A 62,618-nucleotide genomic window follows, 5' to 3' on the forward strand; every position below is an offset into this window, starting at 1 on the left:
ACAGTCGAGCGCTGCGTGTCACTCAGAAGCTCTTTTTTTTGCATTCTTTTTTGAGGGAGACTTAAAAATCTTTGAACCTGGGTAAGTAAACATGGTTAAATTGGAAAAAAGATGTACTCTTTAAATTGCCCAGATTTCTTTGGGATTTGGGAAAACTGATTTATAACCATATGGCTTCTTATATAGGACTTGAAACAAATTTGTGGAATTGACCATCACATGGAGCCCCCAACAAATACAAACCCACTAATGGTCAGAACTTCCCTTCATACTCCTTGGAAATTTCCTCTCCCAAAATTGAGTCTTTACAGACTAACTTCTTACCTGGTGAGGTGACAATGCTAAAAGGAGAGGACAGAGTACATCCATTTCTGTTTGGTTTTTTTTTTTTTTTCAATACAGAACAACTGAATAAAGTACAAAAACACATTTGTTCAAAGGCAAGAGTGAGCTGCTAAGGCAGCTACAACTTGAAGTACCAAGACCTTGGAAAGACGTGAAGTTCACTGCGGTGAGTTTAACGTCATTTCTCCAGTTAAAATGTGATTTGTAGCCCTTTCCAGATTCAGCCCTGTGGCTCACATTAAGAAAGAGGAATTATCATTAAGATAAAATACAAGTGAATGTTGATGTTTGTCCTTAGGGATTTCATCATCTGGTGACATTTGTCTTCTTTCCTGAGTCCTTCATAAGCCATGATATCCAGGCCCAAAGAACTCCCTTGGAGACCCTAATTTAGACTAGGGCTTCTGAGGTGTCTTGGCCCCAGGGATACTGCTCAGAGTTTTGGGTGTACCCCACAATGTCCACCTAAAATACATCAAGTTTCAAAGAGCAAACAGAATAAAAGATTTTTAAAAATCCATATACTGTGCATTTATAATAATCTAATGAAAACAGGAAACTAAAACAAGGAACACAGGATATCAGAGGAAACAGTAATCTTCCCATCAAATCTGCTGTTCTCCAGGCTTTCCTCCTCAGTGAATGTACCCTCATCCAACCCGTCGCCTATGCCAGAAACTTGGAAGTAAACTTTGATATCTCCTCAGCGCTCAACTCTATCATTATAAATCCCTGTCAACTCCACAACAAAAACATATCCAATTTTAATAAAGTCCAATTAACAATGCTTTCTTTTACAAGGAATGCTTTTTATCATCTGTTTAAGAAATGATTGCTTAATTCTCCTGTATTTTTCCTAGAAAATTTATTGTTTAAATTTTGACATTTTCCATTGTTAGTCAATTTGCCCATTTTGCTTATTGAAAAGAACTGTCTTTTCTCTGTTGATTTAAAAGTGACAAATTTGTAGCAAACTAGATGACTTAATATGTTTCTACGCAGTCTACTCTATTCCACTAATCAATACCACACTGTCTTAATTGCTGGGACTTTATAATAAAATCTTGGCATCTGCTTATGTAAGACCTCCAGCTTTGTTCTTTTCAGTTTGTCTTGGCTAATCTAATATCTTTTCATTTCTTAATAGAACCAGGGGGTCAATTTCCAGGAAAATATGATGGAATTGTAATTGAGATTATATCAAACCTACAGACCAATTTGAGGAGAATTGACCTATAAAGAATACTGAGTTTTCCAATACATCAATAAGGTATATACTTCCATTTATTTAGGTCTCTCTTAGTTTTTCTTATTAAAAGACAGATTTGAGGAAGTAAAATTCAAAGTATTAATTAAAGGCAAAGATATTTGCAGTTCATATATCTGACAAAAGACTGTAGACTAAAAAAACTCCTCAAATCAATAAATGGGAATTTAAACTTAATTTAAATGGGAAAAAAACTTCAACAAGTATGTCATAAAATAATATTCACATGAAAATAAACATATAAAAGACTCTCAACATCATTAGTTATCATTGGAAATGCAAATCAAAACTACAGTGTGATATCACTACCTCCCACCAGGACAGTTAAAAATAAAATCTGTAGCAATACCAAACAGTGGTGAGTATGTAAAGCAACTGGACCTATTTCTTTGATGTAAGTATTTTGAATGTAAATTTGTACAATTACTTTAGAAAACCATTTAACAGTATCTACTAAAGGTAAACATGGATGTCATATGACCTAACAATTCTACTCCAGAGTATATACCCAACAGAAATGAGTGCTTACGTGTACCTAAAGACATGTACAGGACATTCATAGCAGTATTACTCATAATGGCTAAAAGTAGAAGCAACAGAAAGAGTCACAAATAGTAGACTGAATAAATAAAATACAGCGTATCTATGCAATGGAATACTATACAGAGACAAAAAAGGATGAAATCTTGCTATATTCCATAACATGGATGGATCTCACATAAATATACAAATAAATCAGATATGGAAGAAGGCATACTATATGGTTTCATTTATATGAAGATCAAAAGTAGGAAAATCTATGGTGGTAGCCATCAAACAGTCACTAACTCTGCAGGGGTACTGAGTGGGAGGGGACTTGAAGTGATGTTCTGTGGTGCAGAAAATGTTCTATCTCTCTAGCTGATTGGTAGATTATATAATTTAAATGTATGTAAAGGTCACTGGGCTGTACACTTGAGTTTTTTTCTGTATGCCAGTTGTATGTCATTAAAAGATATACATGCAATATATAATCTCCACTGTTCTCAATAAACAGTGCCACAGCAATACGGCAACTGCTCTATGATAATCCATTTCTGCCCCTCCCTCCAATCCAGTAGCCATGTTGATAATTTTAACATGTAAATATATTACCTTACCTTATGCTCAAAATCCTTCAATGGCTTCCATTGAATTTAGGATAAAACTCAACATTTTAACATGGCCCACAAAGCTTTATCTAATTTGTCACCTAGCCCATGGTAGCTCTAGAAATTCTGTATAGAAAGGGCTTTGGTGTAAGGTTCATAATTTGTTTTGATCTGCTTATATATGACTTACATAGATTTGATAAAATGTCAAGAATAAGATAAAATCTTATAATGAAGATTATAAGGTGTGGTAGATTGAATTGTTGACTCTAATTCCTCACCTTGTCCTCCATTCATGTTCATTGCCATGCAACTTTGGAGTTCCTCCCACAAATATTGGAGGGCCCCTTCCTTGTCTTTGGCCTCAGTTATGTGATTTACTTTAGCCAGTGAGATGTTAGCAGACATGGGGCTTAGCATGTGCATGGGCAGTGGGGCTTTCCCTCTTGCATTTCTGCCAGCACCATGAGCTTACTGGTCCCAGAGGGAGGATAAAAGACCTGGGCAGATCTGTCTCAGTCCATTCATACACCCATAAGCCAGAAATAAATGTTTTTTGTTGTATTCCACTGAGATTATATAGTTGTTTGTAAGTAGAATTATTATTGTAACATTGATGTTCTGTGCGTAGTTTGTATCTGCTAATCTTATACTCCCAATTTATCCCTCCCTTCCCCCTTCCCCCGTAACCATAAGTTCGTTTTCTATGTCTGTGAGTCTCTTTCTATTTTATAAATAATAAACTTCATTTTTTTAGCCAGTCCTACTGCACACTTAATAGACTACAGAATAACGTAAACAACTTTCATACACACTGGGAAACCAGAAACTTTGTGTGACTCAATTTATTGCAATAGTCACTTCATTGCTGTTGTCTGGAACCAAACCCACAGTATCTCTGAGGTATGCAGGTATATATACATATTTAAAGCAACAGAGGCATCTTGAAATTGTTGCTTAAATAAATGCAAATATTAATCTGACTTTCCATCTCATGTGGATAAGCTCAAAATTTAAAACTGATTATTCAACTGTCAAGAAACACTTTCAATTTGCAATGAAGTCAAATAGTAAGTATTTCTGTAGTTAGTTCTGACATCTTAAGAGATTAAGCCCTAGGTTATAATGTACACATCATTGTGCTAATCAGAAAGACTGTTCTGAACATTAATAATGCTCCTGTGACACCAGTCAGAATGGCCATCATTCAAAAGTCCACAAATGACAAATGCTGGAGAGGCTGTGGAGAAAAGGGAACCCTCCTACACTGCTGGTGGGAATGCAGTTTGGTGCAGCCACTGTGGAAAACAGTATGGAGATTCCTCAAAAGATTAGGAATAGACTTACCATATGACCCAGTAATCCCACTCCTGGGCATATATTCAAAAGGAACCCTACTTCAAAAAGACACCTGCACCCCAATGTTCATAGCAGCACTATTTACAATAGCCAAGACATGGAAACAGCCTAAATGTCCATCAACAGATGACTGGATAAAGAAGAGGTGGTATATTTATACAATGGAATACTATTTAGCCATAAAAATGACAACACAACACCATTTGCAGCAGCATGGATGTTCCTGGAGAATGTCATTCTAAGTGAAGTAAGCCAGAAAGAGAAAGAAAAATACCATATCAGATCACTCATATGTGGAATCTAAAAAAGTAAAAAACAAAAAACAAACAAAAAAAACAAACAGAAACAGACTCATACACATAGAATACAAACTTGTGGTTGCCAAGGGGGAGGGGGTGGGAAGGGACAGACTGGGAGTTCAAAATTTGTAGATACTGACAGGCGTATGTAGAAAAGATAAACAAGATTATACTGTATAGCACAGGGAAATATATATACAAGATCTGTGGTAGCTCACAGCAAAAAAAAATGTGACAGTGAATATATGTATGTTCATGTATAACTGAAAAATTGTGCTCTACACTGGAATTTGACACAACATTGTAAAATGACTATAACTCAATTAAAAAATGTTTTAAAAAATGCTCCTGTGCTTAAATATTTATTTTATCTCACTATATTGTCATGTGTAGAATATCTGATTTGTAGAATTGCTATTTTTTATTAAGTACTTTCCCTGTAAATTCAAGGAATAGCTATACTGTTCAGTTTAATTATTGCTGATGCTGTCTGCAGACCTGGAATCTTACAGGAGAACAGGGAACAGGGAAAGACAAGACAACAAAGAAAAGACTTGTCATACCCAGCCTCAGTTCTAGCCCTCAGAAACACTGTGAATTAAACAAAGTCTTCCCAGTTCAGACTTAACTGTCTTCCCATCGCATGCTTAACATCCTTTTTTTCTCTCTCAACCTTCTCTCAAAACCTAGTCTCAGTCCTTTGATTCTCATTCAGATTTTATTATCTGATAAAACTTAAAATTCCATCTTAAATAATTTATTTCAGTATTCTCCCCTATGTCCTTAAATCTTCTTAATACTGGCCCATCAAACCTCCCTCCTCCCCAAAGCCAGGAATCCTGTCTTTTATCACTGAATCTCCAAGTCATAGCACCATTTTATACACATAACCTTCATTCACTGAATACCTACTATATAAGCCAGCCTCCTCCCTAAGTCCTTCGTGCATTCTCTCACATTTAATCTTCACAAAGGCTATCACGTAGACACTCTGATTACCCCTACCTTATAAGTGAGGTTTCTGAGGAAACAAAGAGGTCTTCTGCTCAAGCTTCACAGCTTTTAAGTGGCTGCACTAGTAAAAGAGCATGGGTGTCCTTAATGGGCCCAAGGGAGTGCACTTAAATTCTGTGTTGTCTTGTGGTCTTCAGAAGATGTCCAACACACGTTTGCTTAACACCTAGCTTCTGATGTCAATGACCAGTTCATCCTGATGAGAAACCTGGAGAAACTCTTAACTGGTAAACAATCTCTGTTCCAAAAGAACCTGGATTTCTCTTCTTTAGTCCAGTTGTTTTTGCAAAGAAGAGACAAAGTACTTTGTGAGCCCAAGAACTAACTGGGAAATCTCTCTTGATCATGATTTTACAGACAATATCATTGACACCAAGTGGTCATTTGAAAAGTCACTGAACTTTAAATTGTCTGTCTTAATCAAACCTTTTAAATATAACACTCTTCTCTAGTATTTAAAGAACGCATATGGCCGTGGTTATTAAGCTTATCAAAAGGTCACACCAAGATAAATTGTAAGTGGAAGAGGGGAGAAAGGGCAAGGGAGAGGGGTGGGGACCTGTAACAGGGGGAAACAGCAGCCCCAGCGGGGAGATGTTCGGATCAGTGGGGAACAGTTAGGGTTGATGAATGTAAGAAGGAAAGTAACCTAATTCCTCTCAATGTCCATATTTGTAGGACTGAAAAGGGCAGGTCCCAAGCACAGTCCCTCCCTAGGAGAGGCTTTCTTAGGTCTGGAAAAAGATCCTACCTGAAAAGGGTCTGAATCCTCCCTAAGTCGGGTCTGCCACTTACCAGACGAAGTCTCGCCTGGGGGAGTTACGTCTTTCCAGGATGAGGCGCTGTGTATAAAGATCACAGAGGCTGAGAAGCAGCAGTTTGGCATCCAGGTCTTTTCTTTGTTTCACCTGTCTTGGCTACCAAAAGGTATTCTCGGTGTACCAGAAAGCATTTCTTTGTTTCTCTGAAAGTCCTAGCTAATATCTCTCAGACCCTTTGACCTCTGCCATGTCAGCAACTGAGTCCCCCCAAAGCTCCGCTTGGCTAATAAGTGACGTGCCTGGAATTCATGGCAGGAGTCAATACAGTCCAACAATGCCATTTATCAATGTATAGCAATATTCTCAAGATTTCTTTCACTCACCTAAGACTTTGAAAGTCATAAAATCTATCCTGAGAACTCCTTTTTTTTAACAAGAATGACAATTTTAATACAACTACGTGCAATGAAGAATGAATAATACACAGTGTACATTTAATTTTAAATTTTCTTCTTTTTTTTTAAACTGCTGTATGTCTAGTCTGTCTGACTTTTTCTAATTCTTTCTCTTCTCTAACTGAGCAGGATCTTTTTCTGTATATGGTATAATGCTAATTAATTCCTAAAACTCATTTTTCCTTTTTTTTTTAGTAAAAGAAGTTTTAGCTGAAAATCCAGATACTTAGGTGATAGCTCACATTTATTTTTTTAATGTTGGCAAATCTAATGGCAATGTAACAATCACTGTGAGCTTAGCAAAATGTCTCCAGGCCAATTTGGCCCTCAGATTCACACTTGGAAAATTTCTGGACTAACAGTTTTAGAGGTTGTGTGACTTGGAAATTCCTCAGGCTCTCATAGGATGCCCCACACTCATTGCAGACCTGATTTGCTGGCAAATCTCACCTGCCCTTTTGTAACTCATTAGCCAAGGGCAGGCCGTGTGTCGAAGCTGTGCCTATGGGAGAGCCATACCCCATCAGGCCAGTGTGGTGGTAGCAGGAGGAACCCCTGCTGGATCTTCCAGCAACAGCACCGGCAGTCACCCACGAGTGGATCAGCTCCCTGGCACTGAACGCAGCAGAGGCCCCATCATGACTCAGGTGCATATGGCAGCCCAAGGGAAGCTCCCCCAAAAGAAACTTAGACATTGAACCAGAAGACGATTTCAGGTTTAACTACTAAGTGACCTCATTTGACCCCAGAAGCAGAATAACCTAGAGGCATTGTGATTTTATTTGATTTTAGGCAACTTTTCAGTTTCATATACTTTGCACATCTCACATTGAGATATACACAGTTGTTGATTCTTAAGTAAATACTTATACCAGGTAGTTGCTTTTCCTCCTGCAGTGACTGGTGCTGCCATTTTATACTGAATAGCTTCACTGAATTTTCTGAGTGATGTTAAGCGTAGACTAAGACACAAACTGCCACGTGGAGGAAGTCAGCCTCTTGAGTGATTTGAGATACCAGTCACACAGCCAAGTACGCTTGTTTCATGCCCTTGTCTTCAGTGCTCATTTTATTTCTTGCCCTTTGATCTAGGACTGCTGCCATCTGATCCGTGAGAGGCTTGACAACGTGTCTTGACAGATGGACTCCTTGTCAGCAGAATGGCCGTGCAGCGTCTCTGTGATGTCTTTCTTGCTGTCCAGAATGTGTGTTCACATTCCCATTTCTGGCCGTGTTAGTGGTGGGATCAGATGGCCACATTCCTGCATGTTTTGGAGAAAATGCTGGGAAACCAAAGCCCACAATAAGCCAAGTGTCACAACATTTTTCAAGAGTCTTATTACCCACAGTAAAAAGAGAGATCGTGAGAATATTAAAAATAGCTGTTTTGTGATCACTAGTTGAAGAAGCTCTGAAAAGCTGAGAGCCTGGTAGGCTGTCTTAAGACCAGATGGAGGTTGTTATAAGTTGAATTGTGTCCCCCTCCACCCCACTCAAATTCATATGTAGAAGTCCTAACCTCTAGTACCTCAGAATGGGAACTTAATCAGAAATAGCACCATTGTGAATATAACTAGTCAAGCTGAGGTCATACTGAACTAGAGTGGGTTCCCAGTCCAATGTGACTGGTATCTTTATAAAAAGGATGCCATATAAAGAGACAGATACACACACAAGGAAAAGAATGCCATGTGAAGATTGAAGTTATGCTGCTGTAAGCCAAGGAACTGCCCCAAACCTGGAGAGAGACCTGGAACAGATCACTCCCTAGTGCTTTCAGAAAGAACCAGGTCCTGCTGATTTCAGGAACACCTTGATTTCAGGCTTCTGACCTCCAGAACTGTGAGGCAAGAAACTTCTGCTGTTCCGAGCCACCCAGTTTCCGTTACTTTATTACAACAGCCCGAAGAAGAGAATACAGAGGTGTTCTGAGCTTCCCTCCTCTTCATTCTGTATTTATTAGTTGGGGGGCATAGTTTGGGGTAATGTGGAGATAATATGGAAAGAAATAAGACATGATTCCTACCTTCAGCGAGTTTGGTGGGGAGCACAGATTTAAGCGACACGAGACAATGATCAGTAAGGACTATGTGGAAATAGAAGTAACTTGCTGTCAGTGAGCAGAAGAGAGCATGAGGTACCATGAGTACCCTTTCTTCTTGGTGCGACCTTTCTCCTCACCCCACGGGGGGTTCCACGCAGCCACGTGGCTGCTCCTGCCCACCCCCACCCAAGGGTCTCCTTACTGAACCTACCCTTCCTGGAGAGCAGCTCTTCGCAATTACCACCCTTCTTGAGACTTATCTCACATGGGTCTACCCCATCTAAGAATGCGTACTGTAGTGTTGGCTGAATTAGCCCTAGCCTTGCGTTCTAGCCCCAGATTGGACAAATCAAAGACCCTCTCTGGGTCTTTTTTTTTTTGATTTGAAAAAGATGGGAATAATGACTGTTCTCCATTCTACCTTACAGTGAGGATAATAGGAGAGGTTTTCTGGAGACACTTTGCAAGCCTGTAATATACCACAAAATACTCATGGTTACTAGTGGTCTAATATGCTTGCATCTAGTTACATCCTCCCCTTTTACTGGGCTCCTCTGGGACAGCTATGACCTTCATCCAAATGGAGGAACTTGAAGTCCCTGTATTTGTTTGGCACTTTATACAGATTTACAAAGCTTGCAAATCAAATTATCTTACTTAATTTTTTTTAACCAGAATTCAGTGCATTGTTATACCCATTTTGCAGATGTGGATACTGAGCTCAGAGAAATGAAGTGGTTTGCTTATACATGATCATGGATGTGATGTGTGATGTGTGTATTGGTCTCATTGCACTTGGCAACCTCTAGTGAGAGGGCTATTTCAGATCACCCAGCATCTTTCTATTTTTTTTTTAAATCCTAATACAGGTAATCATAATGTCCATCATTAGTTATGAAGAACAATTTTGAGCTTGAAAGCCTTCTGGTGATACAGCAAGTTTTCATTTATATTTCTAGACACATCATAATGAACTATGTTCTGTCAAGAAAAAAAGAAGAAATATAATGAAAAGAAGTACAAAATATGATGAGGATATGGTCAGAGCTTCAGGTGAATCAACTGTAAAGATGAGCCTGTTGTTCCTAGGTTGAATACATCAATTTCCTTGAGGAAAGAGACTAACTGGGGGACACCTCTGGGATAAATACACCCCCTCATATATGATAACACCAAGTCACCTTTCCTTTTTGTGCATAACCTTGAGTTTCAGACAGAATCTTGAAAAAGAAGAAAGAGAAAAGTTTTGTAAATGTTGTGCATGGTTCTTTCTGCCTAGAATTGCAGACATCAGGGACAAGTGGATCACTCTGCCTTGGAATCATTATTCAAGGTGCAGACAGCATGAGTTGTGTATCTGCTCATGTATTTTGATTATCCATATCTTGTTCTGGGGTTTGAGTTGTGAGTGGGTAGATATGGAAAAAGTGAACAGTCCAAGCTTTTGTCTTGACATCTGTAAGTACTCTGTGGTCCCCAGCACACACCATGTCCCCCAGCCACCCCCCTTTTCTTGGCACTCTTGTACAGAACCTGCTTCCAGTCTCTCCCCACTCCTGTGCCACATTCTATCAGACAGATCCAACCACTCAGGCCCCACTTAAAATTCCTTCAACTATAAGATAACATCTGAACACTTTAGTCTGGCATCCAAGACACTGCACAGCCAGCTTAATCATCCTATCTAGCCTCATATCTGCTACTAAGCACACTTCATAGTCCAACCACACTCACTCCTCCAGACACACCATGGTAGATACCTCTCCATGATCTGCTAACAATGTGGCCTCTGCCTCTATGTCTGTTCTCCGGTTATAAGGTGGACAAACATCTATTCCACTTTCAAAGTCTTATTCTATGTCTTCTTTCTCTGGTTTCCCTTCAGAAAAGAAGTATTAACTTAGTGAGGAGAATAACACCATTCTGCCTACCTATGTAATTTTCTGTGCCTGTCAAATATGACCATGTATTTTTCTATTCATTAAGTATTAGTTGAGTTCTTAACTCTTGTTAGGCCTTGGATGTAATATAGAGAACAAAAGATATCCTTCATGGTGTTTATGGTTTAGAGGGAGAAACATATGCTAAAGTTATAAACAAATAAATGTCTAAGTGTGATAAATTGTGATAAATCATATGTAAAAGTGTTCTGGAAACTTTTAAGTGTTATGTACAGAATGGTTGTGAACTTTTGTTAATATGCAGCATTTGTTGCCTAAATGAGAGATTCTACATACGTGAAATTCTCTTTCATTTGCTCTGATGGCATTCTATACCTGTTTCTTTTTATATTCTTCCTCTCCTCTAAACTGTGAGTTCCCCAAGAACAGAGACCATGTTTAATTCGGTTTTGTGTCCTCACAGTGACACACAGTCCTGCATGTAACTTACTAGATTTGAATGAGGTAATGAATAGGCAAACACTGTAACTCTTGAAAAAATGTTTTAGTATGCACAATGTCAGCTTATTTGATTAGTATATTAAGTTTGATTAGCATATTAAATAAATCCCACTTGTCCTGTATGTATACACACTAACATTTGGGGACCGCTAACACTGAAATATGAAGACACTTGCCAACCTCTTCCCACCTTTGCACTTACTATTTCCTCTTCCTGAAACTGTCTTCCTGCCGTGCTCTGCCAGTCTAACTCATTCTCACTTCTGGGGTCTCACGCTGTGTGTCACATCTCTGAAGAAAATTTCCTCAACCCACAGACTAGATCAAGACCCCCGTCTGAAATCCTCAGAGCACCGATACTTTGTCAGCATCTGCCACAATAACAATAGATTTTTCTCTTCTTGTTTTCTTTTTTACCGTCTTCACCCCACTGTATAAGCGTTCTATGAAGGCAGGATCCATTTCGTCATCGTCCCCACTGTATTCCTAGGACTGGCCACATAGTACATTATCAATAAATATTTATTGCTTGAAAAACTAACTTACTGAAGGAAAGAGTGGTTCTTTATCTCAAAGGCACTGTTGTGAATGCCAAATACAGGTTCAATGTGCCCCTCTGCCACTAACCGGTTGGGCAGACGCAGACCCGTCACTGCGCTTTGCTAGCTGCCGCGTCCCCACCTATGAAAGGAAGGGGTCTGAGCATGTAGTTCAGCCCTTCCCAGTGCCGGGACTCTACACTATCTTCCACTAAACTGGTAAAAGGTGAGTGTGACCTGCTGCCGGAACTTAGGCTCATGTTTATCACCCAAGTATTTCAACTCGCTGCAGGGTGTTTAGTTAATAAATGGTTTCGTGAAATTCTCAAATCTCAACACCGGGAGGACAGGAGCCTCCGGCGTTGTCCATCCTGTTAGCTATTGAGATGGGTGTCTAACTGAAAAAAAACAGTCAACAGGAACGTGAGCAGAAAATAAACGTTTGGTCGTATAAGAGCAAAATTCTGAGAACAATCGTGATGTTTCTTCAAGTTGACGTGAGGAACTCAGCTATTTGTCAGCGAGAATAAAGTCAGAAAATTTCAGAGCCTCAGAGCTGGGAGGATCTTCAAGAACCATCGAGGCTAGACAATCCCTTTATTTTCCAGATAAGGAAGCCCAAGTCCAGGGAGTGGACTGGACTTGCCCTGGATCATACAAAGAGGCAGCGACAGGTCTGGGGCTTGGACCCAAACAATTCCGTTCTTTTCTGCAATCCCATTGCAACTGGAATTGAGAGAATTAATGTGCCTTTAGTCTAATGGCAAGATACAAATTTCCACCCTGAATCACAGAGCTAGACGTGCCCTTCTACTCCCCCACACTCTTTTTTTTTCCTTTAAATCTTTGAGAAGCTGTCCAATAGACTCTGATGAGATCTGTCAGAATAATGGCTTTCATCTGTGACATTTATTCTCATGCACACTTTTGTTGGCTTTGTGCAGAAGAACTTCATTTGGATTCATAAACCTGTTCATAAATGTGTCTATTTCTACCTTTACCATGACTTTCTAAAATAAAAACCGTTCCCCAAAGCTGTTGTATTAAATTCTGCGGCTCCAGAAAACTGTCAAATACCCTTGAAGATCATGACAATATCTTCACTGGCAACCCAGAGATTTAAAAAAGAAAGAAAGAAAGATAGAAAAAAGACTGGAGAGAAATAAGACTTGTGCTCTTTGGGAAATACATCTTAATCAGGTTTGCTTGTTTTTGTACTTAAAAATACATAAAAGTACTGTGAAAAATATAACAAAAAGCCATATGTAAATTGTGAGAGTAAACAAATAATAGTATTTTCTCATAAATGCTTTAGATGTTCTTTCAAATTGAAAGATGATAAATTTGACATTTCTTTTATGCTTTTCCCAGGTCCATTCTCTTCCTTCCTCTCCAGGTGCAACCACTATGAATACTTTTGTGTGTAGCCTTCCAATCCATGTCTTACCCTTTTACTATGCAGTATATAGTTTCTTAATATTTTTTATAAATATGTATGTTTTATTTAGCTAAATAGCATCCTATAGTGTCTATTGTTCTGCACTTGTTTGTGTCACATAACATTGATAACATATAAATACAAAAGAATCATTCAAAGAACCAACCTGAGTAATTTAGTGATGGTAAAAATAAAAGTATCTCTAGAGATAGTTTCCAGAATGGCCCATTTTGATGAACCTGTGTACTTTGATTTAATCACAAGTCCAGCTAACAATGAGGTGTCAGAGCACTGTTTTATGAACGGAAAGAGCTGAGCCTCAGGGAAATTGAGTGACTTCCCAACGTCACACAACTACTTAGAGGCAGTGGAGGTGGTGATGGAGAGTTCAGGGTCTGGAGCCAGACAGCTTGTGGTCACTTTCTAACTTTACCCCATTAGTTGCATGACCTTGGGCAAGTTATTTACCTTCTTTGTGCCTAAGTTCCCTCATTTATAAAATGGAGTTCACAGTAGGATCTACCACAAAGAGTTATTGTGAACATTACCTGACTTCATGCATATAAAGCCCTGAGAATTGTGTCTGGCATTTCATAAACTATAAATAATTCCTATTATTATGGTTATTATACTTGATCCCTCATTCACCTCCTCCTTCAAAGTAAAATTGAAGGTAAACAACACCTAAACAAACCAACAGACGGTGAAAAAAAGAAACTAAATGAAAAGGAGGAAGGGAGACAGAAACAGCAATTGAGCCAAAAATTATGTTTCTAAGCCTCTTGGGAAGCAGACAAAGGAGACAGGGGGCTCAGGTCCCCTCCTATCTGACTGTTGGCAGTGCTCTAATGCATCAGGAAAACCAGTCCTCAAACTTAGAAATGCAAAGATCTTTATCTAATGCATATCGAGTGAAGTAATAAAACTTGCCCTGGAATGTAATTTAACAAAACTGGACAGGTTTCTTCATTTTCTTTGCTCTTGGTGAAGGCTGAGGGTTTCATTCAGTAAAAGCTGCTGAATTTGGACAGGGGAGCCGGTGATAGTCCAGATTATGCGGCTCTGAGGTTCTTGCTGAATTCAGGGGAAAGATTGGAGAAACTTGAGGATTTTAAGGGATTGCATAGCATAGACGAACCCTCACAAATGAAAGGTTTTGACAGCAGCTGGATGAAAATTCAGGTTTGAGATCTTGCGTGAGGATGGAGAGAAAAAAAAAACCCTGCTAATTATATCACTGCAGTAGAATTAAATCTCAATAGCCACTATTTGTGGTTAAAACTTAGGGAGGCAGCATGAAGGTAAAGGAAGAAAATGAAAAGAGAAGATGTATAGGTCATTAGAAACCCAGGGGAGGGACACAAACAGAAAGGTATTTGGAGAATTGGAAAATGCCCTTAGTTCAGTCCATCCATCTCCCCTCCTGCAGGCAGTCAGGCCTGGAGATAGTTGGTGCCGACCTACCCCGTCTCCTGCAGCATGGGGAAGCCTGAGCCTGACAACAGCTTCCTCATCTGAAACTAAAAAAAAAAAACCAAACACGGAGAACACATTGTATGCAGCCCACTTTAGATCTTTGGACATTAAGAAAAATCCTTTATCTTGTGCTCTACACTGGAATTTGACACAACATTGTAAAATGATTATAAATCAATAAAAATGTTAAAAAAAAAAATCCTTTCTCAGGGAGGTTGGCAGGGGCCTGGTGTCCAGGAGCCTCTTCTCTCGATCACATCCGTGTGGCCTGACTGGGCAGCTGCGGATGCCACCTACACTTCAGGGAGGGGACTGGACTTTAGGGTCCATGAGAACAGGAGCTGTTTTCTCCCCACCCTGTATCCCCAGTGATTGCACAGTGTATGTGCTTCATGGACATTTACTGAGTGAATATATGAACTAGTAAATAAACCCCGGAAAAGCCAACTGCAATTGCTGGTAGCACTCTCTGTAGAGGAACACAGGAACAATCATCTACAAAAATAACTGAAATGTCCATTATGGTTATAGAAGTTAAATCTGTGTGTGTCTGTAACTTCACATTTCCCCGAAACACTGTGCGAGCAAAGATAAAGGGAAAAGGGCGCAAGGATGAAACGGTCATAAAGAAGGTATTGAGTAAATAAATAGATTAAATGTAGCTCATGTCAAGTAATAGAATATTAGACCATAGAACTCTGCTACTCAAGTAGGAAAATACACATGCTATACTGTTAAGTGGAAAAAGTAAGTTGCAACAGTAAATCAAGTATGATTTCAAATTACAAATTACAAAGTATATGTGAGCTTTCTGCATATTTTTCATAGAAAAGATTCTAAAAAGGTTAACAGTGCTTATCTCTGGGTAGTAAGACTATCCATTACCCTTATTTTCATTATTTTTAATACTGTTCTTTACTTAAGGAAAATTATCTCCCCTCCCTTATTCTACACTTATAATCAGAAGAGTAATAAAGCGATTTAAAAGTAAAAATGAAATTTCTCTCCTGCTATAGCCACATAGTCTGTATTCTTGTTCTAATCTTGCCTGGGGAATATTTAGGAAGTTAACTACATTGCTTAGACCCAGTTCCCTTTCTTGGAGAATAGAACTACTAACACTGGTATGTGTCCTTTGAATTTTACAAGGTGTGGTTGGAATGAGGGAATGTGTGGGAAAGCATTTTGCAAGTTGCAAAATACTGGATGCATACAACAGTATCGATGAGGGTGGGTGTTGGGACAAGGAGGAAACTGAAAGGGGAGATAACTTTGCATGATTGAGATCAGTGCAAATGAGCGTGGTCAGCGGTAATATTTAGAGACATCATTAGAACAATTTTCTTCTAAGAACTGTAACCTTTTGTATTATGGAGTTGGGGAAATTATGGAGTGTTAGATTATGATGTGTTCATTCCTGTCATCAAGTTATGCAAAGATGGCATTGAGTTGCCTTAAAAATTAAGCCAAGCCTCTGGCTGTTGTTTATGTAGAGGATTGCAGGAAGAGAAAATACATTCCCTCGTCTCCCACTCTGAAGTTATGTGAGCAGTGGATATAAGGTAGAGGTTGAACCAATAACCATTCCTTAATCAATTCCTTAAATAAAAACCTGGTTAAAAAAATAAAAATGGAAGCAAAAGCACAGCTAATCAGAACAGGTCCTTTGCAAATGCGTTATATCCTCTGAATCCTCTTGATCAAGTCAGCTTCTCTTATTGACCTTCAGCATCTTCATTTGTTAAATAGGGATGTCAACTAAATCACCCCATAAGTCCCTTAAAGTAATAGATTCCATGAATCTCAATTACCAATACCATATAAGTATGGTCTCCTCTGTCCACACATTTGTAAAATAGGGAATCAGAGCAAATGATCATCTTTTCAGGGACATCGACATTCCATTGGCTTCCTTGGTAAATCTTGCTCACTGTTCGCTGGTTTGGCTGACACATGATACTAATGTCATGGCTCAGTTTTACCTTGGGAACATTATTTAAACTTTCTGAGCTTCGGTTCCTTCCTTTGTGATCTGGGAATAGAGAGACTACCTACTCTGGAGGATCATTGTGGAGTTATGTAAGATGCTCCACTTAAAGTGATTGGGACAGTCCAAGCACAGCGTGTGTGTACAATCAAATTTGGGTAGCATCGTTGAATTGACAAGTTTTGAGTTTTTCCTAAGGTTTCATTTTTTTTTAAGTTTAGCATAAATTGTGAGAAGACTGTCATTGAAAGATAGAGTTTGACTCAGAGACCAATTTCTTGATGTAAAACTCTTTCTGCAGAACCACATCCCACACAATGTAAAGAATGCCACGTTCTTCAGTTAAATCTCAAGTAGCTAGAAAGGCTGATATTCTTGAGCCTAGATTTAACTCCATTGACGTATACACAAGCTAAATTCACATTTACAAACAAAGTTACAAACAAAATAGAATCAGCCCAAATTAATGTATTGGTTTTTTGCAAAAGGATAAATAGAGCATTTTATTAACACTTTTTTTTTTGCAGCAACAAAATGATAGTCTACATCTTTTCATTCAACACAACAAAAGCTATGATCGCATTACATCACTTTGAGACACAAAGCAAAAGATATTTTTATTTTCTTAATGTCAAGAATGGTGTGCATCTTAAAAACAGACTTTATGTTTTATATTTGCATTAGCAGGGCCTCCAGTCACCAGCACTATACAATGAACAGATCAAATATCCAGAATAGACAATTAAACATACCAATGATATTTTGAGTTGAACTGGGAAATGCATCATTGTCATTTTAGAACATTATAAAGAGGTCTGATGTTAACTTTTTTAAAAGAAAAAAAATCATCATTCCAACCACCCAAACAGCTACCATAAGCGAAGTAAAGATAATACGCACACAGGAAATTTTATGCATTGCACTTATTGCTTGATACACAAATGTCGCAATTCCTGTTGAGTTATATTAAGAAATGACAAGCAAAACGCCTCTGCCCCATCTAAAATTCTATGACTCTATGAAAGTAGAAATTGCAGTCCCCTAACCCAACATTAGGTGTATGCTATTTTTGGTTTTTTGGTGAAGATTGTTTATTATGTATCTGTGTATGGATACGTATAAGATATACAGATATATATAGATATTTTCATATAATTTATTGTCCTATATATTTGACAAATATTTTTAATGGGACTTTAAATAATAAAATTGTCTACTTACAATATCTCTATTAAGTTTATCTTTTCATATTATATATAGCTCTGTGGCACGTTTCATATAGTATTTAATTATTAAGGAAGAAAGATACCTATATCGCTTCTATTTTGTTTGTCATGAATATTGCATTTTAAGGGCTATATCTCCATAGTAAACATATTAGATTCTTCATGGTGTATGCATTTTTTTTCCTAATGCAAGTTACAACCAGTACAAAGTTGTAATAAAAAATACATTGAAGTCTATTTATTGTTTATTTTTGCAAAAAAGTTGTGCGATATGCTACATGAAAAGTCAGATTTTACTGAAATGTGAAGTGTTTCATACTGTTAGGTAAATGAATGGAAGAACATGAAGCATACCCCTCACTTTACAAGTTCTTTGTCATAGATGTGTTTGTGCCCAAGCATCTCATAGAAAACACTGCAAGATATTCCTCTTGAAAACCAACAAAATATTCTACATTATGTAATAACAGTAATTGCTAGTTGCTAGCCCACAACATTCTTCTCTGCATGAGAGATATCCCAACTCCATGATTTATACTCAATAAATGTTGCCAACACCTGATGCAGCCAACATGACTTCACTTTTTTTTTTTTTTAAACAGGACTTCTGCACCGTATCTTGCAATGCAGTGTAACAAATATATAAGTGCATTTTGCATGATCAAGTAGCTTTGGCTTCCTAACCTTTGTAGGATGGGATGTACCAACTCTTTCAGTTGTGCTTTATTAAATGGTGATGAGTTTTAGCTCATATGAATCCGATGAGTAACTACTTGCTTCTACAATTTTGACCAGTCAACCTTTAAATCACAAACGAATAGATGACTCGAATGGAAAGAATGGCATCTCACAACTTCTACAGATTGCACTTGATGGTAACTTCATGAGTTTGTTTTGATTTCATTTTTACAGCAAGACTTGCCTGATTGATATGTTTACATGTTTACATCACATTTTTTTTAAAATTTTTGTGCAATCACAATTAATTTAATCACAAACACTAATAAGAAATCCAGCAATTAGCTTTGTTATGAATAATCATCTCGGTCCTTATAAGTGTATGAGTCTTGTACTTCTTCTTGTACAAATTCCTCTTTCTTTTCCCAACCATTGGGCCAACCTCCATTGGCTTGTGTTGTGGCACCGTAAGACTTGGTGGGACCATAATTTATATAATTTTGAGTGATGTCCCCTGTTTCTTCATCAAGCTCATCTTCGTGGATAAATCCACATTTTTCTTCACTTGTTTCCTCAGGATCTGCCCAGGGTTGCTTCTCTCCTGAGGCGAATATTGCATAAAATATAACTCCGCCGTAGTGGACTAGGGCAGCGATCAGGAAGACATACTGCCACTCTTCACGTGACTGCAGTGACAAAAAGTGGCACTGTGAGAACAACTGCCTGCGTTTGAAAAGCCTAACATCTTCTCTGAAAGTTCCACTATCAAGCTTTTCATAAAACACTATCTTTAGGGAAATCCTTGCTCTGATTATGTAAGGTCAATATTGTGATAGAAGCTTCTTATAATACTCTGACGTCTATTATTTTTAAAAAATTTAAAGTTTTAAAATAAAACTCCAAATATATCTATGGTCTGCTAATTTCTAAAATACTAATAATCTCCCTTTTAATTTCCATTGAGTGGCTTATTTTTTTTCTCACACTTCTTTGGTTTATTTCCTTTTTGTAAGCCATAATTTTCAAGCTCTACATATAAAGACAAATAGCTGATAATGATTTTCTCCTATCAGTTACTGCGGAGGTCCACAAGACTTTCATTTGCCTGTTCTAATGAGCTGGGAGGAAAAGGGTTTGTTGTTGTTTTGCCACACTGGGGTTAGCAGAGATATTAAAAGGTGCTGAAAAGCATATTGCTTATTGGTTAGGGAAGAGGGCTCCCTCAGAGTTCTTGGAGGGAGATTATCTTCTGGGCCTCAATTTTCTCCTCTACTCAGAGGTGTGGGGACTAGACCACAAAGAGAATGCCAAAGAGAACATATTAGTGCTTTTCTCAACCGTGAGAGAGAATCTTCTACAGATGAACACCTCGTTTGCTCCATCTTACCTTATTCTTCGTCATTGCACCAACGATAATAGGACAAACCATGCCTGACAATGTGCCAACACCATTTGAGATGCCCATTAAGATACTGGCGTATCTCGGAGCAATATCCAAGTGGTTAACATTGAAACCTGAAATGCACACAGAAGAACTGACTCAGAGCATCCCAAAACTCTAAGAAGTGGGAGACTATAGACCATCCTCTATCACACTCACCACCCTCCTTAAAAGATACCAGGTTCATAACACATGCTTAATAACTATTTTTAGATAATTTAGCTCAGGGAAATGTGAATGGAAGGAGGTATAATGTCTTATTCAATGCTTAATATGTAATATTCATTCCACAGAGAGGAAGAGAAAATCAATTTTAAAAAAAAAAAAAAGGAAGGATAAGCAGGGAGAAAGTCAGTAATGAGTAGTAACAAATGCAAATAATGATTTCTAAATTATCTGGTTTTTTTTATTTTCTAGTGGGAATATGGTGAGTAAACACTCTGAACAGTCAAAAGGTTAAAGAGGAAAGTCTAATCTTACCAGAAATAGCAAATCCACTGAACCCCACCGCAAGTACCAAGAACGAGATAGCGACCCCTCTAGTATGAGAATAGCCGACAACCAGAAGCAGTGTAGCCTCCATGCCAAAACCTTCAAGAACAAACGCATGAAAATACTTGAGAAACTCATATAAATGTTTTCAGCGAGTCAAAACTTAAAAATCCTCACACTTATTTGACCTAGTAAACCACCTCAGGGAGTCTTTTTTAAAAATAATAATAACAGTAATAATTTATGCACAGAGATTCCTGAAGCCTTCCTTGTGTTTTAATAAAAACAGCAAAAACAACCTGAAGTTTCAAGGGTAGGAAGGGTAAAGTTAGTTATGCAGTGATTTAAAACTAGGAGTTATGAACATTTGAAGGTGGGAGAATGAATATGAGTGAACAATGCAGGCACAAATTTAACAGCAAATTTGATATGCATAGAAAAAGTTACTAATGTTGGTTAAAACTTGGTTAAACACACGTTCTTAACATCACTAATGTACTTACCACCGCAATTCATGATCTTTCTGACTGTCGTAGTTGAAAGAATTTGCTTGCTTCTTAGAAAATCTGCAATCTGCCCTCCAATCGGCACAATAATTGTCATTACCAAGTGTGGCACAGCAGATAGCATGCCAACCTGATGAAAAACAAAAAGGGGAGAAATACACAGGACTGTAAGTAATGTGGGCAATTTAATGGTCTCATAACCTCTTTATGGAAAATGGAAGGAAAAAATACTCTTTCCAAATGACCACTTACTCATTCCTTGGAGAAGCAATCACTTCCACAGAATAAAAGAGAAAAGTTAGTAAATTTACACTGATTTCTTTCCATCTTCTAGAAGACAATACTGTTTCTCTGTTATGAGTCAGGAAATGTTGAGTTTATGAGTAAATTATCCTGAATCTTATCACAGGGTGGTTCACATTTATGTGCTCATTTTATAGTCTTAAAGACATTTGCAAAAATTCATCATTAGTGAGGGGGGTAGAGAAAGACAGTGATGGAGACAGTCAGAGAGAAGAGAAATACATATGACAAACTTTGAAGAGGCTGTATTTCAAAATTCATTTTTTAATTCATAATAAGTCTAAAACCTTACCTGCACTTTAAATGTATATCCCTTACGAATTTTATATTTAGTTTCTACAGATTAAGAGGCCAGAAAATTCAGATCAATTCTCAATTTTAGGCATTTTCCATGTTAAATATCAATATTTGGTCACATTGTCATACAGCAGTATATAGTTTTTATAATAATTTCATACTAAATGGCCCAGTCTAAAATCTAACCTTCCAGCATTAATTCGACACACAGTTCTTCATCAATAATTATGTGTAAGGCACTGTTCCTAGGGCATTATGGAGGAAGAAATTGTGAATAAAATACATTTAGTTGTATATTACCTCACATATGGACATAGCACATTTTGTAGAAGCAAACACATAAGGAAGATTTTTACTGAGTGTAATTCGTAGTGCAATTCCTGGCAATTGGTAAATACTAAATGTTTATTATTTGTATAAATATATCTTTCAAACTGGATTATTGAAGATTTGAGAAAAGATTCTGTTTTATTTATTTATTATTTATTTTTACAATAAAACCTGTGTGTCATTACCATGGGCTTTGGATGTTTAATGCTTAACTGACATATTAAATGACTATACAATAGCTTAAAAGTCCAAGCAATTTAATTCTTTCACTTCAAATGGAAACTTTTTATATTATTATTCTCACTGCACTGATGCTGTGACTTAGAAGGGTTATGCCATTCTCAAAGGGTTGAGAAGTTTTATGTATGGGCACAGGCTGAGATTATACCTATGTAATATAATATATATTACACATATAATATACATTACATATGTAATATGATATATATATGATAAAATATAATATAATATATAATGACTAAGTCATTGCACTTGTGGTTTTGTCTGTAGGATACTCAGTTTAAATAAGGTTGGAAAGAATCATCTCCCATCTCCCATGTAAAGATTTTAGTTCACTTAAATTTTGTTGCACTTCTGAAAGATGGTGTTAATATCTTTGTTTACAGGTAAGATAACTGAGGATGACAATTATTCAAAAACAGGCCCAAGGTTATGTTTCAATAGTCTCTTATAGAGCTTGGATTTGGAAACCTGTCAGCCAGGATCTGGCTATTTCCTCCATTACTTCCTTTTCACATTTTTCAGGTAAGTCAGTAATCTTTTTTTTTTTTTAACCAGTATAATCAAAATCTCCAGGCCAATCTGTGTGTGTAGAATTTCTCCAAAATTTTAGTTAAAATATAATAAGTGAATCAAACCAATTCATCTGATTATTATATTTAGTTTTTATAAAATATCATTGCTTTTACTCAAGCATTTTCAATTAACTGGAGCTACAGGGTCAGGACAACCATACAGTTTTATTAACATCAGTTGGCTCCTTCACTCTCCCCCACGAGACCTGACTTTATTAATAGCCTCTCAGTGTCATATTTGTCCTAGATTACGAAAATGGACTCACACCTCCAGCAGCCTTTGCTGAGAACTATAACACCTCTCTGAGCCTCCAAAGGCTACCCTGCAATGTTTGATCTGCTCCAGAGAGAAGAGCCCTGTCTAAAGCAAGCCATTCTTCTCAGGAATGGAGGAAACAGTTTCCTTAGAAACAAGGATTACAAAAGAGCTCTTAGAATAGCTACTCCTAAACTCAGGTTTTCTTCAGTTCCAAGCCTCAGATAGTCTTTCAAGCAGAGACATAATATGAATAGTGAGCCCAGCTGGACTTATGTAATGACATGGAGAGAAATGGCAAGTCCATGGCCAGTTCAGACAAGAGTATTCAGGACTCAGCAGAGGGCTTGGCCCAGAGAGGGAATTCAACAAATACTTGCAAAAGGCTTAAATGAATTATGGTTTACCTGAATTTGCCTGGCAGAGTAAAGGGAATTGAAACGTAAATCAAAGGATATGGGCTTAAACTTGATTGCCATTTATTGCCAGGTTGGCCTTAGGCAATTTAAATACTTACCCTAGTTTCTGTTTCTCCAACATTTCAATAGAAATGATGACAGTTATCCAGCTGGTTAACCAAACAAGGTTGTTCATGCATATGAAATGATTTTGTAAATTTCCAACCCTTATATAAATATAAAGCAATATTTTTATGTTCAACTTATCCTTATAGAAAATCTCAAAATGATTATATTTTCATAGCTACAAATAAAAGTCTGTAGCATTTAGCATGGTCTGCTGCAATTGGTAATTTAATGCTTTTGTCTATATCACCAAGCTGTGAACTCTTGAGGAAAGGAACCACATTTTTATTTCTAAATCTAACACGTAAAGTTTCACATATCATGTTCAAAGAAAGCTTGCTAAATGAATAAGTTGGATAAACAACATACAAGAATGTTTTCAGATATTTTTGCTACCCTCAAATCTTTCAGACAGATTTCTGAGAGCACTGAGGAAGAGTTTGATTGGTAATTATATAAATAGAACTCCATTTTCATAAACATACTTTTCCCATTCACTGTTATATAATCTCTGACCTGAGACTTAACAGGAGTTATGTTTATTTACAGGGAAAAGGCTACATTGCTGCCCACCTCAACCAAGATGGAATCTCCATGAGGGCAGAGACTGGTTTTGTTTTGTCTGTATCCCCAGCAACAAAAAGCAGCTTCTAGCAGGCAGTTGAATGCAGTAGGCACTCAAGCACGTTACTTAGTCTTTGTTTCCCAGAAGTTATTTGCTGAATGAATAAATTAATAACTCATGATGTTGAGAAGACAAAGTCTTGCCAAAGGCACTCAAGAGCCACTTGAATACAAAAATGATGCTCTAGTTAAAAAAGGATAATTTTTACATACCTTGCTGATTTCAAATCCAAAGACTTCCTCAAAATATGCTGGCTGACTAATTAGCAGCAAATAAAAAGTCCAGCTTCTGCAGAAGTTTGCAACAATTATTGCATAGACTGGCATAGATGTAAAAAATTTCCTCCACGGAGTCTTGAATTTCTGAAATCCCAAAAAGTGAGCCATTATGACCATTTTAAATATTCTCGAACTTAGATGGGAATAACAGATGCTTTGTATTTTCAGGATGTGTATGTTGGGGCATGAGTTGGAGGGAGGCAGAATGTAGTAGATCATTAATTGCAACAGTCCGGTTAACCTTAGCTGCATGAATAATTGTTGGAAGTGGGGCAAAAAAAACCCATCAGCCTCTCCTTCTGATTAAATTGTTTCAGTTTTAGAAACACACAAGATTCTGTATTTATGGAAAAGTAATTCCAGAAGCACAGATCCTAGTTTCCAAGATTTTTCTGTTTTGCTTTGGCGGCGATAGATCGGGCCTCAGCTAAAACTCACTGCCAAATCGATGACCTTGTTGGCATCCAAAATATTGTATTTAAAATGTTGAAAATTCAATGTAATTAGGAGGAGAAAAATAGGAAAAATTAAGAATGTGATATTCTGGGCTCTGTCAAAATGCAATGATACCACTACCTATCTACAAGTTCTCTTGACAGCCAGGGCATATCAGTATAAAGTCCGTGACACCGGAGTGCAAAGTCTTGTAAAATTCATGTGGTATACATCTTGGTTAAAGCATTTAGCCACCTGGCACACCATGGGCATATCATAATTAGTTATTTATGATATTCAAGACATTCAAAATTAACCTAAATATGATTGGCTTTGCTTATGACACTCATTAAAAAATTACACCCAGCATACTTAAAGATCCTATGCATGCCCAGATATAAAATCAAGTATCTTCCTCCAAGACTAATATTTTTCAATCTTAAAGTATCTCTCATAGTTCCAAACACTTTCTCAATACTTTATTTTGAACACTAAAATGCTGCTCAGTGAAAAAAAGAATAGCCTAATATCCCTTTGTTTAATACTAGCTTGGGATTCTTAACCTGACCAAATTAGTAAAAGAGGTAGCAAACTTTTTTACACAGATTTAGAAATTATTCTTGGATGTAGAACCTCATAATTGCTAGCACTGTTTGTGAGTCTATTGAATTTTTTTAAAGACCACTTTAAAGCAATATGGTAGGAAGTTATATTGTGGCTTTGGATAAAATTTTCTAGTGACAGGATCAGAGATGGGCTCAAAAAGTCCAAATTTAAAAACATTTTTGATGTATTCTGAAAAAATGGTGCAAGATGAATATACTTATTTCACAGATAATAAAAATGGCCAAATACGCTAGTGTCTATTCTAGTATTATATTTGAATAAAAAATAACTTCAGAACGTTATTAGAAGTAAATAATTTTCTCCTCCTGAGAAAGTATTTTTTAAATTCATACCAGGATTATCTCCATTAAGTCATTTTTCCTTTGGTCTGCAAAACAATTCACCAAATGTAAGAGAAAATTGTCTAATCACATACTGTAAAAATTTATGGGAGGGAGGCCACAGATGGGCACATAGCATTCTGATAATATTCTATTTATTGAACTGGCTATTTGCTTCACAGGTGTGTTTAGTTTATAAAAATTCAGCAAGCTGTTTGCTTATGGTTTGTAAATTTTTCTGCATGTATGTTATATTTAGTTTTCTAAAGAAAAAAGAGATTAAAAAGACATTACAGTCTACTGTAATCAATATGTGATCCTTAATTGGATCCAGACTCAAAACAAATAGCTACAAAGACATGAATATAGAATAGGTATTAGGATCTGAATTGGGGGGTCAGAAATTTGAATATGAACTTGGTATTAGATAATGTCAGGGACTTAGTTTTAGTTGTGTTAGGTATGACAATAGTACTTATATTATGAAGGAGAATATTCTTATTTTTGTAGAGATGCCTGTGAAATATTTGTGGGGCAAGGGTTATGATAGCTCACTTACTTTAAAATCATTCAGCAAAAAGAAAAGTGAAACAAACAAGGCAAGACATTAAAAACTTTTGCTTCCATGCAGTGGGTCTGTGGATGTTCCTGTGCCCATTCTTTCTGCTGTATATTGAACTTGATCACAATAAAAAGTTCAAAATAACTAAAGTACAAGTCACAGTCCCATTTGATCTCATTTTAAAATTTACTTCAAAGGTACAGGAAGGTAAAAAACAAAAATCAGTAAGAAGTAAAATATTGTGTTTAGAAAAACAATAAGGTCTAGGAAATGAGGAGTTTAAGACATCTATGCTGTTTTAGCAACCTGCCAATTGTTTTTCCTTGGTTCATTTCCAGAAATTGATTTTCACTTAGACTAAATTTCTCATTGTTTTAAAAAATTCTTGCCTGACATAGGCACACGATCTCTCAAGAACTTGTAAATAAAAGAAGCATATTTGACTAATGGAGACATGGGCTGATCAGATTATTTTTCACTAGAAACTGAAGCTACATATTGAACACACCACATCACCTATATTTAAATTCTGTTCAGAGCAACTGGAGCTGGTGGGCACCAGAGCACATTGCCAGCCTCCACCCCATTCCCACATCACCACTTGTGTCTTGAGTAGCTACCGTCTGGAAAAAATTATCAGTCCATTTACAGAAGGAAACAGGAAGGAGAAAGGTCTAATGCCAGTCTATTCAGCTAATGGAGCAACTATAATGTAAGATTTTTTTTTTTTTTTTGAAGTGCTGGTTTAACTTCTAAATGATACACAATACAGCATTTTTCTTACATATTGAAGGCCAAGAAGATACCCTCAGCAACACTGGGTGACAGACATTTTCACTTAGGATGAGATGTCAAAGACAAGCATTCTCTAACAAATGAAGCAGAGTATCAGAGCTGGAATAAAATACAATCAAAGATGAGGGAAAAGCCTTTAAAAGAAGGAGGAGAAGCCTAATGTACACGGGGGCATTTGTTCCTTAGCCAGCCCATAGTGCCTTCAACTCTTAGCATAAGGAGATTGGATTACTGATTAGGTGCTGGATTACTGAACCTGTCTAAATACATTACTTTTGCTTAAAAGTCATTTTTTGTAGTATCAGATGGCTATTTATTAATTACTATTTATGATCTATTAGTATCACATATGCTAAAAGATTTGCATTGTTGACATAGAACTGCATTTCTCTCTCCATAGGCAAATCTTGCTGAATAAATCAAATTGGAATCAGAAAAAAACTACATAACATTATGTTTATAATACTTAATCTTCATGATAATAATCTTAAAAAATGGTAACATTTTATTAATAAAATGATTATAGTCTAATAAGAATAATTTTCATGTTAGCTACCTATGGTTGGTATTCTAATGCCTTAGTATTTACTAAATTATATACAAATACACATGCATAAAACTTACATTTAGGAGAGTCAGTAAACAAAAAATACCCCATTTCATGACTTGTTAGGTGATTTGGCATTTTCTATAATCTACAATTACTAAATATTGGTTGAATTTGCTTAAATTATGAACCATATTGAACTATTTTCAAAACTTGTTTAGGTTTACGGTTATAGCTGCTATCCAGGTAAAATTTGAAATGCTTAAGACAAGATAAAGAAAATAAAAAGAAATTATAGATGGAGGAAGTAGCAATCATTTGTCAGGAAGTCAGGGAATGTGGATGGATTAAAGAAAACAATCATGATTGATACCAAATTACTTTCATTGGACAGGGACTCGTAAAATAGTTTGGTTGGTTGAAGGGAGGTGAGATGGAGAATAGAATAGGAATATACACCATAATAAAGTTCTTACTTCCATTGCACCTAAAAGATTTGCACTCTCTCCAATGCTTTCTTCTATGTACCTACGTTCTTCATCTGTTATAGTAGGATGCTTTGCAGGACTCTCGTAAGACACCAAAAGCCAAAACATGTACCAGATCATCCCAAAGCTTCCTGAAAGCAGAAGTTCGAAAGGAGGAAGTCAAGGAAAGCCATCGTAAATACTTCCATTTAAACAGTCATTTGCTAGAATAAGACTACAATAACCTAACAACATTCTGTACAGTGTGAATTTGAGCTTGTGTTTCTCCAAATGACTCTGGCCCTCTCTGCTTGTATTTTGCCACTAGGCTTCAAGCATCCTGAAGTATGGTCCTGTAGTTCTATCTCTTTGTCACTATCAAATAATGGTGATACACAGGAAACTCACTATAATTATCGAATGGTGTGGTTTAGAACATGCACATACATGCAACAAATTTTTACTGAGCAGTGACTGTTTCAGGCACTCTGCTAAGTGAGAGAAATATTATAAACAAGACAAAATTCCTGTCCTCAAAAAATTTGGCTGGGAGTAATGCTTTTATTTTGTCTGTCTTGAATATGTGAGAGTGGTCTGCATTTCCAGGGAAAAGAAATGTTTGCTTCCCTCTCCTGTTAGCACATCCAGATCTAGTAAACAGACAATTAAATAAAATTTAGAAGGTTATTTTAGCCTGAATGGTTATTGTACATGAGAAATGGGCTTCTGTAATTAATGTGGTAACATTTAACATTTTATGTGACTGCATACCACATTGCCTACTAAAATCATTGTTCAGGCAGATGAAAGTTATAAATGCCAATATAATAAACTGTTTGCACGTTCTATTTCACCCCTTTATTTAGCTCTCTCACCATTAAAATATGCCCTTATAGTACAACATAAATCTGAATCATTAATAATAGAAATAATTTCACATAATTTATTCTGGTTTCCCAGCAACTGGCCATTTCATTTTTGTCTCATACTGTTCTATATTCTCCTGGTAACAACCTAAATGTCCCTGATCTCTCGAATATTGGTTTTTGTTTGTTTGTTTGTTTGTTTGTTTGTTTGTTTTGCTTGCTTGTTCAATCTTTAAGAAGTGCTCCTTAATACTACAACTTCTGATGGGCTATGCCAGTTTTAATTACTGGACATGATAGCAAACACAATTTGGGGTCACACAGTGTGTGAAAATTTAGTATAGGGTGGTGGTTATGGAATATGGCTCTCCCAGATTCAAATCCTGGCTGTGTCACTCTGAGCTGCATCCTCGAATTAGTAACTAAATCTCTGAAAATCTCCACTATAAAATGAAATAATTCCTTTTCTATGAGACTGTAACAAAGAAAAGTTAAAGGAGATAATGGGTAAAGTGACAGCACAGTGAATGGCACAAAATAAGCACTCAATGAGTGAGAGTGCTTGTAATCTAGTAATAATTATCATTACCACTAACCGAATCTATCTACAGTGCCAGACACTCAGCTAGTTGCTATACATGCATTAATTTTTTTAACTTAAGCCACATGGGTTTTATCTCATTAATTTGTAAAATATGAATATTGAATGTGTGGCTCAAAGACCAAGTTTTTGTTACACACAGCACATAAGCAAGTACTGTTGTACGGTATTTTCAGATTATCTAATATTTAAACTTCATACCATTCGATGATAAATATTATATGAGACATAACTTGAAATAATGAGATTGGTTTTCACGGGTACTTTGTGGAAATTAGTATTCTCACTTTAACATCACATCATATCTTCAATTCAGTAATGGACTAAGGCTCAAATCAGAGGATTTAATGGATGGCCAGGCCATCCCAATTTGTGCTGTATATGCTACACATAAGTGCTTTAAACCTTTATGTGTTATGGGCCCCTTTAGAAATTAAGTAAAATATATGGATTAAAATCTGATTTAAAAAAAAAAAGACCTTCCTAGGAAACAAAAATACGGACAATTGCACGTATGGCTCACCATTTAGGGCATTCCTGAATCCAAAACCCGTCCATGGCTTTCGGACTAGAATAAGAGCCCCTACTGTCAAGTACATTTAATAATATTCTGCAAGCATAAGAGTTTGCCTTGATAAGAATATTTCAAAATGGGAATGGATCATAGCAAATTTGGAAGCAGCCACATACTGCTCTGCTCTGCCACACGACAGCATTAATCTTCCAGGTTCTCCTGCCCATGTCCAAAGATGGTTTTAATCAGTGACAGCATCAGCTGGAATCCAGATCTCTTACATTTCTTTTTTCCTCGCTATTAAAAAAGTGTCTTTTAGAGAGAGACTGTAATACTTTCCAGTAATCCAGCTTCTGGTTAGAAAGAGAATAGAAGGAGTCTGGACTTTGGGTTTCTTGTCATTTTTTCACTTCCACTTGGGGGCTTCATCTTTTTAATTCTGGGGAAAAGCAGATTAAACTGTGCTGCTGCTGGAGCTGACGGCTAGTATTTCGTCACACAATTGAATCACTGCGTTAGCACTACTGCGACCTTCCAGCTCCCTGCCCCTAACCAGTCTCAGGGAGGCAGGAGCAGGGAAACGACCGAGAAAGCTGTAGCTGAACAGGGGCTACGAAAAGTGACTATTCAAAAAGGGTGCTGCCTGGCTGCTTCCTCTTAATTAGCTTTGAATCAAGAGCTAATTTAATTTTTTCATAATCAAGGATAATATATGTTATATATTACAAAGTTTCCATCAGCAATGTGGTTGCTTTTAAAAATGATAAATATTTATGTAGGGAAAATCACAGAGATAGGATATTTTCCTTCTCAGAATATAAGGAAAGGATTCCTAATGAAAAAAAATTAGCGAGTAAACACAGAAGTATATTCACCAATCTATCACACTGTTTTAAATGCTATTGTATTCCTTTTTTTTTTCTTTTTAGTTGAAGTGTAGTTGATTTACAATATTAGTTTCAGGTGCACAGCAAAGAGATTCAGTTATACATATACATACATACATATTTTTTTCAGATTATTTTTCATTATGTTATTGCATGAAATTGCATATAGTTCTCTGTGCTATACAGCAGGTCCTTGTTGTTTATCTATTTTATATATAGTAATGTGTATCTGCATTTCTTTTAACTCTATGGTATAGAAATGCAACATACCATAGACATAGAAAACGGAAGACCAGCCAGTATACTGTACAAGAATGCCAGCTAAAGGCATTGCAATCACAGCTCCAGCGTAGGAACCTAAAGTAGAAGAGAAAATGGTAAGCGAAATCAATGGAAATTCTTGACTTCATCCTAGGTTTCTCAGTTGGCTCACACAAACACACCCTTCCCTTGGGTTCATGCACACTCACACCCACACACACCTGAACGCATGTATATGCCTACACACTCAGCCACGAATACAAGACTACACAAGCAAATGTAACCATACTTATCCAAGACAAAAATTAAAAAATAAATAAATAAGATACTATAATAAAAAAGAAATGTAAAAGACTACAATAAAAATTATTCATGAATATATTCGAAAATCCAGATGAAATTGATAAACCCCTAGAAAAATACAAAACACAAGAAGAAAGAGAAGATTTGAGGATCCCAGTGGAGATTAAAGAAATTGGAATAGTGGGTCAAAAACCTCTCCTCACGTACACGCAGACACACACCTACAGACACACCCTAAATGGTTTTACAGGTGAGATTTGCCAACTGCAAATTCTTATTGAAGTTGTTTGGAAGCTTCCACTGACCATAACTGTATCGGCACGTAACACTCACCACAAAAGGAGGTGGTTGCCAGTCTACTCCTCTCTAGAGGAGGGGCCCATTTGCTCCATATTCCATGACATGCTGGGTAGGTTACACCCTGTGATGGGGGAAGATATATATAACCATTTGGGATCCAGGGTCATCGGAAAATCAGCATATTCCCATCTGTGATACTGTTTCTTTAGAACTGCACAAGGTGTTAGGGAAAGCTGCTACTCATGGGCCTTTCTTTGCTGATTCCCTGAAATTCCATTTTAAAAACATCCAACCCAGACCAGGTAAGTCATGGCCTCTTTTCGGTAACCTGTTTAAATTCTCCCCACCCTCCAGTCTTCCTTCCACCTCAATTTTCTTCTGATTAAGTGCAAAGGAAAGACCTTATATTACTCAGTTCATCTTAAATTCTGAACACTGTGGGAAATTTGGGAGACCCTTTTGTGAGGTGTTAAACTCAGTGATTCCCAAATATAAAATAATCCATAAAAGGAATGTGAAATGTAGATTCTTGAAGGTCCTATTTCCTGAAAATAGTGTCTAGAAATTAAGACCTTTAACACAATTATCCTTTTTCTATTATTTTGATCCTATCATTTTCTCTTTTTAGAGAGGCAGGAAATTGTTTTCAGTGTCTTATTATATTCTCTGACTTATCTACTCCCACCATAATCCAAGGAAAAAGAAGAGGGAACAGACACAGCACTCTCAAGTTTTTAAATAGTACTCTTTCAAAGGCTAAAGGCCAATGAAGCAAAAGTCAATCATTAGAGTTAAATGCTCAGATAATACATTCAATGAAATATTTTAGTGAAAACTCAAATCATGATTCAAGGCCACAGGGACTGGGTATAAAACTCCCCAAAGGTATTAATTCAGTGTTATCACCAGCAAAGGACGGACTCAAAATTCTTATCACAGCACACTAACAAAAGTGCCATTTTTTTTTTTTAGGTCAAATAGTCACTAAACATTTCTTTAACACTGCTCAAGTCTAGAGAACAGGGGTAAGCAGTCACAGTTGTAGTGTGTCACCACTCAAAAGCAAAATATCTAATTGGTTAACTTTTCCATTTTTTCAACACTCAGTAGACACAATCTAATAAAATATAGTTGTGTATAGATCAGGACAAAGATGATCTTCTGATTCTTATGAGCATGCCGACCTTAAGATGACATCCCCCTGCAGTTCCGTACCTCAACAAGTCCCTGCAGTATCCTAACAAAGATGACACACCCATAATGCACTCTGGCTGCTGATGGGATTAGCATATTCAGGGTAGAGGTAAGAAGTATGGCAGCTCCAAAAACCCTGAAAAAGAAAAAGAATAAATAGATCTACATTTCTCAGATCAAGTTAATCACAAGAAATTTAAGGTAGATTTTTTTTTCTTTTAAGATTCAAATATGTTCTGGATTTGATTGGCTAGCCATTGCAAATAGATACTTGGACTATCTTGAACTGCTAATTATTTGAAGCACAAGAAATAAAAGAATGATCCAATAAATCTGGTTATGCTCACTTTTATTTGTGCTCTTCATAGATTTAGTTACAAATTGCAAGTATTCAGTGAATCATTGTATATGTTTTCAGTCTAAATCTTAGTCTACAAAACAATCTGCTTAAGAGCAACAGCTTGTTTTCCAGATACACTGTTATATCCCTAATGCATAGCACAGTGCCTGATAAACAGTAGATACTCACTGAAGAGTTGGTGAAAAAATAACAAATACCCAAGGTGTTACACTTCACATGATACAACTATTTGTGACTTCTCTAGAAGCTGCATATACATAAAAATTTTATGAATGGAATTATATTTAATTGCCCCAAGAAATGCTATGATAAAATCTCCCAGAACATGTTTTTATAATAGAAACAATGATTACTTAATATATCTAGCTCAAGTTTGTCTTTTGTGTGTGTGTGTGGGTATGTGTGGGGAATTCTGTATGAGGCACACTTATAATTGCATATGTGTATATATATATATATATATACACATATATACACACACACACAAGAGTTCAAGAAAGAATTGCTGGAAATATGGTGCTCACATCTTTATCCATCAGCAAGTAAAAATTTCATTCTATCATTAACAAAAAAATCTTCCATCATTTTAATACTAAGCAAGAAAAATATCCCCTTAAGTGAGTAACTTTAGAAATATCCTCTTGCAGCGGAGTTTGGGGGTATACTATCTCTAATGAGCTAAGCTATGTGTTCTGAGCAAGTTTTCTCAAGTTGAATATTGAGCCTTGAATTCAGTCAAGATTAGTTGTCTCACAGAAGCTCTCATTCTTCAAAGGGGCACATTTAAATGTAACCATTAAAGACCTGAGTCTCTGACAGAGGCCTTGATCATTATTCTGCTACTGAAATTTGAGAAATTAACTTGTAAAGGGTTGAAATGGATCAGCTTTTCTGTGAATCACAGACTGGGTCAAATACTTTTGTTTATTTGATGCAGCCTAGTATCTGCCTGTCCTCAATGCTTCTATTCATTGAAATAGAGTCACTCAGGAGGTGAGTGTTCTGTTCCATTCTTCCTCTGAGCTGTTGGCTGAAAAGGTATCTTTGGGTTTGAGTCAAAGAAAAACTTATTTCCTAAATGTCTGGCACAAAATAGAAACTTCCTATTTCTAGAAGTCATTACTCCCATTAAAATGCCACACACCCACTGATATTAACCTTCTGCCAAATATGGATTTATTTTTTCAGAAAGTAAATGTAAAAATTCCATAACCTGGTACTTATGAAATAAAAATCCAAAATTGTTATTAAAATTGATATAACATGTATATTTATGCTTGATTGCTTTCAAGTTAAAAGAATTTTCACAGGTTCTTGTGTGCAAACCCCGGAATACTTTGGGGGTTTTCCTTAGGGCTGAGAGGAACCAGAAGGTAGCGTAGGGGGCATGGTTCCTGGACCTAGTGGTAAATGGTGCCTGATCCCAAAGACCAGTGAGGTGAACACACCTTTCTGCTATTCTGGGAGTTGGAATGTTGTACCGGTGCAATAGAGAGGATGAAGGCAAGAAGGGCAAAGGACACAGGAGTTCTGGACATATGGTGTCTGGGTACTGGCAAACTGGTGTTGAGAGTATCTTTCTGTAGATCCATTCTACTTTACTTATTATCCTGGATAATAATGAGACTGAGACCTAAGATTTTAAGGATAAAGAGAACCAGAGCTACATAATGCTACTGGATTTGTGAAAGTGTTTATATGAGTTGTGTATTCACATCATTCAGCCCTTTGGAAGAATTCCCTCAAACCGTTGCCCATGAACCAGCTGCATTAGAGTTCCCTGGAGTGCTTATTAAAAACACAGCTTTCTCACTCCAGACTTTCCAAATCAGAATGTGCTAGGAGTGAAGCCTAGAACTCTGTTTTAATAAATAGTCCAGGTGATTATTTTGCATGCTAAGGTTTGGAAAAAAAAAAAAACACTGCAAGTTTTTATTTTTAACCAGGTTTATCAAACATGTGTGTTCTCTTTTTTAATAATTATTTTGAAGGAATAATGCATGAAGTTTATTTTCTATGAATATCGCTTTCAATCATCACTTTTCTTTCTCTCTATCTTGAAGAGTTTAAAATATTGCTATCTCTACATAGCCTGGAGAGAGATCAGTTTTACTCATTCTTATCTCAGGATTTCTCAGCCTCACACTATTGGTACTTCAGGATGTTTGCTGTGAGATGTAGTCTCGTGCATGCGTGGTGCTAACGGCACCCCTGACCTGTATGTGCCAGGTGACAGTAGCATATGCCCTCAAGTTGTGACAACCAAAAATGTCTCCAGCAATTGCAAAATGTCCCGTGGGGACAAAATCACCTGCCAGTATAGCAAAATCAGTTATGAACTATTTGTTGAGTACACACTATAGTCAGAGATAAATTTAATGGGTGATTATTCAACTTGCTAGACACCAGCTAAAATTCATAAAACCATAAAATCCACAATCATCTAGCAACTCAATGACATGGGCATTACTGATATACCCATTTTATAGATGAAGAAACTAAGCCTGAGATAAGTGAAATCACTTGCCCAAGTTGTGCATCAGTTCTAAGTAGAGGAGCCCTGTTTCAACTCTTGTCTGTCTGATTCCAGTGCCAGTGGGTTTTGCCATTGGGATTTACATTTTATTCTGCACATAAATATGTAGTTAGTAATGTATTTTAAGATTCTAACTATAAATTTAAATAATCATCTTCACAAAACTGCTTGAAATCATACTACTACTCCTGAGATAAAATACCAATAGATTGCTTTCAGTGTTTACTTTCCACTCTTACCCTGAATAGTGTTTCCAGTTATATAATCTGTGGCATTTCTAACTGCTTCATACTTTTAAATTTCTTAATTTGTTCAACCATCCTTTTTTATTATTAGTGGCCATTGTGTCAAATAAAATGGATTGACTCTTTTTTTGTAACTATTTAAGAATAAAATTCATATAACTTTTCAGAACCTCATTTTCTTTTTTAATGTTATTAAAATGCTATCCAAATCAATATCCCCAAGTAATTAAAATTCTGATTATCAAAATTCTTGGCCAGTGTGGGAAGTGTTTAAACTTTTTCTTGATGCACTCCCACAGTCAAAATTGAAGCAGCCACCTCATTCAACATTCATTTATGCATTCACACTCTAAACCTCTGTGAGACTATATTTAGGGCACTGTGTTGAGGAGGAGAAGGGAGCTAAAAGTTACAGAGCACTTACTATACCATCTCCACCTACATTAATTCATTTAATCCTCAGAACAGCTCTCTAAGTTACACTTCCTTTTCATTTTACAAATCAGAGACTAGAGACAGATGGTGCAAGAAAAAAGCAAGCAGTAGAGCTTTTGAATCCAGAGCTCTCTGACATAAAAATCTATTGTCTGTCTTCTTTCATCTACATGAAGCTACTGGGCACTTAGAAAAAGATAAGGATGCCCTGGTGTAGCAGAAGAGAAAGAGACAAGTAGCCAAGAGACAATACATGCCAAAGGCCATAACAGGAGCACAAATGGAAAGCCAAGGAGGGAAAAATCCATCCCAGCTGGGATGACCAGGACACAGGTCCTTCATGGGGAAACTTGCAAATCGGGCCTTGGAAAATTTATATAAAAAGGAATGAAGAATTTCCAATGAGGAAATGGATCAGCAAAAATAGTCCAAAAAAATGGAAGCAATTACATTATAAATCAGAAACTAGGGCAGTGTTGGAAATGGCTGGACATGGTGGTACAAGTGAGCAGAAGCAAGAACAGTGGAAGTGAGAAAACGAACAAGAAGGTTGTGAGGAGGGTTTGGGAAATGTAGACAGGACAAGGAGGGGAAGAGAAGAGTCCATAAGACCATGGCATCTTGGGGATGATGGAGTTTAGGATAATCAATGATTATGTCCCTAAAGTCAACTAAATATGACGCTTCCTGAAATTGAGGGGAGAGGGAACTATGAAGCCAGGGAGACGGAAGATGATCAAGAGTCATGTAAGTTCAGGCAAGATAATGGCTCTCAGAAGAAGGCGTAAAGGGACCAAAGTCACTAAAGGTGGTAGAGAACAAAGTAAGGTGACATAAATATTGTACAGAAATTTTTATAAGACTCTAGCTTTGTTGCTTAATAACTATGTGCCTGGAAAGTTACTTAACGTCTCTAGGCTTCTGATTTCTTGCCTATAAAAAGGCAGTGCTATATGATTGTCAAAAGCATGTTACCAGGGCCAGACAGACTGGTTCAGAGGTCAGTTCTGTCACTTATTTCATGAGTGATCTTGAACAGTTTATTTTATGGTCTTTGCTTCCTTCCTCATCTACAAAATGGGGATATTAGCAGAACCTGTGAGATATTACAGGTCAATCATCCAGAAGAATGTCTGGCAAATCCTCCGCATTTAAGGGGTGTTAGGACTTGGACAATGATATTACTCGGTTATGTTTCATAGGATCACTGTGAGGCTAAATGAAAGAATACAGCTAAAAGGCTTTAGTCTGGTGCCTGGGACATAAAAATAAATTCATAAATGTGAGTCAGTCAAGGAGAAACCATCGTAGCCAAAGGTTATTGACTTGTTAGTAAGTGCCAGTCGCTGTTCTAAGTTCTCCTTTTGAACTAACAACAGCTCTCCTCGAGGGCTGTTACTGCCATTCTTATTTCACAGGTGGAACAACCCAGTCCTAGCGAGTCACGTAAGCTGCTAAGGTCACACAGACTGTAAACGGGGAACGATGGTTTATAGTGACTCAGTCTGGTTGTAGATCCTTGCTACTTAACCACACAGCTCTAGTGAACTCAAACAGGGGCAGAACTCACACTAGCCACAGCGGATAAAACTCTGATAGACAAAGGCATTATTGAAAGATGGGTGGTCACAGCGGTGAGGAATGAGAGCTGGATTCCACCCTGTCCCTCCTGTGGTTGGTTTGCTCGTTGTTTATTTATTTTTTCGGTATAGTTGACTTACAATATTATACGTTTCAGGTGTACAACAGCGGGATTATGGTGATTCAGCATTTTTATAGATTACACTCCATACAAAGGTTTTATAAAATGTGACCCTTATTCCCTGTGCTGTGCATTACATCCTTGTAGCTGATTTACTTTATATCGAGTGGTTTGCTTTGAAGTAAGTAGTTAAATGGAGAGGCTCAATTAGGGAGGGTTTTGTCTTTTTATGAACAAAGTCAAGTTTCTGAAAAAGAAATGGGAGAAATAGAAATGAGTTTGGAAAAGAAGTTCCAAAACATAGCATAGTTCAGCACCGTGATTTCCAGGCTTGCTCATGTGTGATCATCACCTTGGGGGATTTGTTCAAACAGGGAGCGCTGGGTGCCAGAGCTCCTGATTCCGCGGGTATGTGTGGGGCCTGAGAATCTGCGTTTGTAACAAGTTCCCTAGTGATGATGTTGTTGCTTTTCCTGATGTGAGAACCATTGGTTTAGCAGTGCTGTGCTGGATATTCCCCTCGGGCATCACGAAAGAGGCAGACCTGGAGCGAGGAGCAGCCCAGAAGGAACAGAGCTAGTTATAGCTGAAGTGGGGGCCTTACCTTTTATTGGAGAGGGGCAGCAAGGATGGAATGGAAACACCTGCTTAAAGGGATAACGTCCTTTACGAAACACAAATCATTCGATCAAGACCTGAAGTGAAGTTCTCTGGCCTGGTTTTGACTGTCCTCACTGACCTAATTGACCAAGCTGCTGTCTTATTTTTTTGGGGGGAGGGACATGTAAACAGCACAACAAAACATTATTTGGCAATACACTGTCTGTGCTTACAGGGTATGAATTCAAAGTCCAACTCTAATTTCTTACCAGGTCTGATCTTGGGCAAGTTGCTACTACTTAAATTCTCTAAGCCTTACCTTCTCCACCTGTAAAATGGAGATAATAAATTTCCATACTTCAAGGGAGTATCACAAAGATTAAGTGAATCAATCATGAAAGGGGACAGAATCTGATGAACAGTGTATGGTTTATAATATCAGCTATCATGACATAGAAATTTCCTAACATTCAACAGTTTTCAGAGAATCATTATTCTTTGTCCTTTTCTTCCAGAATGTTTTTGCCCTGATTAAATAATGCTATTTCTGCGACTGTGGATTCAAAGTTGTTCTGTAGCATCCTGAAATTCTAGCAGCTTAAAGTGTATGAATTCCAGCTCTATTCTGGGGGAATATGGAACTGATCAAAATGCATCAACCCCTCAGTCTGTGCCTCAGTAACCTATCCAAAATATCTGACAGAAAACAAACAAACAAACAAAATGACAGCCTCTCCAAATCAAGTATACCTGTCTTGGTATTCCTCCCCCAACCTTTGCCTGCAATGCCTACTTTCCAAACACACACACACACACACCCCACTTTCTTTTCCAGCTACTAGCCTCTCTCAGATGTTCCAAAAGCACTACAGATCCCTTCCATAAGACTTAATTTAAGAGATCATGTGTTTCTCCACCCCCCACACACACGCTATTTGTGTCTCTTGGAGAACACAGTCCAGGTCTTTTATTTCTTCAAACTCCATGATGGTAGAAGAATACTTTGCACATGGCATGCTCTTAAGAAATGACTACTAGTTACTTTTGTATAAAGACTTTGCATAGAGGGCAATGATGTCTTCCCTTCCTGGGGTATATGTAGGTTGATAACAGGTCTTTCTTCTCTGAACCGCCTTTATCTCAATACCCTTTTAAATCAACTGACCATTTTTTTTCTTGAGTTTTTAATGGGAACAAACCCCTTTGGGGTATCCTAACAAACTTTGGACGCTGAGTTACCTTCACAGAATAACTGTAAGATGGCAGCTGTGGACTAGAATTAAGATTTACTCCTGTGAGTAATCCCTCACTTGAGATATTTCCTGAGTTCAAGTACCTAGCCCAGTCTGGCCTCATCCTGAAGCCTTCCAAACAACACTCTGGTATCTCCTAAAACCAACTGCCATTACACTTTCTGTTCATCACAGCCTACTCATTAGCTTCTGAAACTACTGTCTTTGAAGCTCTGCCTTAAAAATTAAATTAGGTGGGGAGGCTTCAGAGGTGATATATTGTTCTCTTAAAGAATCTCCCCATTAATCAGTATTTAATGTAGTTATGTATGTTGTATTATGCTTGACAGTCATCATCTTTGTTTGGACTGATGTTATAAAAACAAATGAACAACCATAAACAATGAATATATTTTTGATATCTCAACAGACAAGGAAATAGATTATGTACTAAGAAACATTGACTATTCATGAGTTATATTATTCCTAGTACTAGTCTCTACTTTGACACATAATTGCATTTCACAGCAATGTTGCCCTGAATATAATGCCCATCATTACAGGTTTTTCAAGTTTATCTGCTGATTAAGTCTAAAAATCAAAACCATGCAAATAAATAAATAATTTAAATTATTCCACAGCTATGCACTTTCCAATGGACTTAGCCCAGCACAAAGTAATACCGTATTTTTTTTTAACAAAGAGACTATAAAAGTTTTTTTTTAAGAACACACAGAAATCTATTCAATAGGAGAAATATACTTAGTAAAGAAGCACATTGTTTGAAATCAGACATACTGGGGTTCATACCCCAGATCTTCCTCTTACCAGGTTGTGATCTTTGGGAAAATAACTCTGGTATTCTGTTTTCAGTTCTCTCATCAGTAAAACAAGTATAAGAATGCCTGCCTTATAGAGTTGCTGTAAGGAAGAATGATAATATATATAAAAAGTTTAGTGATACGCATTTATTATTCTATTTAATTCTAATTGCATCTGCCTACTGAGATGGAGAACTAAGGAAATTATGAAGATGACATATTTCATATCTTCTCTCTTTCTTCCACCCGCTACAAGTGTACTGTTTAGGGAAAGGTAGAAATTTCATCTCTGAATGATCTACTTCAACTTGATCGGAAAGCTCTTCTGCTGGTCATTCACCCCTCTCCACATTTCATGATTAGAGCATCTTGTCAACGTTTCCCTGCCAAGGAGCTGACTTTCTATTTTCCCCCTACTTTATATCTAAAAGCTGGATTTCTGGACCCTTTTGAACTCTGGGGAAGGAGATGGCTGTCTTCTACTCCAGCATAAAATGAAGCAGGCTTGCTACTGCTTAAATTCACGGAGCGTAAAGAGAACGTGTGTGCTGTTTTCCAGGTTTGTTTTTAGAACCCTTTTGTCTTTTGAAATTCCACTGTGGATTTTTTCAGGAGCAATTTCAATGTTTCTCTATAGGCTAAATGTTAACATTTAAATCATATAAAATAATAACGTAGTTTATCTGAGAATGTTTTAGTGAGTTGGTGATTCTAGAACAGAGCTTTAAGAATCTAGTCAATATAATTCACCAATTACACACTTGTAAAATTAATCTGACTTCTGATTTGTATTTTGGGTTTTGTTTTGTTTTGTTTTTTACTTTATAATCCATTTCAATTAAGAAAACTCGCTAAAGGTCTGATCACTGCTTCTAAGTAAAGGTCAATAATGTGTGGGGAAATAAAGAAATACTATATTTTCATTAAAAAAAAAAGCCATCAGTGAAAATCTTAGCAAATGACACTAATTTTTAAGCCATAAACTAAACTAAAATATTGCTTTTGCTGAACTAATAGTCAAACTATATAATTATTAGATAAATATTACTGAACTTGAAGTTCTAAATAGTAAGATGAATCTGAACTAAAGTGACATTTCATTCTGTTTAAAGCCCCTCTCCATATAATTGGCAGCTAAAGTGGTGCCTTAAAGACCCACTCCTGGTGTGAACATAAGTCAGAGATGGGCTATCAGTAATTGAATTGAGAAAAAGAAAAGCGAAGAAATATGCTTACTAAATATGAAAATCTTAATTTTTCTATCTTCTCACAAGATTGGAAACTGGTAGGTGCTCTCAGTTTCTCAAAGAACATCATTACAATCTCTGAGAGATAAAGTAAGGGCCATTTCCTTATTAAGATTGCTTTTCGAAATGATAAACCACTTGAAAGCTACTTAAAATTGTTGTTTGCCTCATGACTTCCTCTGCAGCAAGTGACATGCTAAAATGAATACAATTTGCTTATTTTCAAGTTAAAATCTAATTTTGCTTTTTCCCTGCTTGTTACACACACACACACACACACACACACACACACTCCAGAGTTCTTAAAATGATTATATGTAAGAGAATATTATTTCACACTGTAAGACATAGAAAAGAAGTGTGTGTTTGTGTGTGTGTGTGTGTGTGTGTGCACTTTTGAAAGGGGCTTGGGGAGAGAAGGCGCTATATTACTAGACAGATGCCAGATTTGCAAGGCATATAGTATTCCTGATACAGAAATGTTTAGAAAGCGAATGCAGTTGCTGAAAACCAGCATCACACTCTGTCTGATGATTAACATTCATTGTGACCCAGAGTGAGTTGGCTGTGAAATCCCCAGTCATATTCTTTTTCTGTGACCCATAGCCACAAACACCCTCACATATCAAGGCCACCCCACAAGAATTTGCCCAGAAGAGGTGACAAGAACACTGGGGACTTGTCATTTCTACCGATAATATCTATTTTCCTGGAATCAATCCATCAATTTCCGTTTGGGCAAGGGCTTGTCACTTAACAGGGAACTAGTGTTCCTCACCCCAGGTGTGGCACTAATCCTCTCCTACAGGGTCTGTACGAATAGACTGATTCAGGCTGTTTAATGGATTTAATCTAATCAAATCAGGGCTAGGGTGCCTCCCTTTGTCACATCTGACGGCCCCACTCCCAAATTAAAAAAGGAATACACAAGCACAAGCCAGCCCTCTGGGTCCCTTGATACATCATTATGCTGTAAAAATGACTTCATCACTCATGACAGAGAAATGAGACAGCCCCAACAGTGGCATATGGTAGCAGAGAATCATTTTGCCAGCTGCCCACCGGACTCTCTCCACCCTCAAAATCATGTCCCTCCCATCGAGAGGCTGCTTCTGCACTGCGGTTGAAGGATGTGGCAGCCGCAGGGAAGCCAGAGCTGGTCGGGGGAGAGGAGAGGAGGATGGAAAGAGAGGGAAGCTCATGGCAGCAAACCACGTGCAAGCCCTCAGGGAGCCCCTCCTCCCCGATACATCTATTCATCTCCCGGAAAGGGTATCTTCTTTTGTCAGAAAAAGAAGGCCTCTTCTGCATCGCCCCAGATCCCTAACCTACAGAGTCCACAACGGGGAGACCACTTGATGTTTTTGATAGGCAGCTAGGTGGGTGAATTAGAGATAGGCACCTCTGTCTCTGAAAGACTGGATGACTAGAAACCCATTCCATCATAGCAGGGTGGTGTTTCTTGCAGTAGACTTTGTGTTCATAGTCTGAATTATTTTCTCATCAAAAGGAATCTGCAAATGTTTCTCACTGGAAGGGTTAAGAAGCTCCTGCTTACAATAGATGTTGCAATAGATGGGTAAGTATAGAGGGGAAAAGATGATTAGATAGATAGATAGATAGATAGATAGATAGATAATAGTTTGGTGATGAGACTTAAAAATTAATTTCCCATACTTATTCTAATAAATAAAGCACATCTTCATTATCTTTATTTCTGTGAAAGAAAAAGACAAAACAACCAGCAAAATTATTCCTTTCTAGGCTTAAATATGAAGATGTTGTGTTTAAAATATCTTTGCTCCTCTTTCTGAAAATCATTCTCACAAGAGGATAGTTCATAATAAGGCAAGCCAGAATATTTACCTAAAGCATATCAGATTTCACTTTTATAAATGCAAATGCACATTAGTAAACAGTTTCATAATCCATGCATTAGAACTTGTTCACTTTTAAGTATAAATCCTCTCTCTTCTATATCAGGAGTACAAATTGAGTTGTATCAATCAAAAGCACAAGGAAGAACCTCTTCTTTCTTGTAGGAAAAAAGGTCTACACTATCCCAGTCACTTTCAAACCTCAGCAGTCTTCAAGGAGCTCAAACTGCCAAATAGTTGGGTCAGAAGAAAAGTTCCAAATACCACATTTTCTCCCTCAGGAAAAAACCACACTATTTGTTTAAGTCATTATCAAGTTTGGATTTTGCCTTTTGCAGGGGACAGAAGAGAATCACTCACGTTATGGCCAAATCATTTGGGAGCCAGCACACACACAAAAATACAGTGTGTTTCTCCTGCCACAAAAATCTAAGGATCCCTTGGGCCTGCTAAGGCTTCTGTCTCTAATTCGTGGCTTTCTGTCCTGGATTTGGGGTGTGATAGATTGTATGTACTCATTCAGAGAGCAGAGGGCTCAGCTTGCTGCTGAAAGCGAACTTGGTGATGAAGCAGAAAACAGGAGGTAGAGGTGGTAAATGTCAATGTAGAGCTAGCCTGTGGTCGTGCACTACTGGACACCTGAGCTTCGATCAAAATTCCTTTGTGACTTTGATCAAGTCACCACCTCCCTGATGCTCTGTTTCCTTCCCTGGTCTATAAAGTGAAAGGCCTAGATTAGACGAGCCCTGTCCAGTTCTAATATGGTTTTTTTTCTGTTACAGAGACTTCACTATATGCTGTAGATACATGTGATCCTCATTTTCTTACCTGAAAAAAATAACTATTTTCTCTTTAGCAAATAGTAAAGTTAGAAACCCAAGAAATACCTGAAAAGATAAATTGTCGTACTAGAAACTGAAACCTTGTTGAATAAAGGATAGGGGTGGGGGAAAGTCATCTGTAATTTTCAACAGTGAAGTCCACCCTCAGACTTAAATGGATTTCTCTAAGTGCAATTATAATGCCTGGCTAGAATTCAAAGACTGCTTGCACTGAATTACTACACTGTCTCTACACCCTTGGCTAAAAATATTTTTTGAGACAGCTCTTTACAAAGCCTCTGAATGAGACAAATAGCATTTTCAGTGAATAATAATTTTACTGTGAATAATGTGTATGGAAAGGTAATTTTAAAAGCATAAATATGACATGTGAAAAGAGGTGTTTTTTTAATCACAATAGAAATAATCTTTTTACATTACTATTACTTAGGGCAAATTTAAACACAAGTGGTTCTGAATGATCATAAAAATTTCTTCTTTCAATTTTTTTTCTGAATTTAAGATGTTATTAGAAATAAATGATAACAGCCAATGATTATTGAGTGTCAGGCATTTCTAAGAACCTTACACGTATTCTCTTATTTATTGCTCATGATGCTTATATCAGGCAGATACTTTTATTAGCCCTCTTTCGTAGAAATACAAACTGAGGTTCGGAGAAGTTAAATACTGTTCTATGTTACTCAGTTATGAAGTAATACATTCAGGAGTATCAACCCATATGATTGGGCTTTAGAGCCTGAATCTTAACCACTATGTGATATTACCTTTTTTTTTTTTTTTTAAGCCCAGAACAGTTTATTGTGATGTTTATTTTATTTACTTCCCAAGTATCTGTCATGGGCCGGGGACTTTTTGAGATGCTAGACATGAAGTGGTGAAAATGCATGGATAAAACTACCTGCACTGGTATAGCTTATATTTTATTGGCAGTCATTAAACAAACAGATAAATAAGTAAAATATTGGTATGACAGTTGGCAATTAAGTGCTCCATAAAAAAAAAATTAAAGCAAGTTTGGGAAATCAGGACAGGCGCAGAATGAGGAAATTTTAAAAATAGGGCTTAAATAATACTACTACCTAGACAGAAGCAGGAATAGTCCTTGTGAATAAGATGTTGTCCATTAAAAACATAATGTTGACCAATCTTCCTTTGGTAAATCTGACCTTGGTTGGTTATGCCTTTGTGAAAATTCTGTCATTTCTCCCATTAAATACTTGCCCAGGCTCCTCATCAATCTCTAAATGCAAGACAGAGTTTTTAGCAATTTCACTTTTGTCAGTATCTGGATTACTTTAAGCCCTATGCTCTTTATTGCTTAAAGACAAAGTTAATTTTCCCCCAATACCTTTTTATCGCTGTATTAAATATGTTTTCATCTAAAAACATTTCAGATTTTGTAAGGAGTCTCTCTTTGATTCCCCACCCTAAGGCCCTCCCTGGAGATGACCAAGTTTTCCTTCCCAGGTTGTGCAATAGCCCCTTAAGGAAAAACAAAAGGAAAAAATGACATAAGAGCTCCCTTGGGAGACCCAGTTTCCTTTCCCTGTGACTTGCCCTCTTCCTTCTCTCAATGAGCAGGAAAGCAAGACTCCTTAGAGTTTGACCAGAACAAGGACCAAGGATCTGTATTCTGACTGAGGGTGGGGCTGCTCTTGTTTAATCCACGAAATGCAGCAGCCAAATCATGGATGCTTGTTTTTCACTGAGAAATTTGCCGGGAGGTGTAACCTGAAGCCCTTCTCTCTGGAGGAGCTGTCTCCACACACCTTGGTTCCTCTACTCCAGTTCCGCCCACAACGGTGATGGCAAACACTTTCCAAAGTGAGCTTCTTTTACACCTAGAGGGAAAGGAATCTGTCCCCAGTATCCCACTCTGGGGAAATCTTGTTCTATTATTAAGTGATCTATAGGGAGACTGGGCATACGCATATTGGTGGAAAACTGGCCTTGCTGTGTTGTTTTTACTGTTTGTGGAAAAGGATCAAAATAAGAAATATACATCTTTCAAACCAATTCTAAAAATCTCTCAGATTTTGTGTTAAAAAAAAAAGAGTCTTCTAAGATAAAATTTTATGTAGCATGCACAGGACTAATTGGACATTCACCAACATGTTAATAATAGATGTCCTGGGTGATTAAATTATTTATTGTTTTTTAAATTATCCTCCTTAATGTGCTTTTCTTATTTGTTATGTAACACTTGTATAATTGGAAAAGGTAGTGTTAGACATTTGTAAGCCTGTTTTCACAGGAGGCTTCCACTGTATTTAAAATGTTTTGTTATAGTCTTCAGACAATGAAGCAAATATGTAAAAATCCTAAAATGTAATTGGGAAGTGAGTCTTTAATCTTCTATTGGTTCATAATATTTTACAATAATAAATTTTGACTCTATTTTTCTCATTCTTGGAGAACACAAAACATTGTATGTAAAAATATTAAGTTTCTCTCTCTCAAGTACTCATTTAAATGTGAGGTGATTTGGGACACAAATGAGAATCCTAAAATTTAGAAATTTTTCCTTTGAGGAAAATCTACCAAATAAATTAAAACCTGAGTCAGCATCAGTCTGTTCTTTCCTAGACAGGACACAAATGATAGCAATGAGCTTGCATTTTTTTTTTTTTTTTAAACAGGAAAACCTGTTTACTGACCTCCCAGTGTTAGAAAAAGGGAAACCAAGAGCATCCCTGGTGTTTTTTCCTGGCAGGAATATGTTAGCATTTTAACATTTGGCAAGCTGAAGACTTCGACACTGAAAAAAACTTAAAGGCATAGCCATTATATTTTTATTTCGTATTACATTGTGTTTCCTACTTTGTGGGCTTCCCCCCCCCCCATTTTTGGTGAATTGTTGGATCTTTTTTTTCCACTGAAGTGAGAATATTTTATATACATATGTTTGGAGTATTTCTCTGGGAAGTTTATTTTGTTTTAGAAAATATATTTAGGAAATATCAATCAATATCAAAATCAAGACACTATGCATTAGGGATATAAAAGCCCAAAATGTAGCATGTTCATTACCAGTAATATTTAAGGGGTTACTTCCTTTCAATTTTTCTGCCCTTTATCAATTTCTTCTTTGATTTTTCCTATCCATACAATTGGGTTCTCTATACAGTTAATAATTTTCGATTTAAACTGATACCTTTCTTAAAAGAATGTTTTGTCTCCTGTTGGGACTGAGTACTACCCATCATAATGTCAGGGTAAAGACAATATTCAAAAGGCACTATTCCTCATCTATTGCACTCTCCTTTTGACATTTTGAAGGACAGTCCAAAAATCCTCACCCTAGGAGCATTAAGCCTAAAATAAATTTCCAAGAACTTCTCCCAAGGCTTTGGAGATGACTGAGAAATCTTGGGCAGGAAGACACTTCGAGTGAATGGAACTGTAGGTGACAAAAGCCACGGACAGGCCTGGGAGATTTCACTGAGAGATATGGATAGACCAGTTTAGGAAAGCAGAGAGAAGATCAAGACTAAAGAGGTGCCCAGTTTCAGATTACTTCTCAGGAAAGCTTAACCTTTTGAGGGGAGGGAGAGGGGAAAAGTCATAGGTACAGGGGCTAAAGGAAGACCAGAAGTCTTTACTTGGGCTCTCTATGCAGCAAGACCGGGAAGGGCCAGTGCATCCGTTCTTTCTTAGCTTAACATTTAGATTTAAGGAGCATTTAGTTTTTTATCATCCTACACACAATGAAGTGAATGAGGCTGCTTCTCTCTCTCCAATGGCCAGGCTGTGCTCCTTGACCCCAAACCCCATCAGTCCTTCTGTTTCATATTTCGAGGTGCCTCTGCAGGTGGCGCTGGGGGCACTCCTGAGAGCTGGCGCTAGGACCTCGGCTGCTGCCACCACCGCAGCCAGACTGGAGGCCGCTGGACGCAGCTGAGCGCCCTCCCCACCCCCGCCCCTACTCAGCGGAGCTCATTAACAGGTGGAATCGCACCCGGGCGCCTGAAATCCCGCCTGGCTCCATGGAAACAAATCCTACAGACCCACAGCTCCATGTGGGCGGGTTCCCCGGAGGGGCTTTCGACGCGCCCTACGGGCAGGTCGGCATCGCTGGGAGCAGGGACACCCGAGGGATGCGCAAACCAGAGCACAGTGACACCCCCCCCCCCTCACCTCTTTGTGCTTCGGCGGCTTTCTCAGCTCCGCCCGCTCCACGCCTACCCTCAGCTCCTACAGGACTTAAGCCACGGCGACCCTTTCGCCAAAAGCCAGTTCCGCGAGAGCAGTGAGGAGACGGCGGCAAGGTGCGCCCGCCCTGGAGAGCCCAAATCCTTTGGGGCACCTTATTGTGGAAGGAGGTATCGCGTTCCAAACCCGAGAGAGGGTTCCAGGGGACTAGGAGACCTCACTCGAGAGTTCCCAACCTCCACGAGGCTGTCATCCCTGCCCCCAGCCAATGCTGTCCCTCGGAGGGTACCAGTCCCACCTCCCCCTCCACCCGCCAGGCCCGGCGCGTTACCTGTTGGCTGCCAGCCGAGAAGCAATGTAGCCGCCCGGAATCTGGGTGATGATATAGCCCCAAAAGAAGGAACCGTGGATCATTCCCACGGTTTCCGGGTCCCAGTTGAATTTGGCTTTCTACGGTAGTGGGGGAAAAAACAGGTGGAGGGAGAGAGTAGAGTCAGTGCTTGGGCTGAAATTCACGTTCCATATCTCGGGCTGAAGAGCCCTTCCCAACCGGGGCTCTCCCTGCATTCCGGGCGTGGGGGTAACTTAATTTTCGTTTCCTAACAAAACTGACTCGATACCTTCTTACAAAGAATAAACGCCTCTTTTAACTTAAAAAAAAAATCGTGCTCATTTCAAACGGATTATGTAGTGAAGCTGGGCCCCCTGACTTTGCTCCCCGACAACTGTCAGGCAGGTCGGATCACCTCGATGAACGAGGAGTTATCAGGGCTTGGGTTTGGGAAATTACGACTCTCTACTAAGAGATTCCATTCTCTGGCTGAGGATAGAGACTCGTGGCGGGAGTCCCTTTAGCCGACGTCGACCCTGTGAGGACACAGTAGTGGAATCGCTTGGAGAATAGAAGCCAACTAGGGAAATTCTGAGGAAGGAAGGTGGGAGCTTGAGATGGGAGGTACAGAAGGAAGTCTGAGGAGCTAGTGGGAAGAATGGTCCCTGCAAAATGGAGATGGGCGTTGGCCTCCGGAAAGATTTGCAGTAGCCAGGGGAACTTGGGGGAGTCAGTGGAGAGGAAGGTGTTGTTCAGGGGTGGTCCTAATAGCCGGAGAGGGGTGTGTCTGAAGGTCTCGGCCTAACTCCGCCCTTGCCAGCCTGGGCCGCCGCACAAGGTGAATGTTACAGTACACTGGGGCGAACTAGCTGCACAGGAAAGGTGACGAAGAGCGCTTATCCCGCCTGGGGAACTGGGGACGTCCTTTTATCCCCTTTGAATAAAATTTTGAAACTAAACACACTTTGCAGGGTCTCTCGGAATACCCGAATCCCACCATGGCTCTCCGCTTTGCATTCACAGCCCGTCCCAAATATCTCCTCTCAACCCTTGCTCTGCCTGGCTTACGGTCACTCTGATCTCTAAACAGGAAGTCCCAATCCAAGGGTTTCTGCGACCTTGAGGTTGATCCTCCTGTCCCTAGGCGTCACCCAACGCACATCATAAGGTTACGGACTGGATTCCCAGTGACCCCAGACTGTCCTGCGCTGCGGCTCCTCTCTCTCCCCGCCAGTCATGTGGGCGGCTCCCAAAGGCTGGGCTCGATGGAAACTGCCGATAAGGGTGCACAGTTGTTTTGATTTGTTTTCTGGTTCTGTTTCATTTTGATTACTAAGAATGTTTGGAGAGAACTGGTGGAAGTCAAGGGGAAATTATAATTAATCTGCTGTTCTATTCCTCCAAGTAAAAGAAAAATATTTCGATCTAGATTTAGCGGACAAGGTTAAGCACCAGCTCCTTGGATGAAGTCACTCTCCTCAAAACCATAACGAACCAGACCCTGTTTTCCACTTTGCAGGGGAGAAAAGGAAGGCCCAGGGAGCGGAAGAGACTTGCTGCAGCGTGAAAAGGCAGGAGATAGCGCTATCGTGGCCCATCTTAGAAGGGCAGTGCTAGAGGGAGGTTGAGGGGGCAGCCAGGCTTTCCTCATCCAGTGGGGAAAGTGGGGTTCAAACTGGTGAAGCGGCTTTGCGACACCACCCGGCCGGCGCTCGCCCACCTCCTTGATGACCTTGCCCCCGCGGTGGATGGTGCTGTTGTTGACCATGTCCACGATGGCCACGCCCAGGTTGCAGCGGATGCCGAAGGAGATGCAGAAGCCCAGGCCGCTCATGATGGCGATGATGTAGCGACGCGGCAGGCCGAAGCACGTGCAGTCGCACAGCGGCGCCTTCTTCTCAGGCACCTCCAGGGGCTTCCCATCCTCCGTCAGCTCGATGGTCTCCCCGGTCTCCTGCTTCTTCTCCAGCACCCTGCGCGGCAGAGCGTGGGGAGGTAAAGGTGCGGCGGGTTAGGCACCCCCGACGCCCGCCCATTCCCAGTTCCCAGGAGCAATCAGGACTGGGGGGAGGGGCGCTGACCAGCTCCCCCTACCTCAAGAGTTAAGGTGCTGGAGCGGTACCAGGCTTCAGGACCTCCTGGGCTCTCTAGCCTTCTCGCAGTCCCCCTCCCCCCCGGCAGCATTAACTTTAAAACCTTCTAGCCCATGGCAGCCAGTCCCCATCCCCTCGGGATCCACCCTACGGCGCCTTGATTCACAGACACCTCCTTGATTCACAGACAGCTCCTGGGCCCTTCTTGCTGGGTCTGCAGTTTGTGAGGGAAGGGGCAACCCGAAAGGCGCCTTCTCAGCACCTGGGTAGATGCCTCCCACCCGCAGCGTTCTATCAGAGACAGCCACTCAGCCGCCCGAGGGCTGCTCCGCTGCAGGCCCACGCACAGTCCTGCACCGGCTCTACCCCTTCCCTCCCAGCCAAGTTGAAGCTCTCCGGGTTGAGGAAGCCGGGATCCCGCCCCCTAGCTGAGCCTGGGACCCCCCGGGGACCAAGGCCTTTCCTGTCCGATGGGGTGGTCCGGTAACCACGGAGAAGGTCTGTGAACGCTCTCTGAGTGTCACTCTCTCTCTTCCCCTTCCTCCTGCCCCAGGGTGCCAGTTCAACGTTTCCTATCCTGTTACACTTCTTACTCTTTTCTCCCTTGTAACTTGAGTTTGAAACAAAGGCCTCCGAAGCATATGGCCGACACCTAAGCGTCCTACCGCCAGAACATGAATAATTAATTATTCACAATCTCGCGTCATTACTATCTCTGTTACAAACACCGAAAAATGCCATGGGCCCATTTCCAAAGACGTAAAATGCGACTCTCAGATATACGAATGCGCCCCCAAATCAACGCTTGTAAGATGTTCCACACCAAGGTAGAAGATCTCACATTTATGTTTTGTTTTGTTGTGTGTGTGTGTGTGTGTGTGTTTAATTTGCATAGTATTTCACAAGATTTCACCCTCTGATTCAATTCCTTTTAGGCTTTCGTCCTTGGTCCTTGCGGGAAGGGGATAAAGGAAAGCAGAGTGATGGGGAATGGTTTTACTAAAAGCTGATAGTGTTGTTCTGGTCCACAATATATCTGTGAAATATCTATTAAAAAGAAAAATGTGAATAGTAACGTACTGTGGGCCCCTGAGATGGATATTTAAACAAAGAACCTCCCCATTTATAATTGGCAGGTGTTTTTCAATCCACCATATAACTTATTTTTATGTGTGCCCTTTTAAATGATTATATCCACGTACAATCATTTTCATACACACGGTAAAACAAATGAAAATTTTAGATTAGTTTCAAGAATGCATAGCTTGGGAGATGACTGTCAATCAATTTGAGACTATTAGAAGAAAAAAAAAAGTCAGACTTCCAAATTCTACAAAAGACCACCTGGGGAATAGATCATAAAGGACTAGATAGTATTCCTAAAGTCTAATCCCAACGTTAGAACACCTGACAATTTATTTATTCTGGGAGAGAAAAATTCAACTAATATGAATTTTTTTCACATTGGCTTCATATGCTCGTATATGCAAAGTTGAACTCTGCACCTGAGCTCCCCACCTGATGGCAGCTGGGATGTGAAAGAACAGCTCTTTCCAAGGCAGTTGCGGAACCGCAGGGCCCTTGCAGTATCAACTGCCGCATAGGTGCATGATGCTGCTTACAAAAAGCCCACCAGAACCAGAGAGATTTGGAAAATAGGGAGGTGCGCTGGTCATTTTCTTTATATTTCCTATACATTTCCAAAGGCTTCAGTTTCCCAAATGTGAAAATTAGCACTCTCTTGGAATCGTTTATTCTTTTGTTTCTGCAATTTCTTCTTGATTTTGCTCATATTATTAAGAAACTGTGTATTCGTGTAATATTTTTGATAGGATTTAAACTTGTGAAATTGACAACATAATTAGTACAGTGACTACTGGTAAAATAAAATGTAATCATTTCCAGTACGTTCAAAGTCATTTTCCTGGTTATTAGTAGGGCTTTTCTTAAAAGTACTGTGGTATTTCCCTTTAGACTTCTACAAGAGGTCCAATAATTAAAAATACATATACTTTGTTTCAGATTTAGAGAGGACCTGCTTTAGTTATCAATTATTGATATATTGTGATTCTTCTTCCTTCAGTACAGAAGGAAGATTCCACTGAGGGCTTCTCTACTCAAGTGGCTTTGAAGCTGAGATACAGATTTCTTTTTGCCACTACTCTTAGGAATTTTCTTGGTTAATTTTTTTAGATGGTTGTGATTTTTTAAATTCATTTTTCTGCATCAAAGGAATTTAATTTGGTGTCACTATAAGCAACAAAAGAAAGGTTCTTTGAATAGGTGCAGACTATTTCACAACGGTAAAAGGGATAAATCCTCAGTAGGAAAGGGTAAGAATCTGCAGGTACTAAAACAAAATCACACACAGACATAAACACACACACAAACACAAAAACAGACAGGTTCATTTAGTGCAACATTCCTGAATTAATATGTCGGTTTCCGGAGCAGCTCAGCTTCAGCAATAAGCCAGGGGGAAAAAAAGATTTTCTGATCATATTACATTCTGCCTAAGCAACCAGGGTTTAAGAAAATAGCTCTGTAGATTTTTTTCATGCTGAGTCCCAGGCAAACATAGGTTTCCTTTCCCTTACCTGTAGATCTGGCCGAGGGATTTTCCAGCAAAATTCTTTAGCCCTTCTTTTCCTGGGGTCAAAATCCTTTGTTTTACAGACTCCATTCTTGCAAAGCTTGGTGTCGGCTCTTGCCAAATTTAAATAGTGATCGCTATGAAAGGCGGGAGTTGCGCATGTTGTATTAATCGCTTAAGGTAGTTGTAGGTTTTTTCCTTCTCAGCAGAAAGGTATCGGTGTGGCTCTTGCAAGAGTGTGAGTGAGAGAGGGGAGGGAGAGTGAGAATGAGAATACAACAGGATAGCTGCCTGCAGCCCACGGGTTTCCTAATAGGAGAGTTGGTAGACACAATCAGAAAGTCTCATTGGAAGGGGAGGATCCGGTGGCAAAGGGCGCACGCAGTGCCATGGTATTCGGGCGGGTGCAGATGAGTCCTTGTCCTGGAAGTCAGTTCACTGAAAAACAATGTAAATTCCGGGTTTTAAAAGTCTTGTTTCTGTCAAATCTTCTGCCTTTTAAACGCTGGCGGAAATACCACAGAACCCTTCTGTAAAGGCAAAGTCAAATGAATAGCACTTTTTAAAATGGTGTCTTTGCTGTAAGGAGCAGAGCACTTCCAAAACTCATGGGAGCATCTTAGGTCTCAGGTGAGCGATGCTGCTATTAGTTTTTTCCTCCTTGCCCGTGATCTCCTCCCATCACGCCGGCGCAAATCTGCTCTGCGGTAGAGTCGAATTAAGATGGAGAAACCTTGCTGCTCTTTGAGGACGTGAGTAAATAACACACAGTTCTGATTTGGGCAGCGTCAGGAGGGTTTTTTTTTTTCCCCCTCCAGCACGGCTGACAGCGCCTGCCTGGGCGCTTCCCCGTAAAATGGTTCAGCACCACGGACAGAGTACGTTTCAGGAAAAGGTGAGGCTTCCTTTGGCTGGCCAGGACGCCAACTTTCTAGGGGAATTGGGAGGATTGCCCTGATCAAGGACCATACCGGGGATCTTCAGGAATGGATGCTATGGAAACCAAGCTGGAAGATGTCATCATCACCAGGGGCTGCAGGGAGAATGGTGCATTTGGCTCTGCAAGGGAGGAAGACTTTATTAAACATTGACAAGTAACTTCTAGTTTCCTATGTTTTGCCCAGCACGCTGATGCCAGCTCTGACAGTGTTGCAGGGAAGGGAGATTACAGCATATTTTACTGATGTTTGTGGTATTTTGGGCAACTAGGTTCCTTTGAATACAAAATATATGTAACAAAATGCATAATTATATTGTTCATGTGTTTTGTTTTAACCCATGGTAGGTAAGAAAAAAGAGAAGGAAGGAAGAGAGGGAAGAAGCAAGAAAGAGGGAGAGAGGGAAGGAGGGAGGCAGAGAGAGAGACAGAATAGAGAAATCAAAAAGAATAATTGCTCCTCAGTGCTCTTGGTTAAATAAAAGACAATCAGTTTAATATAAATTCCTTGGAATTTTAGGTTCCTTCACTTAACTACTTTTCAGCACACTGCTGAAATGTCAATATATGAAATTTGTGGCTATATCTTGTGACTGTTAACAAAATATCATTGATTATATTTTCAAGATTTATTTTAAATTACTTATAATCCTTTAAAGTGTAATTTTTATTTTGTACCATCTTCTCCTAAAGCTGAATTTTAGGTAAACATTCATGTAAGACATTTGTTTTCACATATATAGGTATAGTATCAATGAATCTATTTCATTAAACAAAGCAAGAAAACTATGCAAGCTTAATATTAATTATTAATGCACTCGACATGAATCACAAACCTCTTAGATGCAATTCAGGCAAATAGTTACAAAACAGATTGTCCTTGAACCACATTCTCAAAGTCAAAATCCTTGAAATTCCTTTAAGCCGACAGGGGGAGTGGATTTTTCTTTGGGATCCTGGGACCAAATCTCAGAAGTGTGGATCTAAATACAGAATTATGTAAGAATATACCCTGAATAGACCAAATAATACAATGGATATGTATGTGCTGAATGGATAGCTGAAAAACTTATCAAAAGTAGCTAGAACTATCCGCCATTATATCTGAATTATATTTTGTTATAAATGATAATAAAGAAAATGACACTGGAGGCATATTTCTCTTATTTTGATGTGTATTAAAATATATGTCTTCTATTATAAAACTGAACAATATTTTTCTAGAGCTCTGGAATGTCTCAAAATAATATCTATCTCCAAAGGTGATCAGAAAAGGAAAACTCATTAAACTACCTCCTTCCAAACAAAAGAGTCAAGCTAGTTAGGAGTTGGAGCCGCCTAGTGCTCTTCAAAATATCTGTGTTTTTCAAATCTTTAGTGACCAAATTCATTAAATTTAATTCATCTAGGGATATCCATGATTTTGAAAATCTGGAAAGTTATATAAAAAATAGAAGTCAAATAAATATCTGTGAAGCTAGGATGGTGACATAAAACTGATTTTTCTTAGCATTCCTGACTGAGTTTCACCCCAAATGACTAGAGATCTAAACCATGAGCAAAACTGATTGCTAAGTATTACATATATATAATAATATATGTAATATAATAAGTAGTGTGTGTGTATACACACACACACACACACACACACACACACATATAAAGGGGGCACCACGCATGCAAATCCAACACAAAAGCATTATTTGTAGACTAAAATAATTACATTCACATTATTGAAATCAATGCCATTTGGCTCTCTCCTCCATTCTCTTGGTAACAGAGTGTCTGAATCAGAATTACTGCTATCACTGACTAAATATTGATTTACTTATTCTGAAAATATTTATTTATTGTTAAAAATTTCACTAGATTCTGGGACTGTTCCCTGAAAGGTCTCACAAGATGCATGGGAAAGAAAGACATAAATACAATGACAAACACTTATGGGTGAAATTGGACAAGGTAAGTAACCCAGCCTGGGATTGAAAGTGTACAGAAAAGATGTCAGGAGGTGATGTTTCCTTGTCTGTCTTAATACTTGGAGAGAAACTTAGTCCAATAAAATGATGACAGCCCAGTGGAACTGGGTGGGGAAGGGTGGTGGTATTTGGAGAGCATCCCAGACAGAGGAGGCATCTTGAGCAAAGTCATAAAAGGAAAATGGTGTACATGGAAAATTACAAGAATTGTTATGAGGCTACAATTTAGGCTATTTTTAAGTTAGTAGCTACTCCCAATAAAAGAGACATATATTCAGATATTATTTACTAATCTAACAGATTTCCTTCATGTGTGGTCCCCAGTCCAAACACTTAACATACACTTTTGTGACTTTAAGTTCACCAGATTTATCTTTATGCAAAGAAGTATTAGTAGTTATGTATATGGTACTAATTTAAAGATATTGAAAAAATCTTCCATCCTCTGAACACCTTCCCTTACCCTCAATATCTTTCATCCAGTTTTAGCCTAAAATTGCATTATTGGACAATTCTTCCTCTATGAGAATTGTCCCCTTTTCCCAAGTACTCTTAGCAATGAAAGGAGAAGGTTTCATTGACTATAACTAATGTGTGTAGTGTGTTGTAATTTATGGATGACTTTCATTTACATGATCTCATTTATTCCTTACTAATTCTTCAGACTAAGAAAATTTCATTCCCAGTTTTTTTTTTTTAATTATTATTCCTAGTTTATTGAGGAGGGAAATGAGATTTAATGAATTGTCTGAAGTCATGCAACCAGTGATGAAGAATCAACATGGGTTAGAGTGGTTTCACACAATGTAAGTTCTTGTTAAAATACAGATTTTGATTCAACAGCTCTATAGTGGAGCCCAAGATTTGACAATTCTAAGTTTCCAGGCTGTGCCCTGGGTCACAATTTGAATATCAATGGTGTAGAGTATGAAACATGAAATCAGCTGACCTGCATTTGGGTCCTGATTCTGCTGATTATCCTCCCTGCAACTTTGAATCAATTATTTAACCTTAATAAACTTCAGTTTCCTTATTGTACAAATGAAAGCTTGTAGTAAGTGATCCCACGCATCCTGTCCCCTTGTAAAATTCTATGACTTTTTCATTAATTTATTCATTGTTATAAAACCGTTTTTCTTCATTTCTTCCACTGTAAGATATTCCTATTGTATTTGAGCTAAAAAGCTAATAATGAACTGAAAAAAATGCCAATAATGTAGAGAAATATATTTCTTTTTGAAAGTTCTATCTTATATATTTAAAGAGTCAATTTATTGCTTGTGTTTTACTGAGTAGATATTAAGTTTTATATACAATTGTTTAAATAATTGTTATCATAGCATTCGTTGAAATTTACATAAGATATTACCCAATAGCAATGTTATAAGTTTGCTTTTGTTTATGTTTTTGTGTCAGGAAATACTTTTTGAGAGGTCATTTAAATGTCTTGCAAATGTTGCCCTCTGGTGGAAGGATATGTTATCATTTTAGCAGTAATTGTAGTCCTTAATCCTGTGATTAAAAACTCTTCCTTCTTTTCTTTCTCTCTTTCTCTCTCTCTTTCTTTCTTTCTTTCTTTCTTTCTTTCTTTCTTTCTTTCTCTCTTTCTTTCTCTCTTTCTCTCTTTCTTTCTCTCTTTCTCTCTTTCTCTCTTTCTTTCTTTCTTTCTTTCTTTCTTTCTTTCTTTCTTTCTTTCTTTCTTTCTTTTTTTCTTTCTTTCTTTCTTTCTTCCTCCTCCCACTTCTCCTCCTTCTTTTTTGGTACTTATTGAATTAAAATTTATACTTATAAATCAGAAGTATCCTTTGTGGCCAATATGTTTGTAGTTGCCTGACCAAGTACTAAATATCCTTAGAAATAATTCTGTTGTCTGGGAATCCCTCAGTTAATGACTGAGTCATTATAAAGAAACTTCACTCTGTTAAGATTAAGAAATGACATTGTAATCACCAGGAGAAAAATGGCTTAAAGTTTCTAAACCCAATAGAATACATTGTGATAATTTTATTAATATTTTGAAATAATAATGTAAGTTTGATACATTTCCTTTCTCACCACCAAATATATATGTATATTTATATATGTATTCATATATTTATTTAAACGCATCTTAATTAATGCTATTTATAAGTCATTGCTAAGGTGTTTTAAGGAAAATTTATTTCAAAACAATATTTCAAGATGTCTAATTCTAAGGCTGTTTTGAGTGCAACATTTTCTATTGATTGTCAACAAATACTCACTTAACAGGTATTTGCGCCCACTGTAGGCTAGGTGCCTTTCTGAGGTATAGTAAACCAGTTAACACAGTTTTATAGCTGTCTATAACAGATGTACAGAGTGTACGTTCCTAAAGAGGAAGCTGCTTTGGAAAGCTTTTTTATTGTATGGCTTTATTTGACTTTGAATTCTTAAAGCAATGCTCGTTCTAATTACACATTTCTTTCAGGTTGAGGCTATACAAATAAGCTCTGGGATCCATCTGTGAATTCTTTCTTACCAAGGGTCTTTAAGTGGACCATTTTCAGTTCAGCTTTATTTGACCTGAATTTGCAGTGTTAGCCTTGGAGACATTTCCAAGAAATTATGATTATCCAATTTCTTGAGAACCAAAGATAGAAGAAATAATTTAGTTTGTCTTACCCACATTTGTGTACACAACTCAGTGCTCTGCACTGTTATATTTAGTGGCCTAATAAAAAATCTTTTGATTTCTCTGTAATCTGTCTGATTTAAAAAATTGGAAGCAGGAAGTTTTAAATAAACGTACATTGTAATCTTAAATATGCATGTATTTAATACCAAAATCCATGTATATAATCATATATTCATTGTGCCTTTTTTTGGTGTGCATCTTACTCTGTATAATTTATTGTTAGAAAGATTTATGCATTTTATTCCATTTCTTTCTTTCTGTAACCAAGGGGAAATTCCTTATTCGCTACACACCATTGCATCCTGGAACAATTCAAGTTTTAAAGTGAATGAAGACCAAATATTGCTCTCCTAACACCAGAGAAGTATTTTTACTTTTAAATCCCACACTATATACTTAGAAAAATGTGATACATTAGAAAAGGACTTTGAAAGTATTAGCCTCTTTAAACTGTCAACTTTTTTCTTAAAATTGTGATTGTATAAGAGAATATTGGGAACAAATTAATAGGAAAGAGGTACAACTTGCAAAGAGAATAAAGGAAATACCGATTTCAGCATGCAGGAGCTTAAAACAGAGATCACCTTGACTTAAGGTATTTACAGATTAATACATTAAATGACAAGTTATATATAGTACTCTTCGGCTCTGATGAAATCTCATCTAACTGAAATGTCTCTCTGTCTCTCTCTGGGTCCTATAGAGGTGCTATGTTGCTTTCATCAACCTGGGTTAATCCCCTTCCTTTGGGTACCATTATGGTTATCATTGCAGATTGTGGAATGTAATCTTCCTTGAAAGAAAGAGAGCACATAACAGTATTGAGATCTCCCACTTAGCTGCAAACACCTAGAGATTTTCTGTTTAACTTCTTCATGCTCCTTTTTCTAAGTTACTTAAGTGTTGAGCAGCAAAAGGTGAAAAGATTTCAGTTTTAGAATATTTAAAGTGACATTTTCCAAAGTAAAGATCTAAATATATAGTTTGGTAATAGGATAGGATATTTAAAATACAGAATATGTAACTGCTGTAAGCATGCTCTAATCATAATTTTGGAGAAGGAACAACAAAAATGTAATGAAATACAGTGGCAGCTACGAATGTTTTCTAACTGCTGTCCTCTAGTGGTCAAATAGAAAATTTTTTTTGAGCTTTGGCTAACCAAAAGTAGGTTTAATTACTTGGAAGTCAGCAGGTAAACATGTTTCAAGTGATATTCATATTATATGTGTGGCTTTCTCCTAGTACAAAGACTAAAAGTGTGGAATGACTGTGCAACTGACACAACTTTCTATACTGCTGGTGGGATCATAATAACAGTAAATACACCATTATATGCAGTGAGAACCATAGTGGATAGGTTTTATTGTGTAAAATGGAAAAGCCATGGCCATTCACTGAGACGCTTTGAATACTGAGTGCCAGTACATTCAGCCATCCCTTGTGGAGAAGCAGAGTCAGGGATCTGATCAAACCACACCTGAAACCTGCCCTCTAACTAGACTAATTTTCCAAATTTTTGAGCCAATGAATCCCATTTAATTAATACTTAAGCCAGTTGGGTTTGAAGTTTCCACTACTCGCAACTGAGAGTATTTTGATATATCACCTTAAAGGTATTTTATGAATGGCTAAATGGATAAATGGGGAAAGGATGGATAGACAGATCCAAGGTTTAGAATATAAGTTAAAAACATTGGAAAGAGGGAAGAGTTGTGTAAGAATTATAGAACAAAATAGTAGAAAGGCAGAACATAGCAAAGCAAAAGAAAGCCTTGAATTTCATGTCAATGCAGTTAAATTTTTATTCAACATTTCTAAGTCATAATTATGTGCCACATCTTTTACTGGATACTAAGGAAACAGAGATAAATAAGACACATACCCTGTTCCCAGAGACCTCAGATTTTAATTAAGAAATTTAGATATTTTCTAGTGGATAACTAGGAAAGGATTTTAATCATGAGCAAAGAAGTGATTTTATCAACACAGTAACATTCTTAGAAGTTTATCAGGCAAGAGTACAATAAATTGTGTGGAGAGAAAGGGAAGGCAGAGGAGCTTCAGTTCAGAAAATAACTATTAGCTGTAGTCTGTGTGTCAGCCGATTAAATATTTTTTAAAATTAGTCTTCTTTCCCCTTTGATCATCAGGCTTTCAACCCATTCAAGGATGGGGCAAAAGTATCCACAGACACACGGACGGTACACAAGAGCCATAAATAGAACAATTGCTTAGATCAGTTTGAAAATTATTGACTCAAATGACACTGGGAGATTGCTTCTGTAGGATAACTTAATTTCTAATAAGCACTGTTTATTTAGCCCTCACCCACTCTCTTGTTTCATCACTGGCATGACCCCAGACAGTAAAAGAAAAAAAAGCACATTTATTTAGTGACTAGACAAGCAGAAAATAATAGCAAATGGCATCAGTCAACAACCCTTACTCTTCCTACCCTTGGGAAGGTGGAAGATGTTCACCATCTAAAAACACCCCGCCAGGACAGATGCAGCTAACAATGGACCTGATGTGACTGATTCCTTCTAAGCTGAGATGACATGGAAGCAAATGAACCCCCATTCTTTGGCCATTTGTAACATTTCTTCTAGGGAAGGTCTTCAGGGTCGAAATGGGTCAGAATGTGCAGATCGTGTCCAATAGCAGCCTCACCAGACCCAGATCAAAAGCCTTCCTTCAGCAAAGGTCTTTCCTTTATCCTCTCACTGGAAACTGAGATCTAGCCCTGTCATTGGCAGAAAAGTACAACCTTGAAGAAGGTAATTGGACTTCATCATGCTTCAGTTTCTTTATCTGTTAAATATAATGAGTGATATCTACCTTTTCCACGTTAAATCAAATAATGCACCTAAGCTATCTCTCACAGTGCCTGCCATGCAAGCACTGAATACATTAGACTGGTTCTTATTATTATTAGCCTACACTTTTATATGATGCTTGTCACTTTCTACTTTGCAGTCTTTGAAAGTGGATCCCATATTAACATCAT

The 62,618-nt window shown here is 38.0% G+C and overlaps 1 protein-coding gene across 2 annotated transcripts; it reads right to left on the reverse strand.

The window, feature by feature from the left end:
* Positions 1-17,159: 17,159 nt before the first annotated feature.
* On the reverse strand, positions 17,160-54,960 carry SLC17A6 (solute carrier family 17 member 6). 2 transcript variants are annotated; one of them, XM_010987484.3, is made up of 12 exons: positions 54,041-54,960; positions 51,071-51,323; positions 49,351-49,469; positions 32,988-33,102; positions 31,806-31,893; positions 31,179-31,265; positions 28,050-28,192; positions 24,222-24,371; positions 20,857-20,989; positions 20,342-20,452; positions 19,808-19,935; positions 17,160-19,106 (listed from the first exon to the last, which is right to left on the reverse strand). In XM_010987484.3, the coding sequence occupies exons 1-12, from the start codon at positions 54,124-54,126 to the stop codon at positions 18,771-18,773; spliced, it is 1,749 nt and encodes a 582-aa protein (XP_010985786.1). In that variant the 5' UTR covers positions 54,127-54,960; the 3' UTR covers positions 17,160-18,770. The 2 variants fall into 2 exon arrangements, with proteins under 2 accessions (XP_010985786.1, XP_031315731.1); XM_031459871.2 differs by lacking the exon at positions 54,041-54,960 and adding an exon at positions 51,445-51,518.
* Between the last annotated feature and the right edge of the window lie 7,658 nt (positions 54,961-62,618).

This window comes from Camelus dromedarius, chromosome 12 (genome assembly GCF_036321535.1).
Source record: "Camelus dromedarius isolate mCamDro1 chromosome 12, mCamDro1.pat, whole genome shotgun sequence".
Taxonomy (NCBI): Eukaryota; Metazoa; Chordata; class Mammalia; order Artiodactyla; family Camelidae; genus Camelus; species Camelus dromedarius.

Coding starts and splice junctions, on each gene's coding strand:
- SLC17A6 (XM_010987484.3), bottom strand. CDS start 54,126: ATGGAGTCTGTAAAACAAAGGATTTTGACCCCAGGAAAAGAAGGGCTA. Junction 31,266..31,805: donor GGCAACCACCTCCTTTTGTG/GTGAGTGTTACG, acceptor CTTCTACTTTAG/GTTCCTACGCTGGAGCTGTG. Junction 19,107..19,807: donor GTGCAATGACGAAGAATAAG/GTAAGATGGAGC, acceptor TTGTCACTGCAG/TCACGTGAAGAGTGGCAGTA.